Source organism: Grammomys surdaster, unplaced genomic scaffold (assembly GCF_004785775.1).
Source record: "Grammomys surdaster isolate TR1022 unplaced genomic scaffold, NIH_TR_1.0 125974, whole genome shotgun sequence".
NCBI lineage: Eukaryota > Metazoa > Chordata > Mammalia > Rodentia > Muridae > Grammomys > Grammomys surdaster.
In genome coordinates this window covers 837,547-909,635 of record NW_021620791.1, presented here as the reverse complement: position 1 = coordinate 909,635, position 72,089 = coordinate 837,547, and the positions used below count along the sequence as shown (strand labels likewise).

Genomic DNA, 72,089 nt, shown 5'->3' with positions numbered 1-72,089 from the left:
CACATCAGCAGCACTCATTTCCTGTGCCAGGTAGTGGTGCTGTGCAGGGGACTCACTGCTGCCTGCTCCAGCAGGCACCCTGCCTGCACTGCTGCTCGCTCCAGCAGGGGGCCCTGCCTGCCATTCGGAGTTGTTCAGTTTTGCATACAGTTTGCTCATGAGCAGATTCCTGCAGAGCCTGGAGCCCAGATAACCTGCTGCTGCCTGGGGACACATCATTTGGAGTTCACTTGGCTTCTGTTCTCTGCCCAATTGCACTCTCATATTAAAAGAGCTGTAGTGGATATCAGCAGGCTTACCACTGAAGTTACATTTCTACAGATGGTTATAAAACAAAGGCAGCTGGATATAAATTTTTAGATTGCCACTAAAGCAAAAACAAAAGCAGAATTGATTCTCAGTTTTCATGAACCTCAACAGTATGTCCACATCCTCATGGGGACATCATATCTCACACTGAAAGACAGTTAGCCACCCGAAGCCCAAGTCTCCATCTGAATTCTGCTTTCTTTCTTTTTTCTATCTTTTTTTTTTCTTTTTTGGTTTTTCAAGACAGGGTTTCTCTGTGTAGCCTTGGCTGTCCTGGAACTCACTCTGTAGATCAGGCTGGCCTCAAAATCAGAAATCCCCCTGCCTCTGCCTCCCAAGTGCTGGGACTAACTAAAGGCATGCACCACCACTGCCCCGTGGAATTCTGTTTTCTTACGAAAGCCCTTCAAAGAATGACATTGTATGGGCCGTTGTTGCTTGGGCAGAAGAAGCAGGAACCACGTGATCCACAAAGGATGGTGATAATGGTACAAATAGTGACAAATTCCACCAATGAGGCTGACAAAGCAAAGGAGTCAGTTTGAAGTATAGAAGGCCTGTATGAGCCCTTGACCATGTGGCCTCCAAGCCTGGCTCTCCCTTCCTGGGGTCTCAGTGACCTTTGCAATGCTTTAGAGACTGTGCTGTCCTCGGATTTTGCTGCTTGTGTTAGTCAGGTTTGCCTCTGCTCCTTGGAGATGTAAAAATCCAGATAGATTCATAACGTCAATCCCCCAAAGTCTCCATAGCAACAGGCGCAGAAAGCCTCAGTGGAGCAAGGTGAAATGGGCCAACCTGCCCATTAGACAGCACAGGTAGTCTAAGGTCAGGGCTCACAAATGAATCCTGGCTGTTTGATATGTAGAACCATGCTCCTGGTGCATCCACCTCACCAAACAGCTATCCGAGAAAGAGATGAACAGTGAGAAGGGCTCCCTTCCACATCCTTGGTGTCAAGCCAATGTCAATCATGGCTCATGCTGGGGACACACACTAATGTATAACACAAACACCTTTACTGTTGTATGGAATGATGCTTTTGTACATACAAATGTATTCTTTCTACCTGTCCACTCTGTGGTAGCTTGAATAAGAATGGCCCCCATAGACTCATATTTCAATCCTTTGAGGTTTCACATGTTCAAGCCAGGCCCCATGTCTTACTTTCTTCCTGCTGCCTTTGGATGATCCAGATGTAGAACTCTCTGTTCCTTCTCCAGCACCACGTCTGCATACCTCCATGCTTCCCAGCATGGAGTAAGCTCCGTGCCAGACATCCTATGCCATTCTGAAAACCAACTACATAGATCAAGGTAGCCATTTGGTAAAAGGAGAAATGGTCAAGTGTCAGATTAAAGTTCTTTGCCCAAGTTCACATGATGAGTCAGTTAGGATAGGATATGGGATACATTGCAAACAAACACCAAAAGTCGGTAGCTAAGAAAACAAAGGGTCCTCACTCATGTCACTTCCATCCATCCACCCATCATCCATCCATCATCCATCCATCATCCATCCATCCATCCATCCATCCATCCATCCATCCATCCATCATCCATCCACCATCCATCACCCATCCATCCATCATCCATCCATCCATCCATCCATCTACCCATCCATCCATCATCCATCCATCCATCCATCTACCCATCCATCCATCATCCATCCATCCATCTATCCATCATCCATCCATCCATCCATCACAGGTTGGTAGGGTCCACAGTCCACAGTGGCCATACCAGGGGACACAGGCTGATGGGTATGACATCAGTGAGAGTGACAGAGGTAAGGTGGTGAGCAAACTGCACAGCCACTAGGAGACTGTGTCCTGGAATTGAGGTCTTCCCTGGTATCTACATCCTATGGGATAAAGCAAACCATGGGTCAAGTCTGACCTCAAGGAGTTGGGAAGAACATCAGACCATGCATCAGAAAGAGTAATGGTGCTGAGACGCCTAGGAGGAGTGGCAGGGAGGAGCTAGGGTGCATATAACTGAGATGCACTATTTATATGTGTGAAATTGTCAATGAATAAATAATAAAAGATATTCTATTTTAAAACAAAGAAAGGGAGAAATGGAGTATCAATGGGACTGATGGAACTACCACCCAGGTTGTGCTTGCTCAAGGATACCCACTCTATCCTTCCCTCCCCTCTTCTTTTTCTCCTTCTCCCTCTCTCTTTCTATCTCTAAACCTATCTCAATCTCTCTCCCCCTTCTCCCCTCCCCTTTTCTCTATGTCAGTTAACCCTTTGGTAACCAAAGAGGTAGAAAGAGAAACACTTAGATCCCTGATCCTCCGCTCCATTCTCACAGGTAAGTCTGCACAGCTACATGACTCGTAAACTTCTCCTTAGACATTGCTCAAAATGGCAACCATCACACAAATGTTGGTTCCATCACAACTTTGTTTTCAACACCATTCTCTCAGGGGTGCGCTGCATAAGATCGGGGTTTCATTATAAGATGAACCCCTGAGACACCCCGAGTCCTCTTAAAGTCAGTTTTGCTTTGAAGAAATTCATTGATTTGGATATTCACTGGATCTTTAAAATGAATGATGGCTGCTTTACATGCATTACAGTTTGCATGGTTACATTTCCCAAGCAAAATGCAATCATTTGACAAAATTCTTACAGGGTAGTTCTATTTGGGGGGAAAATAAAATTTTAACCACAGAAGTAACAAAATCAATAGTTAAGGATATATGAGACAACAAACACCAGGGACCCACACATCTTACATGGACCTCATGGTGTTCCTACAGGGAAGTAATTTTCTTTAACTCTCCAGTCAGACATATTTGCTGGCAGATTGTATTTGGGAACCAAAGTTCCTATGCCACATCTACTCCTGTTGACCTAACACTAGATCTTCTTTCTCGGCCATCTTCACACTAGGACTTGGAGATAGTTTAATTCCAGAACTCTTCCCTCAGGACAACCCATTTCCTTAAAAGGAACACGAATTCCACAGTGGTTATAGCTCTAAAGTTGCAGCTGGAAGCCCCAGCTTCGTGACATGCCACGTGACGTCATGGGGTATGGGGTAGCCTGAGCTTGAGCCAGTAGCAAGCTGAGTCACCTGGAGCCATCTGCTGATGTGCTTGGATGTTCATTTTCAGCTTTGTGAAATGAAAGCCCCCCTTCCTGTATGTGTTAGCACTTTCCTCACTGTTGTGACAAAATATCTGCCTAACGAAACTTATAGAAGTGGCTGGTTTCACTCACAGTTTAAGGATGCTGTCTATCCTGAGGGTGGGTTGTGGGGATGGCGGGGGCGAGCATTGTGACAGGAACATGAGGCAGCTGGTCTTACTGCATCCATAGTTAGGAAGAAGGAAAATGAATTCTCCTGCTTCTTTGTTCCATTTTTATTCAGTCTGAGACCACAGCCCCAGGGACGGTGCTGCCCACACTCAGGGTGGGTATTGCTCTCTCAGTTAGACCTCTCTGGAAACACAAACAGGACTGAGAGGTGCATCTCCTAGGTGATGTCAAATCTAATCAAGCTGACCCGGAAGATGAGCTATTTCAAGAGTTATCACAAGAACGAGACTTTCTGACATAAACACAATCCTTATCCAAGGATGACAAATATGCTTCAGTGACCATCAGCCCCAATTGTCTGGATCCCTAAGGAGGATTCAGATGAGAACCCCTCTGAGCTCAAAGGAAGGGATACTGAATTAGGCCGTGCCTAGGAATGGAGTCTGGTGGCCTAGAGAACTCTTTATTGTTTCTCTACCACATCTGAAACACATTTACCAGGACTCTCTCAGCTATGAGAGACTTGGACCTGTTTCAAAAGCTTAAAGCCAAATGGAGCTTCATTGAACAATGCTAGCCTGTCTCTGAAACTTAAGACAAAGGAGCCAGGACAGGGGTCCAGGGACCTCAGAAACAAATGCCTGAGGCAAAGGCATTGGCAGGATCTCAGATACACAACCTCCCTCTTCTCCGCTCTGACCCCCTCCCTTTCCCCCTTCTTCACTTCCCTTCCCCCTTCTGTCCCATCCCCCCTTATGTCCTTCTCTTTCTCTTCCTTTTCCTTCCCTCTCTTCCCTTTCCTCTGCCCCCTCCCTGTCCCGTTTCCTATTTCTGCTCTGCATGGTTCCACATTTACTGCTGGGCTTCAAGCCCCTGGTCTTTAGGTTCTAAAAGATGTCCTGCACCCCAAGGCACGTTCTATGGCATCCTTAGTTCTCTCATCTTAGCTTCCAAGTCCACGCGTCCAGTCAGTAACTGCATTAATACCAACCGCCAATCACAGGTGGTTGCTGCTCTCAAAGTCCAGACCGAAGTGGTATGGCTGCCTTCCCCTCTCTAGTCAGCATTTACAGATCAGCCATGTATCCTATCCTTCAAATAAATCCCAAGCCCTTGTTGTAACCGTTGTCCAGCCCTGCAGGAGGCACCAAGCAGCTGGCTAGACTTGGGGAGCCGGCATTGCAGGTCCATCACTGACAGAGTGGTCTCTGGGTTTTCTTTCCAGGCTATGCTTTGTAACTTGAGACAATACTGTACATACTTGCAACAAAGGGCAAGATCTCCACTGTCTCCCTAGGCCACTGTCAAATAAGTGAACTGTACTGATGCACAGCCCACTGCTGACTCAACAAGCTCCTTTCCAGTTTCATTGACTCTTGCTTGAGTTCTAGAGGCTTCCGTTTGTTTCTTTTGCTTCCAATAACTCGACAGAAAAAGCCAGTGGGGACTGGAGAGATGACCCAGCAATCAGTGCTCGCTACCCAACGAGCACTATAGTTAGGATATATCTGAGGACTATAGTTAGGATCCCAGTGCCCACATAGCAAGCCAGGCATCCTGTAAACATTTGCAACTCTAGTTGTGGTGTATAGTGCCAGCTTCTGGTCTACATAGGCACATAGCACATGTACTTCTCCCCTCACCCCCCATGTATACCTTCCCACAAACATACACACATGCATAAATAAATAACATTCATTACCAGAAAAACAGTGAATCCTCAAGAGAGAAAGTAGACACACACATAAGTCATTCATTCATCCATCCATCCATTCATTCATTCACAGTTAGTTACCAAGTTTGCCACATGACAGTCCAGAAGGTAGAATAGGAACTTTGTTCCAGCAGTGAACAAACAAAGAGACAGAAATCCTTGACCTCATAGGGCTTACAGTCTAAGGAGGGGACAAACAATAAGACAGTCCCCTCACGATGTGACCAGGACAAACCAACCCTTCCATAAGTTACTCTTGTCAATTATTTTGTCACAGCAGTGGAAAAAAGAGCTAAGACACTAGCTTTGAATTCTTCAGGTGCTGTGGGCATTGCTCCATGAGGAACCGCTTACCCTACAAGCCTATCAACGTGAGTTTGGATCTCCAGAACTGACGTAGAAACCAGATGTGGTGGTGTACACATCTATAATCCCAGTGTTGCTACAGGGAGATGGGAGGTGGAAACAGGACAATCGCTAAAGGCTTGAGGGTCATTTAGCCTGATGTGGACGGAAGTGAACAAGAGAAGCCCTGCCTCAAACAGTGGAAGGCAAGGCCTGATACCAGAGGTTGTCCTGTCCTCCACATATGCTCTGTGGCATGCTCAGACAGACAGACAAACAGACAGACAGACACACACACACACAGAGTGGGGGAGGGAGGGAGGGAGGGAGGGAGGGAGGGAACGAAGGAGGGAGGGAGGGAGGGAGAGAGAGAGAGAGAGAGAGAGAGAGAGAGAGAGAGAGAGAGAGAGCTTCTCTTAATTAAAAACTATAATTCTCTAGTGATTCCATTGGTTCTGATACACCTGTCAATTGCAGGACCACGAGACTCAGGGTAAGCAATCAGACCCATCACTCTGTTCACAGTTACAGGTACACAGGCCCAAACTTACATTTTCCCTGGAGCTTGTAGGAAAGCAGGCTTTGTCTTGGGGAAGAGAGGCCCAAGAGTATGAGCCACCTCCACTCACATTCAAGTGGCCTTCTGACAAGGCTGTGTTGTCTGCACCTTGACTCCTAGAAAGGTCTGCAGAGCCAGCCTCAGGTATGAAGTCCTGATGTTCCCAATATAGTTTTCCAAGTGAACACACGAAAGTTATCAAGAGGGCACGTGGGGAATGAGAGTATGAATCCTGCTTATTCTTATGTTTTTGTTTTGTTTTTAACAAACATCACAGAAACAAGGATAGAGAAGTGAAACACTGCCACCCACAGGAGAAGAAGAGACTGCATCGGAAGCCACAACCTGGGAGAACTCACCAAGTGTCCCAAGCTCACAGCAGCACAGGGGACTTCAAACAGACACACCTCTGCACCACTGGGCTCAGCACCACCATCCCAGGGAGCTGGACAAAGGCCTTTTACAAACTAGCTATAAAAACATTGGGGCAGCATGCCCTTCCGGCGTGTGGTTTTACTGCAGTGATGTTCAAAGGACCGAGAGTAAATGCTGCATAAACAGATGCTGCTGTCTGGTGATTCTGCCTGGGGCTAAGTAGACGTCTGCTTGGAAAATGAAAAGCACTCATGGTTTCTGATGAGCAAAACAAAGAAAAGTAACAAAATATGTGAAAGGACATAAGATTTCAGGGAGCATTGTGTTAGGGTTTTACTGTTGAGAATAGATACCATGACCAAGACAATTCTTAGACAACATTTAATTGGGGCTGGCTTACAGGTTCAGAGGTTCAGTCCATTATCATCAAGGTGGGAGCATGGCAGCATCCAGGCAGGCATGGTGCTGGAGGAGCTCAGGGTTGTGCATCTTCACCTGAAGGCTGCTGAGAGAAGACTGGCTTCCAGGCAGCTAGTACAAGGGTATTAAAGCCCACCCCCACAGTGACACATTTCCTCCAACAAGGCCACACCTACTCCGACAAGGCCACACCTCCTAATGGTGCCATGCCCTGGGCCCAGCATATACAAACCATCACCAAGCCCTTATCTTTTCTTACATATTCAGAGAATAACCATGAGTGTGCTGGCTGGTTTTACCTGTCAACTCGACACAATCTAAATTCACTTGAGAATCTCAATGCAGTATTGTCTAGATCTGGTTGGTCTGTGGGAAGATCTGTGGATGATTGTCTTGATAGTTTTAACTGATATGGGTATACCCAGCCCACTATGGGTGGCCCCATTCCCTGCGTTTAGATCCTGCATTGTGTCAGAGTGGAGGTGAGCTGAGTAGAAAGCATTTATATGGTCATCTCTCTGTGTTCTTGATTCTGTGTATGATGTGACTAGCTGTTTTAAGTTCTTCCTGCCTTCAATTCCCTACATGATGAGCTGTGACCCAGAGTTATGAGCTAAAAATAAACCCCTCCTCCCCTGGGTTGCTTTTGTCACGGTGGAAAGAAAACTAAGTCAATAGGCTTCATTGTCTGGCCTTATTCTTAGGTCCCTTGAGTCTCTTAAAGTCTGTTCCAACTAGTATATCTGTCTTTCTCACAATCCAGAGCCTGAGGCAGAAGGCCAGCCTGGACTACATAGCAAGACCTTGTCTCAGAAATAAATAAAACTCAACTTCATCTGGTGGTTTGGGGTGAGAAAATGAGCCATTTACCTATGAATTTAATTTCCAAAGAAATAACTTCTGCTTTAGCCCACTGGTGCTGTGTAGGGACAATTTTGGCTTCTCGAAAAAACACACAGACATAGTATAAGAATGTTTTCGTTTTAATCCCAGGTGTGTGATGTGAGGCTGCTTCGGATGTCCGAAGCAGCTGACCATGATTTGCCTCGTGCTCTAGCAGAAGCATGGTTTTGCCAGCTGCAGCTAGTTTCTGCGATTGCGTGACATTTGGAATCATGGGAATTTTTCAGAGGGTATACAAATGCTGGGATCCCAAGAGGCAGGGGGTTGGTGGTTGATGGTTATGGGGGGGGGGAGTTGTAATTTGTTAAATATAGTGCTCAAAGAAGGAATAAATTAGATTCAGGGATCTCTATACTCTCTCCTCTATCCTTTCTCTCCTATCTAGTGATAGGGGATGAAACAGTAGGTGGGTGGAAAAAGGATAGGAGAAAGAAGAACGCACAATGTAGCAAAGTCCACCAGTGACACAGTATCAGTGTGTCACTAACAATTTTACCAAAATCTTTAAAAACAACAACACTGCAGCTCTCTTCAGACACATATTAGAAGAGGGCATTGGATCCCATTACAGATTGTTGTGGGCCACCATGTGGTTGCTGGGAATTGAACTCAGGACCTTGGGAAGAGCAGTCAGTGCTCTTAACTGCTGAGCTATCTCTCCAGCCCTATCAAGATCTTTTGAGACAATCTGTCTGACACTCACAAACCATACAGGAAAGTGATTAAACTTCCCACTGATATTAAAAGCGCATTTTCAGAGCACATATTAGACATATGAAAAACACTTAAGTTTTTTGAACCAACTTCTTTAATTCTGTGAGATGAAAACCAGCAAGAGCCCAAGCTCACGTAAACTACAGTTCTGCGTGCTGAGGTGCGTCTTTGAAAGCGTGGCTGGAGAATGTGTGGGAAAGCCTCCAAGGAGGCTCCAAGAGCCCTCGGTTTATCTCTGAGCAGTGAGTATTTTCTTCCTTTTTTTCCACCCTGGGAAAAAGTTGTCTATACTGAATGTTAGAACAAAATTTTAATTCAAAACTATTTCCTAAGATTGAAATGCTTAAATGATTGTACGGGCCATGGCTGATGGCACTTTTAAACATGTAGCTTTCTAATCACAGAAACACTCAAAAGACAGTTGGTTGTCCATTCTTGAGCTCATAGAAGTTTGAAATCGATTGTGCTGGCAAGATGGCTTGCTTGGTGGTAAAAGTGCCTGCTGCCAAGCTTGATGACCTAAGTTCTGTCCCCTGATGGGAAGAGAACTGAATCTTGGAAGCTATCCTCTGACCTCCACACATGTATACATACATGCATGCACACACACAAGAAAAGTTTCTTAAATGTTAAGGAATCCAAAAAGCTTCTGAGTGGATTATATTACTAACATTGACTGCACTGGTGATTAAAAATGAGAAAAAGTAAGTAACTATTTATTAGTTATGCTCAAATTACAGCAAACTCATTGCATGTAAACACATTTTATGAAAAATAACCAGTTTCCCCTCAAACAAAGGCAATCTGATACAAAGTAGCATTGCTCTCAACTTTTGTTTGACAGCTGCATTCTCATCCACTTCTGCAATCCATCTGTTGTGACACGCTATTTTGACTGATACATACGAAGATATACATGTGTACAAATGGGAGGAAAGACTTCAGTATCTTCAGATCCACACTAGGCCCACTGTAGAAACATGCCCATTACAGATGGGGGTACGGTAGGCCTTGTCTGCAGGCACCCAGGCTGATAGAGGACCCCATCTTAAATGTCATTAGTCACTCCACTAGTAGGGAGATCTAGAGGCCTCTTTCCAGAATGGACATCATTAAGTCTATTCACCCTTGGCCAGATGAGTCACAGGACCCCATCCAATCGCATGATGGTAGACCATGTGTTTCTACCATGGTCTATGAAGGACAACAACTGAAAACAGTTGGCAACTAGACAATGGACTACCTCAAGGGCTGGAGAGATGGCTCTGTGGTCAAGAGCACTTGCTGTTGTTAACAGAGGACCCAGATTAAGTTTGCAGCAGCCATATCAGGTACCTCACAAATGCCCGTCTCTCCAACTCAATCCCATGTTGAGCCTCCGTGTACGCTACACACATTTAATGCACAAAAACCACACTCGGGTGCACATAGATACACGTAAAAAATGAATATTTTAAAAAATAGACTAGAAGAGAGGACATTCAAAGTTTCAGGAGTGGTGCAGAAACCATGCCGCACCCCCACTCCAGCCCATGGCCCAGACAACACAGGCTATGGCTGTTGCTCTTTGTTATCCACTAGAATTTGATAGTAAGATCCTACTGCGGAAAAGAACAGATACCAGAAAGGTTCACCAGCTGGGAACATGTGAGCTAGAATAAAGAGCGGCCTGACAAAGGTACGTCCATGGAGAAACAGTGCAGATGTGATGGGAATATCAAACCATGTTGTGACTGGGTTTAAGGCCCACTCCACAGAAGGAAACACTCTTAAAGCTGTAAATCTGACCAAGAACCCATGGCTAAGGAACCCATACGCCCCAGGAATGAACCTACTAGGATTTTGCTAAATTATCAAACTATTTTCCAAATATGTATGTCTGTACCACAGACTGGTGCATCTCTCAGTGTTCATCAGAGAAGCATTGCTGGTCATTAACACAGAAACTCACAACTGGTCAAAGTGCAGAAACAAATGTCTGTGGAGTGCTCCGTCATAAATGGAGCATTTGAAACACACACACACACACACACACACACACACACACACTGCACGGCCTCACAGGACATTATGGAAGAAGGGGTTGAAAAGCTTCTAAGAGCCAGAGGTCAGGGAAGAATGGACCAAAACTGTCTTCTGGATATGATAGCACCACTGCACTCAAACTCTTAATAGCTGTAGTTGCCTGTGTAAGACCATTACATATGCGTAAGACACTATATACGTGTGTGTGTATGTACATATTATAAAATTCTCAAAGAAGTTTAAAAATATTTTTAAAACATTTCTATACAGCCTCCCTCACCCAAGTTTATCAGAATGCTAAGAACTGATGCTAATTACACATATACATTAGGAAGTCTGTTCACTAAATGGATTTCATTAATATGCATAATTTTTACATTTTATGTGTCAAGTCTAAAAAATAAATTTAAGACTCCTTTCCCTTATTCATGATTTTAAAAAGGTTGTAGATAAATCATTCCCTAGTGTTTTGTTCCTAATCTTGTTTCATCTTTGAATTTTCCTAGTACACAAACACATCCTATCATAATTTTAAACTTTCCCATCCCTTTAAATGTGACTACCAGCTGTGCACTAGTGGTCCACACCTTTAATCCCAGCAGTCCAGAGGCAGAGGCAGGCTGATATCAGAGTTCAAGGCTAGCCTGGCCTGCAGAGCTAGTTCCAGGGCAGCAAGGGTTACACAGTGAGACCCTGCCTCAGACCCCATCCCTCCCCCAAAGTGACTACCTCTTGATGATTTAGACTAATTTTGCTTGCTTTTAATTCTATTGTTACATGTCAGCAGTGGTAGTTTAGCAGGGTATATGTGTCACTTCTAGCTGTGGGAACTAATTCAGTTAATAGTGAGTCTAAATTATAGATTATGTAGTATCCAAGTTTTAGCTAATAATTTAGAGACGGGGTGGAGTTGTGTTCTCATGTGCATATAAATCATCTAGCTTTGTCTAGATGAACCGGAAGAGCTAAGCACTGGCCATGGTCAAAGCGGAACCGTGGCACAAGGCTCCTACACTAAACCACGCTCCACTTTTGTGACACTCCTTAATTAAACACAAGGCTGGAAGCATTCTGAATGGAAAACTGAATTTTTCCTCATGGGCAGGGACCCACTAAACCACAAGGAGACAAAAAACAAATAATCCATGAGAAACCTTTGTAATCCACACCATGGATGAAATGGATGACCTGGAACTGGCAGATGGCTCTACAGAGAGGAGGGATCTGGAAGGAAAAGAGCTCATTTTAAGAAGCTAATCTCTTCACCATCCATCCAGGATACTGCAGGGACACAACCAGAGGCTGGAGTAAGACACAGAGCCTATGCTATATGCAAACTTTACTTCTTAAATTTTAAACATTTTTCTTAATTGGGAATTTAATCCTACTCAACCTCACTCTCTCAAATCTTCCCAGATCTTTGATATAATAAAGAAGGCTGAGTAAGCTAGGAGGATCAAGCCAGTAAGCTGCACCCCGGCTTCTGCATCAGTTCTTGCCCCCAAGCTCCTGCCTCCTCAGTTCCTCCCTGACTTCTCTCAGGGATGGCCTGTGTTATGTTATAGTAGTCAGAATCACTTGGCCAGGAGTGTCGGTACCCACATCAATCACTAATTAAGAAAATGCCCTACAGACCTGCCCACACCACAGGCCAACCTCGTGGGGGCACTTTCTCAAGTGAGGTTCCCCTTTCCCAAGTGACTCAAGCTTGTATCAAGTTGACATAAAACCAGCCAGCGCAAAGACAGTGAACATCCCTGACCTAACCTGGAAATTTTCCTGCAAATCTGGTACAGGATAGAATTTTAGTTAGTTGAAAAAGCACAGGAAAGCCAGGCTGAAAAGTACAGGTGTATTTAACATTAAAAGAAGTCCCAGGAAATTAAGACACTCTCCACAGCAACTTGATCAACACCACAGTTTATTTGTAAACATGTTATTTTTGTGTCAATAATCAAATTGACAACACTTTATACAATTTCCTTGGATAATATTAACATCATAACAGAAAACAATCCACTGTACTGAGTTATGATTTTGGTACTTTAAAATCTTTTAATACAAAGTGTATTTGAAACACTGAACATAAAAAGTAAATGAGAAAGGCAGAGAAAACGACCCAGGGAAGGAAATCACTTCCCTCGAACAAATAACAAAACCATCTGGTTACATGTTAAACAAGAAAGGCTCTAAGGCAGTGGTTCTCAGCCTTACTAATGCTGGGACCCTTTAATACAGTTCCTCATGTTGTAGTGATCCCCAACCATAAAATTATTTTTTGACTACTTTGTAATTGTCGTTTTGCTGTTATGAACAAATAACTGATATGCAGAGTATCTGATATATGACCCTTGTGAAAGGATAATTTGAGCCCCTAAAGGGGTTGCAACCCACAGGTTGACTACGGCTGCCGTAAGGAATCGGATGACCCTAGTTAAGTGATACAAAGTTGCACTTCTTTAGATACATTTGAGGTGAAACCACACCTTTACTAACTATACACCTTCTTTGATATTAGTAGCTCTACAGAGTGGGGAAGGAGAGAGGGTGGTACAAAGCCAGATGAAATTAAACATTTGCAGAATAACTGGCCACAACTTTTATCAATCTTCTTTGGCAAAGAACAGAGTCTATGTTTTCTTTTATCAACTTAACAGAGGCCTCTCTGCGTGAGCTAACATGAGTGGAAGGAACCAGGCAGTCATAAAGTGAAGCACACACACACACACACACACACACACGTCATCCTAAGATGCAAACGGCCCCTCAGAAGACAGGGACTTTGGCTGGGAATCTGACCGTCTCAACTTCCTACAAAACGAAAATCCAGAGAGATGTAAAGTGTTTTTGTTTTGTTTTGTTATTTTTTAAAGTACTGTCCCTGAAGTTCACGATCATGGTTAGGTTCCATCTCTTCTTCAGTGTTTTGCAAAGGAATTATAGCAGCAAATCACTCCCATATTTAAACTATAAACTCAGCAATAACTGGACTGTCATAACTACAACTGTTCAATTCTTTATTAGTGTACATGTCATTAGAGTTGGCATTCGACTACTAATACAAAGATAAATACCTACAGTTAACTCAATCAAAGCAAATGAGATTAAAGAGCCCTGATCAAAAGAAATACAAACAACTTTTAGTTGAAACTGTAAAAGCTACATACACATCTAACCAATAGCACTAGGAATGTACAGTATCAGTAATTGGAAAAATAAATGAGTAATTCACAGTCATAGAAATTATTTTAATATTACTATGTACTTTTGCTTTTACAGACAAATGTGACATACATACACTTCTACCTTACACAAGACAAAGTAGAAAACTAAACATTACTTCATTTAACCCAAACACAGCACTAACTGTGCCATAGGAAACCTGGTCCAAAATAGTCAATTCTACAGATAGGCCATGGTATTAAATGCATGGCCACTTTAACAGTTTCAAGAAAGGCATATATTTGCAGAAGTCTGTTAATTACACAAATATCAGTTGTATAAATAACAAAAGCCATCAGCAAAACTGTTAGGCTCAACTGTTCTCAGTGTAATGCTTGAGTGTTTCAGGTATGTCGCTTGACCAGTTCGGTTAGGGGAGCTTAACTAACCACACAAACACCCCAGGGAAGGTGACCTGGAAAGTCTAAGTGTAGTCCCCAAACTTCTGACATTTGAGACACAAAAGGACCCAATGCCCACAGAAGCACATGAAGCCCGTCGGCGCTTCTCCACTCCCCCAGAGCTGTGTGCTGGTTCAGGTCCAGATGCTGTGTCTGAGGAATCGTTTTACCATGGAGCCAAGTCCAAAAACACAGCCCCGAGGCTGCTGCCATGCCATTCCAACCTCAGTGACAATTCTGGGTTTATATCATCAAGGTCAATTGTCCTAACAGTTCATAGGGAAAGCTACAAGACAAAATGAGTCAAGCAACAGCCTCAACTACAAATGGAAAATAAATTCTATTTTCCATAAAGACTCTATGAAAATATAAAGCCCAAGGTGAGTGACAATGGAAGTCCACATACAAACATCATTTAAAAATAGAATGTTTTCCATAGCTCTCATGAGATGTCAATGACTCATCAGTTAAGACCTTATAAATCAAGGTTAGGTTTACATAACTATGCTGATTGACATACCCTCAATCATGTTCACTTGGCATACATAATTTACTGACATCCACAGCAACCCTTAATGTCCTAGTACATACCCCTCACTGCTGGATGCTTGCCACTTCTAGCGTGACTACCTCAAGAACCAAGAAGCCTTTTGGAGGAAGAGTCCACTTCCTCCCGTGATCCCCTCAGTGTAGGTAACAAAATATAAAATTAAACCAGGTTTATGTCTGAGAAACTTACATATAAAACTACCACTGCAATATTCATAGTGACTGCTTATAAACATAACAGTCATCTACAGCCTATAAAGTATGTCCTTAGTTTTATAAAAGAAATGCAGATTGTCTCAAGTACAGTGCTGGCTGCTGAAAAGTACGTTGTTGCAGTAAAGTGTTTAACAACAGGCCTCTGGCTTCAGAAAGCACGAGCACATTCCGAGCGTTTCCTCCCAGTGAAGCCCGACCTGCACGGAGGCAGCTGCAAGCTCAGCGGCTGACACTGTGAAGCCAGTGCTCAGAAAGAAAAAAGGCGGAGAGCGTGAGCAATAAATGCTGTAATCAAATTACTGCAACTGGAGACTAGCAATGAGCAGGGAGGAAGGCGAGCGTCCACTCCACTCTGATAGGACACCATCTTTAAACATTAAGTTTTTGGCAGGAAGTGGAACTCCCATGTCAGCGCAGGACGACTGTGAAAGCACACTTGAGAAGCCAGGCTCCGAGTGAAGATCCAGAGTAGCAGCACCTTCCTAAAAGCCAAGAACAAGACAACTGTCTCACATGTGCTTGCAGCAAACAAACAGACCAGATGAAACCGACTACCCAGGAATGTTCACAGAGTGCACAGCACTATGGGAGGTCACGAAAAGTAGTTGCAGACTGACAGGCACTTATAACAAGTGCTTTGAAAACAATCAGAAATGGTCTATGAAATAAAAGATTAGTTTTCAGCAACTGGACCTAGTCGGAAATACTGCCTAACAGGAGGATGCCACAAACCCCCATCACTACATCTCTACAGTACAGAGCTCTGGAGGAGGCAGTCCCAGGCTCCAGGATAGACACACTCAGACCCACGGTCCCAAGCATCCAAGTGTCTGATATGGCTATAGAGTCTTCCCAACACTACAGACTTGCCATGCGCAGTCCCCACTTCCTCCCCAGCCTTCCCCATCCAACTCCTCTGGGTAAACAGAAGTACGAGATCCAGTCTTGACTTTTCTACTACACCCTCATTATTTCTCTTTCATTTATTCATCGAGTCCTACAAATCTATCTCCAGAATATCTCAACAGTTCCACATTAACCACAGCCACGGTTAGTGGATTCCAAAGTGGAGTACAGTACTGAGAATTTCACAACTTCACCATTTGTTTACTGATCCGTGTATTATGCTTTTGTACTGTTGTGATTTACTGGCATGATGGTACGTGTACAATAAACAACCCTTTACTAGGTGTACATGCACAAAAGTGCTCAGTTACAACATGTCTTCCCCAGGCAATCACCAGGGCATCTGACTGCCCCTGCCCAAGCCTACACCTTTCCAACACTAGTATACAATCTAAAGGACTTATCAGAAACAGCCTCTTCCCTTCTCCAGCCTTCAGCAATGTCTCTTGGTATCTGGTGCATACACAGGTTCTTCCCCACGCTCAGGAAGACTTGGGCCTCCTCAACTTCACCTGTGGTCACTTCCTTTTCTCAGGCTGTTTCTACCATCTTGGCTACCTTTCGTTCCTGTGTGCCCAGTGCTCTCCTGGTGCATGTCCTGTCTGTCTGCGATAGTCTGTTCTGCTCTATAGGCCTCTGTTCTGTCCTACAGGCTTCAGTTGATATAGTAAGTCTTTTAAGTCAGGGCTTCCTTCAGACCCCATTGGAGCATGGCTCCGTCAAAGCAGCTGTTGAGATCTTACAAACATCCACGTGTGACCAGTCTCACACAGTGTCTGTCACAGGCTCCACTAGCGGCTTCCACATCAGTTTCCTTGGCACTTGGGAAAGGGAATGGCAGAGGGTAGACTCAAGTATTTATTAAATGGATGAACGAATTAAGTGAATAAATGAATGAAAAACTCTAAAAACAGACTTCATAATGTTGATTAGATGTTCTGAACAGAAATATTCTATTCTCAGAGTTTACTTATGAATCTACAGAGTCTAGTTCTCTCTGCATGCCACTGGCCGCAGTGAAGCAGCTCCGCAGGCATCAGCACTACAGCCTGGCCTCTGCACTAGCGCGCAGGACACGGGACACACAACAGGTGGTCAAGCCTGTTCTGCTGCATGAACCCTGGCACAGAACAGAGGCCAGGCCTTGTCTAGGAAGGGCTGACCAGCAACATGTACAAGTAGTGAACACCTTGAATCACGCTTGTTACAGATCCTGCTGCTGGGAAGATGTGAAATCAATCAAGAAGGGCTTTCACATATTATAACAACGCTCCAGACAAGCACCATTTGCACTGTTTTGGACTACGTTACCTGGAATGAATGAACAAAGTTAAGGACTTGCAAGGAGAGTTTTCTACTGGAATGTAAGAGACTTTGAAGGCTGAAAAAAAAAAAGGGAGAGAAAACAAATTTTAACCAAATATAATGGTAAAAGTCAAACTATTTTTTTTTTTTTTTGGTTTTTCAAGACAGGGTTTCTCTGTGACACCCTGGCTGTCCTAGAACTCACTCTGTAGATCAGGCTGGCCTCGAACTCAGAAATCTGCCTGCCTCTGCCTCCCAAGTGCTGGGATTAAAGGAGTGCGCCACCACCACCCAGCCAAAAAGTCAAACTATTACAAGTTAAATTTTATCAATTTAAATAATTTATGTATAAATATGTAATCTAATAAAATACAAAATTCTTAAGTAATTGAAATGTTTTGTATCAATAAAATTTTATCCTCTTTTTAACAGGAGCTTGCATATAAAGAGAAGGCCATTTTCTTTTTTTTATATAATTTATTTTTTCTCAAATTGTAATTCATTCACACAGGGGTTATAAACACAGAAAGGCAGGACGTGGGGAAGGGAATGACACTGGAGTGTGGGTGTTCAGGAGGAATACAGATATCATCAGAACCGGGTATCAGCTGGGTGGAGGTTCAGGGGACAAGTCACTGTGACTCTGCCTGTGACTCGCTTGTCCTTATCTAAGTTGGTATTGTCTGCCAAGGCTACCTATTTACAAGGTCTATGACTACTCAGGCTTGTAAATTTCCACAAAAGCTGCCTGTTTACATTAGCTTATAGCCATCTGTTTCAATGTTTTTCCACTGAGACCCAAGACTTGGTGTTAGTATACGTGTATGACAGGCCTATTGCTAATTTTAGGCCTATGGCTGATTTTAGGCCTACGGTGTGTAAGCAGGGCTGCCCCTGACATCTCCTCCCTTCTCTAAGTATAGAAGGGCTGTGGCAATTCTAAACTTGCGAAGGCAGGGATAGAGGCCTGACCGAGGAGGCCATTTTCAAATAAAACAGCGTACTTTAAATTTAAATTTCAATATAAATTTATGTAGTGGTCTGCATCCGAATGGCCTCCATCAGCTCCTATGTTTGAATGCTTAATCACTAGGCTGTGGCATTTGAAAGGATTAGAAGGATTAGGAGGCATGGCCTTGTTAGAGGAACCGTACCCCTGGGGATGGGCTACCCCACATCCAGGTGTGCTTCTCTCTCCTCACAACCCTCTCCCTGCAGATCAGGATGTACCTTTCAACTCCTTTTCCAGCACTATGGCTATTACCATGCTCTCTAACATGAGGATGATGGACTAAGCCTCTGAGACTGAAACCAGGCCCCTAATTAAATGACCAAGACAAAAGTTGGTACTAAGGAAGACAGTTTATATAATCAAAAACTGAAGTTATATTTTCCAAAAGATTCTATTCAGAAATTGTTAATACACAGAAATATAAATTTTCATATATGCATACAAAGTGTTCTGATTATTCTCGACCAACACCTCTCTAGTCTCCTTCGTCCCTACAGGTTTCTTCCCCAAGCTCATGACTTTGGTGGCCCATTTATTTAGCTAGGGCCATCTGTGTCACCACTGGATTTTAACTATGCACTGGATCCTGGCTGGTTGTAGAGTGTCACCAGTTGGTTCACAACTGAAGGCAATAGTTTCCCTCTCCCTATCAGTAGTAAACAGTACAACAGTGAAGGGTGGGGCCTCTCATCCCCTCATCCATCCATGAGTGAGTGTTGATGGGCTGGCCCATCTTTCTGCAGAAACAGTACAGACATCCATATGCTCTCCATCGTTTGTGATTACAATAGCAGGGTCTGGCCCAGAAGATGGTATTTTACATTCAGCCTCCTTTTCTCAACATTCCTTGAGCCTTCAGAGCATCCCTGTTACTATAAATCTGGTCAAAACCCCATAGCAGTGGAGAGCATAGGCCTTAGGAAGCAGTGAATACTGTTTAGCAAACTGACAGTGTCAAGACACTCTAAACATTATGCTTACACCCACAGACATATGCTGCTCCTAGCCTTAAAAATCACAGAAGCGACTCTTTCTAGGGAAAAGTAGTGCATGCCAAGATTCCTGGCTGCAGCAGATGCAGAGAAAGCAATACCTGAGTCTCAGACCCAACTTAGTGTTTATACTTTTAGTCATACATGCTTCAGAGAATGGTTGTAGAAATTATCAGTTGAATACTCTTCCCTATACAAGCTTCATTAAGTCAAATAATTTAAGTTAGCTGCTGTCCAACTTTGTTGTTCTAAGTTTAAAAGACAGAATCTGTGGGTATCTCTCCTCCAAACCACCCTTTTGTGACAACTGGGCTCAGTGAGTCTTTCCTGCACTGTCTCTCTGCAGCCACTCCCAAAGGACTGGAGCCGCTATGAGGTCAAACCTGCCTGTCATCTCTGAAAAGCAAAACATGCACTTCAAAAAATATACAAAGTGGAAAATGTTTAGAAACTCACCAAAACATAACTTTATCTCATGACAAACATCTGAGAGTATAGAGTACTCTTGTATAGAGAAATTTTCCAGACTTTTTTTTTTTTTGAGTGTCTTACTATGTGCCCCTGGCTAGCCTAGAACTAACTATGTAAACCAAGCTGGCCTCCAATTCACAGAGAAATTCTGCTTCTGTCTCTGTGGTGCTGAGATTAAAGGTGACATTTATATATTAAAAAAAAAAAAAAAAATCATCCAGAGGACCCGATTTAGTTCCCAACACCACCATGGCAGCTTACAACCTTCTGTAAATCCAGTCCCAGGTGATCCAGTGGTTTCTTCTGGTGCCTCCTCAGGCACCAGGAATGCATGTGGTATGCAGATATACACGCAGACACCCATAAAATAAATACATAAAAATTAAAAAGTAAAAAAAAAAAAAATCAAACAAGTTCATTCTTTATATAAGCATACCCATTTCCCACTTTCATCATGTCTGGCGGACAAGCAAACTTACAAAAGCTTGAACCACAAATGTTTGCTTTTGAGTAACTTCTAATCTATTGAAATTAATTTCACATACACACTTGCACACACACACACGGACACACACACCCCTCTTAAACTTAAAACCCTTTTCTTTATTCAGTCAACCAATATAAAAGGCAATTGCTATGTTCACATATGAATTAACAAAGAAGCGAGCTAGAAAAATGTCAGTAACAGCTTAAACTAAGAGATGAAAAACGTAAGCCTTACCTCTCTTTCCTGCACAGGCCATGTGTAGCTATTTTCTGACACACTTTCCGGTTTAACTCAGAACTGAACAAAGGAATTCCAAAACACAGCTCAAGAGGAACCCAATCTGCTTCTGCTGTGGCCCCTACAAAGGACACAGACAGCTTGACAACCATATACTCACAGACTGTCTGAGCAGCAAGGTCTTCCAATCCGAGGCTCCTAGACTCCTCTACCCCTGTGGCACCCACCTAGTTGAGCTTTCAACAAAGGAGAGAATAAAACAGGGTCATCAATCTCAAAATAGAAGTGCATGCCTTTTGATTATGTATGTATGTCTGGGGAAAGATAGCTTTTCAGATAATCATTTGCTCAAAAAGGATGTAACAAGACATCTGCAAGATGATAAAATAAATCTGGTGCTTATCATATAAACAATGAAATCAAAATCATTACACTCTAGCTATAATTTCATATTTGAATTATTCTAAGCATATAAACATATTTCCTAGAACAACCACATTGACACAGAACTCCACTGTAGAGATAAGGCAATATGCAACAGCTCAACACAAAAATTAAGCCCCAGAAAGGCTGCAATAAAGTTGCAAAGTATTCTTAACATCTTACCAGAGTTTTGTTTTGTTGCCACATCTGTACTTGCTTCCTCAATGACCATTTCAAACGACTCTGTACTCCCATTTACATCTGAACTAGAAGCCAAGTCAGGCTCACCTGTAATTTAAAGGATATAAAACACTATGAGGACTCTACTACTCAGCAGAAACCATCAATTAAGTCTTAGCACAAAGAGGACTTCAGGAAACAATAATAATGAAAGAAAAATAAAAAACCAATCAAATAAAAAAAATAAAATTAAAAGAAGAAAAAAAAAAGATCTGCTGGGGCAGTCCAAGATACAAACAGCTCTCAGTCCTCTCAGTCAGCGCATATATAGAGAGATAGAGATAGAGATAGAGATAGAGATAGAGACAGAGACAGAGACAGAGAGAGAGAGAGAGAGAGAGAGAGAGAGAGAGAGCGAGAGCGCACTGCACAGATATGTCGCATACTCTCTCTCCCTTCTCACCACATGATTTAAAAACTAGGAAAGAGGCTAAGGCTCATCTTTGGCTTAAGCAGCTGACATCTGAGAACTGTCATCTGTGAACAGGAGAGGGCGTGGCTGACACCCACCAATGCTAAGTATCATACCATGTGTGTAAAACTCCCATGGTCAAAATCAAGCATGACCTAAAAACTCCAAACTCATGAGGCAGAACACAAGTTTAGACTTCCACTTCCGTCATTCCTAAAGCCACCCCCATAAGGGTGGAATTTTGAGCACTCTTCACAATTCTTTTTGAATCCTCCATCTTTCAGCAGCATGAGATCCCTAGCCAACTTCTGTACTCATCTATTTACCAGTAACTCCTTCCTTTAGGATATTTTCAGCTTTCTAATTCCCTTTGCAGATGAATAAATGAATGAATAAGTGAGCAAGCAATCACCTTGACTAACTTCTCACTTTTTCAAAGCTCAGTTCAAACTGTGCCCTCTTTAAGAGGCATTCCCTGTGGCCCCTAGGTTAAGACAGGACTTATAGCTCCCATGTTTACTCTAAGCAGCCCACGGTCTCCTCTGAGCCTTTTAACTTCACAGTGTAGGCAGATTCACTTATCTTCCCTACTGAGGTTTTTCTCTTTGGACTAAAATTGGACTTAGACATTTAATTGCTTCTAGGACTTAAAACAGTTATTTGCTGTTTACATGTTTACAGAATAAGGTGATTTAAAAAGTGGACTGTAGTACAGCCAAAACTAAAAGGGAGCCAACCCAACCCACTGGGTGACTACTAACCATATTTTGTCAGGATTTCAAAGGAAAGAAAAGGATCATGGAATACAACCAGTGACAGACACTTGACACCTTCAGAATCAGCAGAATAGAGCTGACACCACCATAAGCAAAGCTATATATACATCATCTTGTCAGAGCAGAGACAATCACTACATGAAAGCTGATCTGATTATGAACATGCTAGACAATCTAGAGGCAGAAGGAAGGCTACACAGGAAATAGTTGCAACATGTGGTTTTAGGTATCAAGGTCCAGACTAGACTGAGAATTAAAACAAAAGAGAGGCTAGAGAGAGAGATACTAAGTGAACCCAGGAACATGTGCACAAGAAAAATGCCAACTACTAGACTTGTGTTGGGAGTCCCAGAATCTACATAGAGATTCACAATTGCTTCAAACCCGATTCCACAGGAACCAATGCCTCTTCTGGCTATAGTACACCTGGCTATGGTGCATACACTCATGTGCACATAAAATAAAATGATTTGTTTTCAAAAGGAATGAAGAGGGAGGGAAAGAAATGAATATGAGAGTTACATCCAAAGTCTAATTCAAGGAATCTGTAAACAAGTTAGTAAGTCTATTTTGGGACTGTTTTACAAAATGGCATGGGTTTTGAAATTATACTCTCTAAAGCTAATTTGATTCAAAGCCATAGATACAAAAAAAATGCTGAGTGAACAGCAGTTCTGTGTCTAACCCAGGTCATATTCTTATCCCTTCAATGAAGACTATTAAGTGACTCAGCAGGATAACAAAGGTTTGCTGTGGTTTACACACAGAGGCTGTGCTAAACGCAAACCAGCTGTTCTAACCAGAGACCCAATCAGTGACTAACCTCTCTCATCAGAAGCGTCACTGAGCTTTCTACTTGCAAGCTGGCTAGAAGCATTTAACATGGTGACATAGCCGCAGAAATGCTGCAAGTCCACTTTGCTCCTCAGAATCCGCAATGCTTTATGAACGCCCATACTGGCACGGGTAAACTCTGGGAACAAACCAATAACACCGTATTAATGAAGTCATAGCATATAATACAATGCCAAAACCTAACGTATACTTTACTACTTTTAAAATACTTTTACATGTCCAGTAAGACCAAGTCCAATAAGGAAATGTAAGAGGATAGCTCCTTTTTTATGGATAGCTTCACACAAGCTCTCGTTAATCAGTTCCTGAGATTTAGTAAAACTTAAACAACCTGACGACAGTATCTGCCATCTTCATGAGACAAACATTTTTGTCCTTAGCGTTTAGAAAGACTTGAAGGGTAAGAGAACAAAGCTATTTCACTCATACATGCACACACACATCACAAACCTTGCCTTGAGAACTATGAAAAAGAATGTGTTAAACTTTGAAAGCATAAATTGTTCTCATGGTTCTCACTCATTCTTCAAATAAACCAACAATCAAGGGAAACTACTAAGAGCACGTACCCTCTTCATCTCTAAAGCATACCAGTATTCTTTAAAAGGTTAGAACTGGTTGTCTAACAGTTCACTGGCAGAAAAATCACACAACTGAAAGCTACCTTGAGCCAACTCTTCTTACAGAAAAATGGTAAAAACACAGAATTTAAAAATGTTAAGAACTTACTCCCTGTAATGTAGTCTACCAATCACTGACAGGAATAAGGATAAAAGTCAAATGGATAGAATTCAAATGTACCTCCTTGCAGCTCTGCTTCATCAAATGGAAAGGGTATATGGACAGTTTCTCCTACCCCATGCAAACCATGTCCCTACAAACAGAAGAAATGCAAGTGGAACGGTGAGTGAGAAGCAACACTCCCAACAACTGAAAATCGCACATAAGGAAGGGCCACGTCATGGCACACTCTACGATCCTCCATCAAATGCCCTTGGAAGTTTGGCTTTTCTTTTTCGCCAAGGAATGACAAACGATTATTACATTCTTAGATAATATTTTTTCAAATTGAACATATGAAAAGGAAAAAAAAAAAAGAAAAAAAAAAGAAGGCCGACTAATTAATAGGCAAACCAGACAGGCCCGAGCCAAGTGAGGACTCAGGTACATATACTCATAGCTCAGCCATAGTTCTGAGAAAAAAGGAGGGCAAAGAACCTGACTGGGATACAAAACTCGGACTCCTGCAACAAAAGGGTGTGCTTTCAAAGTTACCTGCTAATAATTACACATGCCAGAAACAACCAAAACGCCTTCCCACACAGGCATGTTAATAAATGATGGGATGGATTTTCAGTTCAGCTACAAGGAGAGAGGACGTCTCTGTGATGGCCACTGGCTCTGTAATCAACCAACATAAGGGCCAGCAGACACCGAGGCTGCGTCTGCAAAGGACACAACTGAAGCTGAAATGGGTGTTGTGTTTGAAAGACAAGGGTTGGCAACTGGGTAGAGAGAATTAAACAGAAACTTTCCCCTGTACATCCTTTAACAGCACCATCTCTGACCTCTGTGCATGTATTATTAGTTTAAAACTCATTTCTCTGTTGGGGCACTGTTTGTGTGCTGTCCGCAACTCCTCACCCCATCTCCAGAACCAGAAATGAATTCTTTCTTTTTGTGTTGTTGGCTAATGCTATATACTCCCACACATAATAGGCTACTGACAATGCTTACCCTCCAGAAACTGACAGTGACCCTACTGCTGACGACACCACTTACTTGACTCACAGAACATTGGAAAGCAAGCAGGCATAAACCTAGAAGCTTCAGCTCCACTGGCTAGCCTTCAGTGCTGGAAAGAGTTATGCAACAAAAAGAAAAGTAATCACCCATCCCTCACCCAGATGTGAACCCTGTGAGCTACAGTGCCACCCTACTTGACATATGCCCACTGGTGCAATACTGTCCCAAACATTACCAGAGTAGCCAACCATTTTCTCATTGGAGTTAAGGCTTGCTGCATGAAATAGAACCTGTATTTGGCATTGTTAATGTGCTCAAGAGGCCAGGAAAGTCCCAGACTACTACCTGCTAAATGAACAGAGTAGTAAAACAACCCCTAATGATTTATGCTACACCTACAGATACATCAGTGCACCGATAGCTTCTCATCAGAGAAACTTCCTATTGCAATAGATGGCGACCAGCAATGTAGGTAGACTCTTACCTGGCCAGTGTGAGAAAATAAGAGACTTTGGATTGCTCAGACCTAAGTGGGACACACAGATTGCACCCTTCCCCTCAAGGTCTATATGAAGAGGTGTTCATGAAGAGCTAGAGGTGGTGGATGACTTCAAGAAAATAGTGTTTCCTGATACAGGAAGGCAGTTGCACACACATATGAAGTCACAGCAATCTTGACAGCAGGCATAAGACAAAAATCCCAGCATGAAGGAAGGAAAGTGGGTAAGAAGTCCCAGCCCTAGCTGAAGATTTATTGGCATTTAACAGCTGCTAAGGGAGGGAGAGTTAGTTTCCTCTAATGGTGGGACACCTAGTATACCGACCATAATCCAGAGCAGGCCCCACCCCTGAAAGTAGACACAAGCTGGACTTAATGGGTTTGAGAGAAAAAGAGAACAAGAGAAAGAATAAATACCATGTTTGGTGGGTAGGGAGGTGGGTGGATCTAGGAGAGGTTGGGGGAGAAGATACTGAATATGTCCAAAATGTATGAGAGTCTCAAAAAAATAAAAGTATTACTTAAAAACACCTCATTCCCTCACATTATAATCATTCATCTATCACGTTCAATTAATTAATAGTCATTTAAATTTGTTTGTTTCAAAAATTTCTTTAGTTCCCAAATACAGTAAAAGCTTACAGTGGTATAAGAACAAAAAACATAATTTAATGTTCACATATAACCAGTATTATTATATTAGAGAATTTAAGTAAATGTTGACGATATGTGCATTTTTTTCCTTTAAAGGAGACCTGACCTCAAACTCAAGAAGTACAGTTAGGTATGGTGTGTTGGTTAGTATTTATTATCAACTTGATACAACATAAAGTTACATGGGAAGTGGAAGCCTCACGTGAAGGATGGCCTCCATCAGACCGGGGCGCTATCTCGATTGCTAATTGATAAAGGCAGGCCAGCCCACTGTGGGTGGCTGGGCTGTGTCAGAGAGCTCGTTGAGCACTTGCTGAGCATAAGAGAGTGAGCAAGCCAGTCCTGTGTTCCACTGCGGTTCCTGCTCAAGGTCTTGCCCTGACCTTCCTCATATTGCACTGTGACCCACAAGTGTAAAGCAAACCAACTCTCGGCTCCTCATGCTGCTTTTGGTCAATGTTTTATCACATGAACAGAAAACTGACCTAAACCAAGTGCACACACCTGTAATCACAGTATAGAAAAAAGGCTCACGTCAAGTTCAAGGCCAGCCTGGGCTGGCTGTAAGATCCTGCCTCAAAAATGACACAAAGAAAGTCAAAGAGAGGGGACAAGTGGGGGGAGGGAATGCCTACAGAGATGAAGGGGAGAAGAACTGATACAACTAAGAAATCACACTCAATATGCAATCACACTAAGCATGAAATCATTAAGACAGTTTATAATGTATTTCTGACAGATGTCTCTTCTATTCCAGATACTTAAGATTTAATCTAATACTAGATAGTTTAAAATGTGATTTTATTAAAAATCTGAAGTGTAGTATTTTTCAAATTCTAACAAGAGAAATTTTCCCACAAAGAAGGTGTTTTTCTAGCAAGAGCACAACTTGTGAACAAACCCCTCAAGAGCAGGTGTCACGCTGATTTACGTGATGATTTATATCAGCACCTTGTCAGGATTTAGGAGACAAACTTCTGAGCATGTCAGTAAGGAATCACGTAGTTTAGGTTAACTGAGGTGGGAAGGCCCACCCTAAGTGTGGGACATCACATCCCAGGAGAACAAGCACCCACCTCCTGCTTCCTGACCACACAATGTGATCAGAAGCACAGCTCCTACACCTTCCCCTCTGTGATGGACTTCCCTTCAAGCTGTGAGCCAAAACAACTCTTCCACGAGCTGCTGCTGCAGCCAGGCATTTCGATTTAGCAAAGAGGAAAGTAACTAATGCCTCTATCTTTTCCTATATGCATACTTTATGATACCAAGACAATGACAATAATGAGATGCCTATTATTTGACCCACTGAAATATAATGTATAGAATGGACCTAGGCAATCATCCTCACTGTACAGGGAAGGAAAACAGACACAAAGGAGTGAGTGGTCGGTTCACAACAGTAACAAGAGGAAGCAATGCTCACAGCTCTCAGCCTATCACAGCCACACATGCCATCCTCACAGCCTGCCCCTAGGTCAGGTACAGTGCAAAGCATTTTATGCCAATTATCCATCTTAGCCAATTTCTTCAACAACCTGAGAAAGACTGTGGTTTCTGTTATCTCCAACTGACAGTTAGGGACACTGAAATTCAAGAAGTCACTTATCTTGTCCAAGATAACCATCAGAAATGAAACCAAGATGTGAGTCTGGACAGTCTGACTGGAATCTGTGGCCTGCACGTCCAAAGCTTGTCGAGTTCTATCACTACACATACCACATATTGTCCCTGAACAACTGCATTCTCTCAAGGATTCAACTACCACCTATATGCCAAGCCCTCAGCCACCTTGCTCCTGTAGGCTCTCATTTGAACTTCAGCATATTTTCCACTACTTCTCTGCTACTTGATAACCAACACATCCAAAACCCAGCACGTGATGAGCCATACATATAGATGTGCAGAGTAAGTTATGCACATGTAGAGACAGTAATGTTATTTAGGTTTAAGAGAAATGAGAAGGTAGGGAGAAAACATAAACTGTATAGGGTTCACTGCTGAGGGAATAAAAATATTCTAGAGCAAGGTATGCTGACAGCTACACAAATCTGTAAGTAAACTAAAAACTGCTGAATTGTACGATGTAAACTGCTTAATTCATTTGTGATAAATTACAGATCAATAAAGCTGTTTTCAAAATGCACAGCTAACAGTGTGGCTTCTATTCAAATGTGAGTCCAAATTCACAGTCCACTTTGCCCTACTACTCTCTGAGACTTGAGTCATTATAACTCAACTTTGAAGTAATCACATCTGGACAATGTGATATAAATGATAAGAACCTAAGTTTATTTTGTTCCAAAAGAGACAAAACATACCTGAATTAGCACTGCAGAATGTGTTAAAGCATCATTCAGCATCGTGAGCACGTTTGAAGTAGGAACGACCCCAGGATCATGGCCCCAAGAGGTTATAAGTAACCGATCATAACCCTATTGGAAAGATGAATAACACATGAAATGGCACTTTGAGAGAATGGAAAAATTACAAAAGTAACCTAATTCTACATAGCAATTTCTGTTTCCCCCCAAAATAGCTCACAGTGCTTGCCCACCATGCATGAGGCCCTGAGGTCAATCCTTAACAGAATAGAATGGAACACAAGAGGAGAAAGCCTCACACACATACCTGGAATATATCTGGCAGTTTCCGAAGTCTTGTACCTTTGGACAATAAGAGAGACGGTGGTCCTTGCCCAGTGACATGGTAAATATACAACTTAAACCAGACAGAACTGACTTCTGGGATAGCTGGTCCAATATGCTATAATCACAAAACAGGTAAGATAAAGTTATAATATTTATCTAAATAGTCAAATTGCATAAATGACCAACATAATCTTCTAAGTAATGAATGCTTCATACATATTTTAACTGCTGCCACCATTATGAAGGTAAATCCTAATTAATCCAGTAAAATAGTTTTGTCTTCACACTGGGATTAAGATATATATATCCCTGCACTATTAAGAGACTGAACTCCCTAGGTGTGAGTCTAGATGTCATCTCTTCAGCCACATCACCTTAACTACGTTCTTAAACTCTCTGCCTCATCTGCTTCATCTACAAAGCACAGAAAAGGCTGTACCACATGAAGATGCCGTGAGGTTAAAGGGTTGAAAGTCGTGCCTGGCTACTGACGTCCACATGCAGCAGCAGTCATTACTATCATGCGTTTGTTGCTCAGAAGAAAGATGACATCCCTCCATCCACCATTTGTGCAGCAGACAGTTCACACATTATTCTACTGGGCAACATCACTGAGTTAAACGGAAGGGGCACAAAGTACTGTACAAAAGGGTTGTTAGGACCATTCCTGTTAACACAAGACCAGAATTCTGGCACAGGGATGAGTGGTCCAAGGCAACCAGAGCCCACAGGTCACAATAACAAATGTGGTACCTAAGTCCCTTCCTCCCTTCACAATCACCAAGCCTTGTACATTCAGGAATCCAGGCAGGATGGACCACTGCACAGCAGTATAACCTCCATTCCCTGAAAAATGGTACAAGTACACCTTCCTTGCTGATTATATAAAGACACATCTCTAATTTATTCTTCAAAGGTAAAAGACCAGTAGTCATTTTGACAAATGCTATGGTTAACTATCAAGTTCTAGCTTGCAAAGTCCATCTTTTCTTCTCACTTAACTTAGCATCAAAACTGTACTTTTTTGAAATATCTGCTATTCTCTTAATTTATCCAAATTCTCACTCTAGAACACTCAAAATGTTCTTTTAAAATATTTCACATGAATACACGTTTAATCTAATGTGTCACAAGTCACTTAATGATACACACGTATACCAATCACACTTTATAACCTGAATGTGATAGCATCTTATGAGAGAAAATAGACTATTTCCTCAATGAAATGACCACATTCCCATCTGGAGCCTCTAAGTGAGTTATTACCTGAGGGGTGCAGCTGCTGACTGGACGAATTTCATTGGTAAGAGGAGCCATGGAAACAAGTAGTGTGTAGTTTTTGTTTAGAACTCTGCTGCAAGTTGCTGGGTCCAAACCAAGAAGGCTTTCGCAACGTAAGAGATCCAGAGGGAAACCTGCGTTACAATAAACCACACGGGATGTAACAGACTGAGCATGTGAGACAGAAGGGCTAGAGACGAGCTGCTGAGCACTGCCACAAGACTCATTGTTTTGTCTTTAATTATAAACAGATTCTTTTCTCACATAGTATTAGTTTCTATCCCGTCTATTCCTCCAAAGTTCCTCCCTACCTGCCTCCCACCTGGACTCACTCATTCTCTTTCATTAGAAAAGAATAGGCTCCTAAGGGATAATAATGCAATATAATAAAAAATATAAAAAAACAAAAAACTATCACTTTAAATTAAGACAAAAAAAAAAAAAAGAAGGAAAAGAGTCCAAGAGAAGGCACAAAAATCAGAAATGCACACATCTGCACACTCAGGAATCCCATAAACACATGAATACATATGGAAGTCATACGTATTATGCAGAGGACCTGGTGCAGACCTGCACAGGCCCTGTGCATGCTGTATCAAGACTTACTATTTTTCAAAGGTACAATACCTACTAAGGAGTATCACATTTCCAACAAGTCCACCAAGACACTTTTAAGATTTGAAGCTAAAGTCTGGGTGAAAGCTGTCTTCTCATGGAGCAGCGCTTCTTCTGACTCTCTTTTAAGGAACCCTGCTTGTTCACGCCATTCCCATCCCAAGCCACTCTGCAGTATATCCTGACAACCAAAGTGTCAAGGAAAGCTGTGTCCTCCTCTCCCCCAGACAGCAATCTCTATAGCAGAGGTTCTCATCTTGTAGGTTGAAACCCCTTCAGGGAACTGAATGACTTTTCACAGGGGTTGCCTAAGACCACGGGAAAACAGATATTTATATTATGATTCATGTAGCAAAATTACAGTTATGAAGTGGCAACAAAAATCATTTTATGGTTGGGGGTGTCATCACAACATGAGACACTGTATTAAAGGTCACAGCATTAGAAGGTTGAGTAACCACTGCTCTAGAGAAAATCACAGCTCAGATCTGATTCTAGCATAGAGGTAAGCATTCCTCAGTTAGAAATTTGTGCGCTAAACTGTTGGTCTATAGAGCAAGGATTCAGCATGCATCTTAAGCAATCACTGTCCTCAATCCTCTGGAAAATATCCCATCCTATTGCTCTCTAGGGCCAGAGAGATAACTATGCAGGTAATGAGCAATACCTGTTGCACAAGCCTGACTACCTGAGTCTGATCCCCAGAGCTCACAGAACAAGAACAGAATTGACTCCTACAAAGTGTCCTCTGACCTCCATGTGTACAACTGACACATTAAGTCTCCCCCCTTCCACACACACACACACACAAACATACTTAATCCTTAATTCCTATTGGTCTGTAAAGGAGATGTTTAAGACTGAAACTAACCTAGGAGGATCTGTAGGCCACTTTACCCTTCAAAACAGAATGCATCTCAAGAAGTGTATAGCCTGCCCAAAGGCCCAAGATGCTCCCAGCATAAGTAGCACCGAGATCCTGCTCTCTCTCATACAGTGCCCAGAAAAACAGAGTCAACTCCTAGGAGGTTGCTTAGAAAACATAAGCTAAGATCAGGTCGTACTGTTTTAAAACAAAATAAGATATTGTTGGGGGGGGGGGAATGGAGTCATGTCACAAGGACACAGAGAGCAGTTTAAAGGTGAAGTGAGACAACTAGAGCACAGAAACAACGGAGATAGAAATGACTACTCGAGGGATCACTAATACACAGGCAGTAATAGAGAAGAGAACATGACTATTTGCAACCACTATAGTTTAGGAAGAGCCACTGCTGATGCTAAATCTCAGAGCAAGGTCTTAAAGTATCTTCCACAGATCTTCCTCTTAGCTAAGGAGAAAGAAATAGCAGTATCATGAAGAAATTGGAAAACACATTAACTGGGTGACCAGATTAACATCACCAGCAAGAGGAAGATGACCAGCACATGGTTTAGACACCAAATCCTCAGGAAACATACCATGATGTGTATGGTGTCCTGGACAGAAACAAGCCACAGTCCATTTGTAAGGAACAGCATGCAGCCCAAAGATGAGAAAGATTCCATGCAAACCAGCACAAGTGGGATATAGTACTTTTTAAAACTAAGAATGGCATTAAAAATAAACAAGGAACCAAACAAATATGAATTTGTTACAGAATAGAGGATAAAAGAAACATGATTAGATATAATACTTTTCCTAGGCTGCAGCACACACTTGAAGAGGAAAGAGAACAGCCTGAGGGAAGGATATTAATGTCACTGACCAGCAACAGGCCAGGCAGACGTGACAGAAGCTGCTCTGACACAAAAGCAGCATTTCTGATGAGCCTGATAAGGCCATGATAAACAACTGATTCCCAAATTCTGGGCTGAGAGATTCTTCTTATTCTTGAAATTTTAGAATCCTATTCTAGAGCCTACGGCCTGTGATCTAGTGAAGGGACATGGTATACTGACAGGAGGAAGAGCAGTACCTGGTCCACAGGTGGGAAAGGAGAGAAGGGAGCAGACTCCCTTATAAAGATCAAAGAGACTTACGCTGCACAGTGAGAAACTGTACAAAAGACACTTACGAGAGAAAACGTCATCTCAGTATTCAGAAATGATTTTGCTGAAAAGGACTGGGAGGCATGGTGCACAGTTACAATGGAGAAGTGGACACATGGGCGGAAACAAGCCAGGTGAGGTGGATCTGCTTCAGCCTTGTCAGACATGAACAGGGATGGAACACAGAAATCTCATGAAAACTGTGTGGAAAAGGGATTGTCCTTAAAGTAAGCCATTTCCTAAACCACAAATGGATGTGGATGAGGGGTTTCCTAACCTTCAGGCAAAAGTCAGGGTTATCAACGTCAACTATAAAATACACTTACTGTACATGAGGGCAGGGAATATGAAATCTAGAGTTCTCAGTGACTGGAGCACTTTCTAAGACTTTTACAACTGTGATTACTCATCTATAAATGTAGATTAGCATTGATCATATTGGAAAGACATCCTTTTTCATTGAAAATAGATTGTTTTCATACAATATATTCTGATTAGTTTGCTTCCTCAACTCTCTACCCACCCAAGCCTACATTCTTTCTTTTTCTATTTTGTTAGTATGCAAACAGGCATCTTAAAATAATAACAAAGTAAAATACAATCAAACTGAAATAGGATGAAACAAATTAAAAGAAGCAAAAGCATAAGAAACACATATAGACACAGAAAAACACACATTCATACATATGGCAAACCCATAAAAATGTAGCACCAGACACCATAATACACACACAAAAGACATGAACAGGAAAAAATAAATAAAATAATGTCCACACAAAGGACGTCCAGACAAAGGACTATGAGGAGTCTGCTGAGTTCACTGTGTCTTGGCCATCTACTGAGATGTAAAGTCTAACAGCTTCATGAATAACTCCTCCCATAGCCTTTCTGTAAGCCCTAAGCAGACTTAACAATGGCAGTAGTACAGGAGAAGAGAGGAAGAGAGTGAAAGAAGGTGAGAAGCAGCTGACAAGGTATTCAGAGAGCAGGCTTCCAGCTACAGGTCCAGTCTGCCAGCTACGACATGTCTGAAAATGTGTGCTGATGAAATGAGGTGCATGGCCTGCTTCAAATCTTGGAAAGATGGTTACTGTCATGTCTTCACAGTCAAGTCTATTTCTGTACCATAGTTGGGCTGGTCTGGCTGAGAGGTCTGAGCCACCAGATCTTTGTTATGACGCAGAAAGAGAATGGTGTTCCTCAGAGTAAGTGCATGGTCAAAGTATCTCTGTGCTTCTCCTTCACCAGTGCTCTGAACCTAAACCAAGAGAAAACAGATTTTAATACCATTCTCATACTATTCACCCTAATAAACATGTAACACAGGTATAAAGATATTAAAAACAGTAACAAAAACAACAAAAATTAAAACAGTAATTCAAAATCTTGCCCAGGAAATACTGAAGCAAATCACCTCAACCAATTTTGAGTAAGTTCCCATCATCTTTATAGGACTCCAAGTACAGCAATTTTAACAACTGAATAAACTGCTGAGTAGCACATTTCATAAGCTCTATGTCCCCTGTATGATTCATAGAGGGGAAAGTTCTAAAGCCAGTTCTGCTTCCTCCAAAAAAAGCATACAATAATAATCAGAACATGAAGTGGACAGTAAGACTGAAAAACCACAATTAGCAAAACATCTGAAGAATAGGAATGAAGATTACAGACTTGAAACCAATTGCTAAGTACTGTGTGGAAGTCTGGTCTGTTGCTCTGTATTGTAATGCTAAGTACTGGCCCCAAAGGGATGCCCAGGGACCAGAGAATCTACACGTACACCAAGTGATGCTATGTGACCTTGCTTCTTAATTTAGAACTACTGGTTGAATAAAGATGCCTACAGCCTATAGCTGGTAAGAAGAGAGATAGTTGGAGTTTGTGTTCTCAGGCATGGGGTCTGGAAAGAACCACAAGGAGGGGAGAGAAGGTGGAGAGAGATGTCATAGGACAGGAGAGTCATGAAACATTGTCATGAGGCCTGGCCAGCTGGAGTTAAGAGCTGACCACATGGTAGTCGGGCAGTGGTGGCACACACCTTTAATCCCAGCACTTGGGAGGCAGAGGCAGGTGGATTTCTGAGTTCGAGGTCAGCCTGGTCTACAGAATGAGTTCCAGGACAGCCAGGGCTATACAGAGAAACCCTGCCTCAAAAAAAAAAAAAAAAAAAAAAAAAAAAAGCTACCCACATGGAACATGGCAAGTTATAGCCCAGGATTATTAATGAGGAGGTAGATTTTAATAGCTTAGAGGGTAGATTTCTGTCCAGCTCTAGCGCACTAAAGGCTTATTATAAATATAAAAGTTACATGCCTTTTATCTGGGATCTGAATGACCAAAGGAGGGATAGAAACCCCAACTGACAGAAAATATTTATTACAACAGTATTATTTCATATATTTTTTGCACTGATGAATATAAAATTCCTATGGAATAGTAAAAGAAAAACCTATTTATGACATAAAGACATTATAAAATCACTACAAATTCTCTAAATTAAACATTTAACATATAAAATTCATAACTAACCTACAAAAACTAAACATTAGCCAAGGAGCAGATCTGACAAACAGAACACAGAGAACAGAGGACAGGATGAAATACAGTGAAAAGAAGCACTAGCATGTAGGACTGGGTTTACTCACAGGGAAGAGAAAGGGGTAAAAGCAAACCCAGCTCACATTGTTAACACTAACAAGAATAGTTACAGCAGGCATAAACAAAAACTTAAATAAAACAGCCTCAGACCTTACCTCAGTCATATCAAATTACAAAGAATAAAAGATGTTAGACAGACTAAGGTCTCTACCCAGTTCCTCAGTATATTAAATCATCTTAGGAGTTAGTCATATCACCTTAGGAATCACAGAACTCATTCACTGTGTTGATGTCTAAACAGCACCACAAGAGAAGACGGGGTAGAGTAGAGACAGGAAGAAGCAAGAATATTCCAAGACCCAGGACAAGGAGCATGTACATGGGCACAGCTGCCGTCCCATGCAGTAGGAAAGGTTCCAGCATGCTGCCTAGGGCACTGACCTTCTCTAGTTCTATAAGGAAGCTATCCAGAGACTCATCTGAGAGTTTGCCTACTTCAAACATGGTGACTGCGTGGCTTTTCAAGTTCTGCAAAAAGAAGCACATTATTAAACTCTGCTTCCCCTTTTTAATGCTAACAACACTCATTATGCTTTCTGATATATTAAAACTGGAAGATGGGCAACATGAGCTCTGCTTCCCTCCTCACTGAAGACTCACTGTTCGAAGGAAGGGAACAGAGCTGGCTGTTTTCAGGACTTGTTCTAAATATAAAGACATATTTACACAGCAGCAAGTGATTTTATATCTCGTCTTTAAACATGATTACACCCAGAAGCATCTGACTCACTGGTGAAAGGTTTCCCATCATTAAGAATGCAGTAAGAGTGGAGTCAAACAGGAATGCAATTCGTTTTGTGTACCCAGTGGACAGACTCAAACTGCTCACGCTGGCAGTGTCAGCTGAAAGAAAAAACACAACACGGAATCAAGTCAATGAAAGCCTTCTTTGCTTATCTTCTGAAGTACATTTTTGCTTCAAGTTTATCTTAACAGCCGTACAAACTTAATTAAATATAAACAATATTGTGGTCTTAAGATATTCAAGTGTTTTTGCATCAGGGTCTCACTATACAGCAGACTGGCCTTGAATTCCAATCCCCCTGAATCTAGCTCCCTGGTACAAAGATTACAGGTATGTACCATTTCTTTTTAAAATTTTAAAGACATTTAGATTAGATTAAAATTTTAAAAGACATTTGTGTTGATGTGCTAGTTTGTCAAATCAACCAGACATAAGCCAGGATCACTGAAGAAGGAAGAACCTGAACTGAGAAAAGGTCTCTGTAACACTAGCCTGAAGGCATGTGTGTGGGCCATGTTCTTGATGAATGACTGATGTGGTTGGTACCACCTCTGTGCAGATGGTCCTGGAAGTATGAGAAAGGAGCATGAGCCTGGGGCGTAAACCAGTAAGCAGCCCTCCTCAGTGGTATTTGCCTCAACTCCTGCCCGCAGACTCCTGCTTGTTCTGCCTTGGCTTACCTTCACAATGGGCTGTGAGCTCTAAACTCAAATAAACCCTTTCCCTCCTCAAGTTGCTTTTGGTGTTGGTGTTTTACCAAAACAACAGAAAAGCCAACAAGCACAGTTAATTTCCTTAAAAACCATAAATAAAAATCCTTGGTAATCATCAGATCAATAAGCACTACCAACAGGCTTATGCTCCTCAGTGTGTGGCCCAGGTGACAGGCAAAACAGGAGAAAGGGCATCCCAGGTTCCTATTACCCTCAACATTAAACCCTGCATGTCTCCCTTTGGGCTTAGCCTGCACTTTCGCTCTGGTTAACATGGCCTTTCTTCAATGACCAACGAACTCACAGCGGCTCTAACCACATCCTCTTCCTGATTTCTGTTTGTTTTTGCAGCCCCAAACACTACAATTGTTTATGTTTTGGGGGACTAAACTCCATTCCCTCCTCCCTCAACTTAATTTCTTGATGGTAAATGCCATGTTCTTATTTATCTGATACCCCACCCCCACCCAGCTTTGCACGGTGTTCATAATATTGGTAAGGACGCAGACTGCATACCAAACAGGAAGCCTAAAGAAGAGTTATGCAGGTGATGTAGGGCTGTGTCTGGACACAGGGCAGACCGACAGACAGATTCTAAATTAAACTAAGTTGCTGCTAACCTGGATCTTCTTGACTATTAGTATCTGTGTCAGTAGCAGAAGAAGCTTCTTGCACAGGACTCCTACTTTCCCCGCCATCCCATGATAAGAGCATCTTTTGTGGGTCTAACGTGCTCCTATTAATGAAGAATACATTCATTTTGTAAAATCACATAAATGATCTCACATGAACACAGCTACTGAAGTCGGTACTTACAACTGTCAACAATCCACCAGAACATAAGTCAACACACAAGTCTGAAACTGAGATGAGTTCTCAAATTGTTCACACAGAGAGCACTGTGACTGAAACTCAAGCACAGGCCTCAAGCAATCCAAGTTCTTCTAACTTCTAAATTTTATAAAATAGCGTATGTACTTTTTCCCTAAACAAATCGTTCTTGTTTCCATCAGATTATACAGCAGATCCCTCACACCCAGGTGACTGAGACACTAGTATACACGATTCACCACAATTGGCAAAGTCAATTTTTTAAAAAATAATAACTTTCTGCATGTAAAATTCTTTTCAAAAGGGGACTGTCATAAGGGATAAATAAATTACTTTAATCTGTTCACAGACGGAACATTCTTCCATGATGAATGAAGTTGATCCAAATTTATTACTTGTCCCTTCTTATGGGCAAAGCCCAATCGGCAATACATTGAAACAGCATTCTGAAAGGAATGGAAGAAAACTAGCATTAAAACAGACATCATATTATTTGAAGAAAAAAAAAATACCCTACAAGACTAAGCCTCTGGTGATGTGTCAGCATTTCCATACCTTGCCTACAGAACAGTCCAAGCCAGTACTGCCGTCCCTATAACCTCTTCTAATGAGGCTAGAGTTGCAGCTTTGACAAGATACTGAACAGGTTGCTTCTTGCTACCCACATTAATGTGAGTGCCCTAGTCCATTCCACCTGGTGGAAAACAGACTCAGGGCTTCCCGTCTTGCCCTTTCTCTCTCTGCAACCTCCCTTCACCATGCAGGCTCTCTCCAGCAGTCAATAAGGATCAGTAAGGTATCAAGATAAAAAATCAACTAACAAAATCCACCCAGTACTCACATCATAATAGGTTAAAAAAAAATCATACCTTCACCAGCGATAAATCTATCTCAAGGACATTTGCAAGCTACAAAACAAAACTGAAAATTAACATTCCATTATCAGAATTATCAGTATGTCCTCTCAATAATGTTCTCGCCACACTCACCTCTGCAACATTAGTGTGCTCGTCTATTGACACAAATATCTTATAGAGTAGGGTTTCAAAATAATCACCTTGTACCCGATTCATTACAAAACCTTCCAGAGGGGGAACTGAAATAAACAAAACAGACTTCTCAGCACTGGGTTTCATAAAACAACAAAGTGTAACTCAAATGCCTATGCAAAAAGAGAAATCATGCAGAGACTAAATACAGCTTTTATGCACTTCATCCACTCCACAGCAACCTTTCAGAAGTTCCCACAATTAAGGCCACGCACAACATCATCTACACAGAGCTGTCTAAAGGTTCACAAGGAACTCTCAATTACTGAGGCCAAGGGAATACTAGACAGTACACACTTAGTGAAAAGACATGAGAACAGGGCTGAGCCTCAAAGGGGTTGAGATACATGTGCTTTTGATGCCTATAGGCCAAGAAAATGCACAGTGGAAGACTGTTGGAAAGAGTTAATATACTCCTTGGGAACAAGTGGAGGAAAGTTGGTTCACTGCATTCTCCCCCATCTCTATTCTACCCTGAGAAGAAATGACTCTGCAGAGGTCACCAAGGGGAGAGGTCAAGACCAGCACACAAGCAGCCACCATGGTAGTGTCCACTCATACTCAAGCTCGCTCGCTCTCTTGTCCAAATGCTTTCCTCTGATTTAGCAGCAAGCTCTACCTCATAAGCAGTAAAGAAGGAGTGTGCTTTTGTTCACATCCTCCCATGTGTATGTGTCCCTTCAAAATATCCTGGGGAAGCAAAACGGCTCACTTGGTGAAGGCACTTGACGGCAAGCCCAACAACCCACACTTGGCCGCTCACACGGCAGAGAGAATTAGACTCCTGAAAGGTGTGTTCTGCCTTCCTTCCACACGAACACCACAACATGTACACGCGGTACACGCACTCACATACACAAAGTAAAATGTAAAAAATGAAATCCCACGAAAAGTGGAGTGCACAGGCCACTAAATTTTTTCCAATAATAAAAGAGAAAGGTTTCTTTTTAGAAATGTTTAGCAGGGGCTGAAGAGACGGCTTGGTGGTTAAGAGCACTGACTGCTACTTCAGAGGTCCTGAGTTCAATTCCCAGCAACCACATGGTGGCTCACAACCATGCCCTCACCCCACCCCTTCTGGTGTATCTGAAGATAGCTACAGTGTACTCGTATACATACAATAAATAAATAAATCTTTTTTTAAAAAAGAAATGTTTTAGCAATTCCTGACTTAAGTTACTTCTTCTGCTACAGTACTGCTGTGTTCAAGCATTTCCTGAATGAATACTTGCTAGGTGCTGAACACCTGCCAAGTGCATTGCCTTCATCACTTCAACTTTTAGACTGACAAGCTGTACAGTATTACAATTATCCCTTCCTTGGAGAGACTAAGGTCCTAAGAAGTTAGAAATTTCAACATATAATTTATATCTGGATGACAGGATGAGAAAACTGCTTATAGAAATATAAAATCAGTTTCTAATGTGTATTAAATTAATATAAAAAGTATGAACTAAAATCCAACTTAAGCTATGGGTCAGAATCTAGTTGTGTATTTGTTCTTCTAAGATACTGGCCATTGGGCTGGAGAGATGGCTCAGTGGTTGAAAACACATATTGTTCTTGCAGAGGACCCAGGTTCAACTCCCAGCACCCACATCAGGCAGCTTACAACTGCTTGAAACTCCAGCTCTACGCATGTATACTGTAGTATACTCACATGTACATGTAAACACATAATAAAAACATTTTTTGAAATAAAAGATACTAGTCATCCAAATACAATGAAAGCATTACTTCATCTCAAATATAAAACTGTTTCAGATAGACTACATATTTGAGAAATTATTTAGAATTTTGTGTGTATGTATATCATACAATTCTCCAATGATATATTCTTTAAGTACTTTTTAAAAGAATTAAAGAAAAATGTAGGCACTGAAGCATTAAAATATACATGTAGAGCCAAAGACCAGCATATCTGCTATGAGACAGGGTCTGCTTTAAAAAAAAAAAAGAAAAAAAGTGGAGGAGGGAAAGAGAGGTGATCTTGGGCTACATTAGAACCACAAAACAAAGAGGTGCGCAAATAGCAGTTAAAACAGAAATGAATAAACTCAATCTAATCCAACCTGTGAGTGAATCTAAAATGAGTTAAGTCAGCTTACTGAATAAGAATAGGGACCAGAATAAATCTTCCAAATCCCAATAGTAAAGAAACCACTACCATAATTTCTGTCTCCAAGGACTCATTTCCTGTTAACAGTCTGCAAATGTAAACCTATTGTCCTACTTGTCACATCAACTTCAAACCTAGGTTAGATAAGTGAGTGTTTCACTTCCTTCCTAACTGGCTTTCTAAACTTAAAACAGAGTTCACGTAAGCATATAGTCCACAATGGATTACTGGGCTGGGGACGAATCTCACTAGCATATGCTACTCAAAGAAAGACCAAGACTTGCTACAGCACCAAGACCTGTCAAGACACAACACTGACAAGAGGAAGACTTTCTGGAATCAGCCAACCACCACCTGTTTCTCGACATCTAGTCATTCCTGGGAATTTGACCCTTTATGCTCTTTCTCACACATATTGTTTCAGTATGATTTTTAAAATCAAAAATAACTACAGTAGCTAAATGACACCAGAAAAGATACTTACTATAAACACCTAACTGTAAGTTAGTACTTCTACAAAATTTAAAACTTAAAAAAAGTGATTTAATTTGTAACTGTAGGAAATTTATCCTGAAGTTCTACTATTTTAATATAGTGTATACATTAAATAACATAGAAAATAAAATAGTAAATAATAATAAAACTATAAGTTAAGTGTAAAAATAAAAATGTCCTTCTTTAAATAAAATCTTAATATCTAAAATTACAGAAAGATTTGTGTCAAATTTATTAGGTTGGTACACAGTATTTAGCTTCAAGAAGTCATTCAAAACACAGTGCAAAATGGCAATCCAGACTTACCAGCTATACAACTGTCATCTGATATGGGCACATCCAGATAAATAAAGCCTTTGTTATACAAACCTACAAAAGCAAAAGCACCTAGTTTAGATGGAACACCACAAACAGTGTTTCTTCTAACAGCCTGACTGTGAGCCTCCTGTGAAGCCTTACAACTGAACGCTACACAAAGAAAAGAAAATCGTATAGAGAAAGTAACTACATTTTCTAAATCTTGATTTCCTAGATATTTTCAGAACTACAAATCTCTTACCAACCATTTGTGTAGGTTTCTAATTACATCTATACTAGAAAATAAAAGCCTAAGATCACACTTCAAGTAACATGACTTAGGAAATAGACTCAATTTGGGCCAGTAATTAGTATTAATTATCAACTGTTTAATAAAACAAGTTTCTGGACTGACAAAGAGCATGAGCACTAAGCACTTACTGTGTACTACATTGTAATCCAGTGACCCAGAGAGCTGAGGACCTGAGTCGATGATCTTATCAATAGCGCCTTTCTCAGGAGAAGTGCATATCTAAGAAAAAGAAAATGTTTTCAATTAAGTCTGTCCTAATTACCTAATTTATGCATCTCCTAAGACGCATTCACACTAGGATCCGTAACTGAACATACGCATGGAGTGAGCCTTACTCTTGCCATTTATTACCTCAGAATTTAAACAATAAAACCATCACATAACTATCACCTAAACTGCCAAATTATAGTGCCAACAGTTTAGATAGCAAAATCACCATAACTATCAGCATCTGTTGGTTAGCAGTAATGCTCACTGATAAACGCCAATGCAATGTAATCGGATACATGAATCCAAATCATTCTTATCAAAAGTCCACTGAGAAACACTCTACATGAACAATGGTGAAATTACGTCAGTTTGGCAGCACCATAAGGAAGGGCTTAGAGTGAAGCAAATTTCTAAGGCTTCCTACCTTAAAATGCCTTCCAGAAGAAATACAGGCAAAAACTAAATAAACAAAAGATGAAAAGGCCACACACATCCCTTCAACCACACAGAGATATGCCTTGGTCTCTAGGCCCACAAGGCACCCTACCCTTTCTTCAGTCAGCATCCTTTCAAAACATGTCTGGTGTGGAGTAACTTCTGGAGACATCACTGCTCTTGATCTTGACACTGTTTCCATCAGGACACCCATCCTAGTTCAGTGTAATTCAACAGTGACTGGACTACAGATTCCAAAACAACTGCCTGAGTACCTATCACTCTTGGACCTTTCATTATAACTTGAGTTAGCTGGTTAACTGCTGTGTGTTCACTTTCATCATCTGTGAACTGGGTGCAAAGATTGTCATGAGTCCTAACATAGTTATGTCAGTGCACAGCACATGTACACACAGTGTTCAGAAATGTTAGCCATATTACTATGGCTACTAAGTGTGACATCATATTACTGCATACTGAGACCACTAATTACGACCCCAGATTACTATACAGAAACCAAATCATGTCTCCTGCACCATTAAAAAGGGTCTTGTAAACTCCACCTACAAACCTATTAAGATCATTTGAATTCGCTTGATTTTTCTACTGGAAAATCAAATGTTACTTGTAGGGGGGTGATTTTGATGCTTTGATTGGAAATCTGTTTCCTGATACTGAAGGTCCTCTCACCCGTTGGTTTTTGATCTATCAACAAAGATGCCAGTGGCCAATGGCTGGGAGGAAAGAAAGAGGTGGGACTTCCAGGTTCCTGCAGGCTAGGAGAGAGGAAGAGAATAGAGATACCAGGGGGAGAAAGACTGGACAGACTACTCAGAGCTACAGGGGAGCTCTTCCAAACTGTAGGCAGAAAGGCAAAGTGGCCTGAAAGCATCTTGGGCAGCAAAACCAACGGGCCTCACAGAAGGCAACTGAGCAATTGAGCTGAGGGCAGATTTAGAGGCGCTGAGCCGGGAGTAGAGGTAAGGGCACATTAGCCATGGGAGGCTTAGAAAAGCCTGGCCATTTAGCTAAAAAGTATATTAAAAATAAGCTAATGTGTGTATGCTTTTCATCCGTGGATACAAGACAGCTCCTGGGCAGGTGTGTGCACGCATCCAGCCAGAAGCACAAAGCAGTGCAGACAGAACTACATGCAAGTTACTTCTGAAAACATTATGTAATATAATTAAAAACTTTAAGTTAAAAAAAAATTCTGGTTTTAATTTTTCCTTTTCCTCAGGTTTTAGCCTATAACGATCTCTACCTTGATGTCATCTTCTGTGATATATCCAGCCTGCACCACCCACCACGCCTCGATGGCAATTTCCACCGGCTTCACTGGTAAAAGATCACGGGCAGTTTTCCTTCTGAAGAATTTCTGCAATAATACAACAGTTAAGGACCTGCAGCCAACACAGACTACACCCACTGTCTTCTATCATCATATTATATATCGCATTACAACAGGCTACATCTTCTCAAATTTTCATGTTTAAAATGCTAGCTGGTTATATAGTATAGAATCATTCTTTCTTAACTTATTTTAAAATAAATTACTAAACATAGATGTCAATCCAGTTCAAATAAAACCCAAAAGGTTAAAAACCTGTACTTGAAAATGTGAACTTATTTCACTCATTAAGTGAATCCTGGGGCTAAATTATTCAAATAAAAAGACAAGCAAAGAAAAGTTAACTTCCAAAATAGTATAAGCTACAACTCATAAGTCACTTAAGCTACAACCTGGTGAACACTGCAGATCTGTTCACTACTCCTGTGATAAATATGCACAGTGACTGGTTCATGTTAGAGTCTGTTAGTCCTAGAACTTTAAACCAAACTCTGGTTATAATCTAGTTCTGACAAAGAGGCCGTAAAGCGAGAGGGGACAACTTACTTTTGAAGATCTACACTGGTTCATCAGGTCAATGTACTGGTTTCTTCCTATGCCAAGAAGCCGCAGACCTGAAAGCAAGTCTTTCCTTTAATATATCTTGAAATGTGAGTATACTACGCTCAGTGACATTAGGAAAAATTCCCAGTTTATAGTCTTTTAGTAACTGACTGATGTGGCCCATCAATATCAAATTAAAAAGAATTCGTCACACAATACAGATGAAACCTCAACTTTGGAAGACAAATTGAACTTGCTACTTTTGACAATGCTAAAGAGGTCATGTTGAAAAAGCAGAAGTCCTCCCAGTTTTGAGAAATAAAACTGCTTTTCAGCAGAAGCTTCTTATACACGGAACTCCATGACATGCTGAATATACACTTCACTTAGATAAGCACAGTGAAACACAGCAGACCATCTTTGTGGCACTCCACATGCTACTGTAAGTTAAGGATCCTGTGCACGGGTTACCTCCTCCCATCAGCAGACGACACAGCCCAGACAACAGCAAGAACTCAGTCGCTAGAGCAGTGATTCTCAACCTTCCAAGTGCTGCGACCTTTTAATAAAGCTGTTCAGGTTGTGGGGACCCCAACAATAAAATTATTTTGTTTCTACTCCATAACTGTAATTTTGTTAGTATTATGAATCATAATGTAAATATCTGTAATTTGATCCCAAATGGGTCATAACTCATGGGTTGAGAGTCGCTGCTCTACAATAAAGGTTAGGCCTAAATTTCTGACTCTAAATTATTCTTCCCAATCTCACATCTGATTTTTATTATGCAATAAAATACCCATTGATACCTATTTCAGGTCACAAACACACAATCCTAATATATTCATACATAAAGACAAAACCTAAATGTCACTCCTCCACAACTGGATACTCACAGTCAGCAGCAGTAAAATTAGGCAATGAGTCGTAACTTTTCTCACTGTTCATGATGTCCTTTGAAAAAGAAAGAAAACAAAATCTGAAATGTAACTTTCCTTAGATGAAAAGAGTATATGTATAGAGTACTCCAGCCAAACAGAACATGTATTTATCATGTATTAAGATGTATTAACAGGAAACAGTGGATCACAGCTGACACCCTAAATGTGCATGCACCACTGTGGTACTAAGCCATGGCAACGACCCAGTAAAGGAAGGGTAAACGTTTGGGTCTGTGATTCCCAGACAGTTGCCCTGTAAGTCTCCATTAGAGCGCAGAGTTCTCGATTTTCAACACTTCTTAGTCAATCCTTCATCCCTACCCTGACAAAATGTGTCAACTTTATCGGTAAATATCCAAAATACACACTACCAACAATGGGTCTAATTACTTCCAAGCCTTTGCTCCTACCTCAGTACCACATTTGACTTAGGAGCTGGCTTTTTCAACACCAATCTTCTCCAATAATATTATTATTGTTAGATAAGACCCGTCTTCAATGCAATCATTTAAAAACAAGACCTGTAGAACCATGAGCATGTGAATGTAATTGTAATGAAAGCTAGCAAATATAAAAATAAAATGTAAAAATTTTATATACTCTAACCCTGTGGATACCAGAAAAAGAATCAGAGACAAAAGGAAGGAGCTGACCAGCTCCACCTTGTTCCACCACCCTGTTTCTTCATCAGCTACTTGCAACTATCAGCTTCAAACAAAGCACTTCAGAAACAGACTATTCAAATGCCCACAGAAAAGTGGCTTCCAGAACTAAAGATAGGAACTTGAAGTCAGGGGCACTCACTGGGCACACCACAAACTGTACTAGCTTCTCTGCTACTCCAGGTGCTTAGATTTCCGAAGTATATGCTTTTCTCTGCTCTATCTGTGTCTAGAGAGCCCAAGATAGCCTTGAATATAAACAGTGAACAAATACTAGATATTAATATCAATCTTTATAGAAGTTTACTTAACAAAACAGTATAAAATTACTATTAATGTTATTCAACAAGAACCAAACACAAACTAGGTTTGGAATAAAGTTAAAAATTAATAATTACAGCAACTAACAGCCAGGACAATGGATGCTCTTGTGTATGTCTCCTTCCTGAGGTGTGTACTGTATAACACTGGATGTGCATCATCATTTTTATAGAGGGTAAACAGTTACATACACTGTTTCCCTTACTTACTGTTGAAGCCTGAAACCCACATCTTCGATCTTACATATTACAAGCAACAGCTGTAATAACTGCTGGTATAAATAAATGATTAGTATCCTAACTGCACAAAGGGTAAATAGCACCTTCAAGAACAGAGAATACAAGCAGCCACCTTTCCAACATGAATACATCAGTAATGGCCAGCTCATGCACAAGTGTGCCTCAGCTACCTTGTGACCAGCATTCCTTTCACACATTAACTGGATAGACAACATCCACAATAGCTCAAAGCGGGTAGGCTGGTAGTGTGCTGTAAAGCGTTCCTGGCTTGGAGTCCCACCCCACTGTTAAGGGTTCCCTCACACTAGAAACTAACCTCCATGATCCCAGCATAGTATGAGAAGGGAGTTATCCTCAGCCCCTTCACCATGATGTCGGATAAGTGGTAAGGGTACAACATGAGATGATCACGACTGTACTTCAGCAGCTCCTCATAGTATTTGCGCTCATCTTTCTTGACATGCTTAACTGCAAGAATAGGAAAACGCCCAGGTTTCTCAGGTTTCCTACTGCTTCACTATAAACACAGCATGAAATACACACCTTTTAGCTTTGAAGCATATACAAACAAGACAAGACCAATCAACTGTTGGAACAAAGCAACAATTCTATCTCACACACAAAAATGTGAGTCTTCATAGTGTAAGTGAAACATAATAAGACATATAAATAGAGAAAAGAATTCTTACTAAAACAAGAAAACAGTATAAAATCAACATATATAAGCTGTAAGTCTTACACCTTTGACCACATCACTTCATAAGATAGCCAGACCAGACTAGTTTTCAAGGAAAACTTTTAAAAATCATTTTCTGATTTTGTTTTTGTTTTGTGTGTTACAGACTGAAGCCAGGGCATGTGTCCACCACTGAGCTGTAACAGAACTAGCTGTGAATTTACTCTATAGGCTAGACAGCTTCGAACTTGCAATTCTCCCAAGTCAGCCTCCCAAGCAGCTGAAATCACAGGCCCATTCCACCAGGCTTCCTTATTTGTCTGTCCATTCCTGTGGAGGAGGAGGCCACGCTCCTCCAGCACTCCTCAGCATATTCGCCGTGTTCACTTAAATGTGTGCACACATGTGCAGTGAAGGATAACTCCAGAGACCAGTTTTCTCTCTCCACCGGGTAGCTCCTAGGGACTGAACTCAGGTAGTGAGGCTCAGCAACAACCGCCTTTTCTCACAGAATTCATCTATCTCTCAGACCCTCTACTGACAGGGTTTCTTACTGATACCAGGATTCACCATGTAAGTTAAGCAAGCTAGTCAGGGAGCCACTGGCATCTGCTTGTCTCTGCAACCCCAGGGCAAAAATTAGACACCTGCTACTACGTTTATCTTTGTAATGTAGGCATTGAATACTGTATTCAGGTGCTCACATGGTAAGCACTTTACCAAACTGAACTATCTCCCTTGCTTCTTACCACGTTGTGTTTTTTAAATTTAAAAAGCTTTCTAAATTCAATTGAAAATACCTGTATGGAAACTCTCCAGAGTATTAATGCTTAAAAGAAAAGTAACACATATCATGACACAAAATAACCAAACTAGTTTGACAAAAAAGAAGTTCTTTTTTATCTGTAGGGAGGGAGGAAAAAAATACTGCCAGAACTAACTAGTTCTGACTAGTTAAGACTTATTCTAGTTATTCTAGAGTTTTCATTAAAGTTACAGAACTCAGGAAAGCTATGGCGACAAAATAAAACCTAAGTTTGAAAATGATCAAGAACTTGTGTCCTTTTTCTTCTCTGGCACATCCCCTCACTCAGACAAAGAGGACATCAAGAGTAAGATTTTTATAGGAAAATGGACCTATAAAAAGGAATTCTCATCACACTTATGAACTGTTATTAGGTAGAATGACGTAATCTGAAGGTTCTTAAAGTCCGTACATGGAGAAATTTCAGATCTATGCAGATCATACTGATCTAAGAGAGATTTATAAAAGTGAAAAGACAGAGAGTCATCTCCATCCCAGGAGAAAAACGTCTCTACTTACCTAGGTTATTTCTGTAGCGCAACTGATTGCGGATACTGTACAAAACAACCTGTTTTTCATATTCTCGCTGTGAGTTTCCAAGACTCTAAAAGAAATTGCACATGGCTATTACACAGTTTCTAGATGGTACTATTTTTACCATAAAATTAAAAAATAAAGAAGAGCCCTATTTTACCTTGGCATCTCTAACGCCCAGAACTGAATAAGCAACACATTCTTAAGTTTTACTATGTTAACTTTATTACTATGATATTAAAACAAGATCCCACATGTTTCTGTGCAGTTTGCCTTTCTACAATGATTTACTTTCCTTCCAGAATATCCCAAATTTAAGTGAAATGGATATATGGGTGTACAGATGGGTGGGTGGATGAGTTGGGACAGGGACGGCCGTGCTCAGCCAGGACAGGTATACAGGAGCTATTTCCACCGGTAGCATCCCAAGTTCTAGAGGAGGGTGCACTGTGGAGACACTACCCAACACCCTCTGTATAGCAGCACGGCTCCTGTCAGTAAGGAAGATCACCGAGGGCTTCAGAACGGCAGCACCTCTGTCAAGGCTATGCTCCCAGGTCAGAGTATCTTCTCAGGAAACACACATGCACTGTACACAATCATGCGGTCCTGCTGCAACCACGGCAAGTTCCAAACTTGAGGCTTTGGACTTCCGGTTCAGAGTAAGTTTACGTTTTTTTTCCGGCATGCCTCACTGGAGAACGTGAGCTCTATTACCACGTGAGCACTAGGACCAGGTGTGGAGCATGTGATCGGCCCATCGATACATGTTAGGGCTCACAAATCCCTAAAACCAAGTGAATACTTTATTTTTCCCTCAAGAAATGTATCTGTTCAGCAACTGTTTGACTCTCTACCCTTCTCCAAATCTCCCATCGTTTTAAACCACCATTACCACTACAGACCCCGATAGCAGCACAGGGAGCCAGCCACTTCACTGAGGGATGCACACAGGAAGGCCTGCTGGATGCGGCCAGCCGGGCTTCACAGAAGAGGAACTGGAACAGGCAATGTGGGATGACCGCTAGCTTACAGAGCACTCCCCGTGCAACACATAACCCCAAAAGCAAACTTCCTACCCTCAAGGCGCCTACGAGCCCCAATGTAGACATCCCAACAGGTACTTGTCTACAAAATAAATACAGGTAGGTAAATAAAACCACATCTTAAACACTGATCCACCATAGAATTTCACTTTAAATGAAAGAACTATACATTGTGTTAAACAATGAATACCTGGTATTAGTAAACTATAGGAAATTCCTGAAAGCAATGGCCTGACTTACATTTTTTTCTCCCAAAGCTCTGTACATGCTCAGCCCCCATCTATAGCTTTTCAATATACCTTCTAGAGTCTGGTATGACCCTGGGGTGGTGGGTGGAGGGGGTGGGGGAGAAAGCTAGTAGCTTGTAAGATTTTTTTTTTTTTATCCAAGTCTCCTTCCTCCAGCTTTTCAGAACTGGGAAATGAGTCAGTTCCGAATTAAGCCTACCATAACTGACTAGAACATACTTAGTATTTACAATACCAAAAGACATATTCTTCCTACATCTGTCAAACGATGGATGCCTCATATAAGGAAATTACAGAAAAATCCTGAAAATTCTTTCCATACCATAAGGAAATCACCATTTGTAATACAGTTGTGATTTTTATAGTCTTTTAGGAGTCATCTCAAACCAATGGCTCATTACCTCTGACAAATAGCTACTAAAAAAACCAATGTACACAGATGCTTAGGGTGCAAAACCTAACTCAGAATCTAAACAGTAAAGGCAGCGTGGTGGGGGGATGGCTGTGGTGTGTGAGAGGTGACAGTGCAGGGACAACAGGGCAAGTGCATGACGGGTGGCGGTACAGGGTGACAGCTGTGATGTGTGAGGGGTGACAGTGCAGGGTGACGGCTGTGGTGTGTGAGGGGTGACAGCACAGGGATAACATGGCTGTGGTGCATGAGGGGTGACAGCACAGGGTGACAGCTGAGGGTAGCAATTCTGGAACTAGGGGTTTATAGACAGTGGCAGACAGTGAGAGGACTGGGCTTATCTCAGCGCCTCTGTCCACACTACAGGCATTGTGGAGAGGATGAGAAACCAGACAGAATGGTGATATCATCTAAAGTGGACCTTAACTTCAAGAAACCATGGTAAGGCTGGAGAAGGTCTGCAGAAACAAATGTGTACAAACAAAGGCCACATTTAGCCTAACTCAGAACTGGGCCTTTCAGTGGTTTCACATTCAAAAACTAACCAGTTTATATTTGAACTTAAGTTTTAGCACTGTCCTATGATTATATTTAATAATAACAATTAAGTTTGAGGAGGCTTTTGCCAATACTAATAGAATCAGTTATTTATGTTGATTATAAGCTATTTAAAAAGGAAATAAGGGAAATTTATCCTATTCGTCTTCAACTATGTCTCAGAACATATCTGTCTAAAGAACAAAAACTGCCAACCTCATTCAAACTTAAGAGGAACGTATTGCTTTTTTTTTTTCCAAGTTTCAGAAACAGAAACTGGACATCTTTGACATCTTAAAAACCTTTGCCCCTGAAACACACCTTGCTATTATCTAGGGTTCTGGTGTCTTAAAAGTATTTTGTCATGTGATGCCCACCAGATCCTTAACTCATTCCCTAGAACTAGGACCCAAAGTAAATCACAAGAATCATAAGACCATTACCACCACCATTCCATACATTCAAAAAACATATCTGCTGCCCGTCACCAAGAGAAACCAGAAAACGAGCAGAACTGAACAAGAAAAGGCGGGCAGCGAACCGGTGCCTTGGATGTGGCACACATACGGGTAGCACACACATCAACGCCTTCCTAAGAGCTCAACTCACCTGTCCTGTTCCGTACTTTCATCAGTCCATTTACTCTGTTTCGGATAAAACAGACTCTCTATGGACAAGGGATCTTTGTCTAAGTGCTGCAAACTATCTGCATCCAAACCCAGGCACAACAACTAGTAGGTGTTCAGTAAGTGCTACTGAGCAAAACCACCATTCACCACCGTAAGCACCGTATTTATTTAAAAATAAATAATAAATAATAAATAAAACCCCACAGGTCATGCTCCCTTTGACACATCTTTTATAAACCCAGCCTGTCTAGAGGATGAAGTCCGACAACACAAAGCACACATACCCTTCCAAATCAGGCCTGACTACCCTGCCAGCCTCAACAGCTACCACCTTCACGCATTCAGTCAACATTTCCAAATGGATCGAAACACAACTCCGAACTTCGGTGATTGTTCACGGCTCTGGAGACTTGCTCTTCCCTCTCCCCGAGGGTGGAAGGTCTTCGTTCCTCATCTTAGTAACTTTTATTGGTCTCCCAGGGCCAACTTTAAATGCTTTCAGTTACACATGCAACTCTAAACCGGCACCCTAACCCCTAGATACGCTACAGAGGAGGTGCGTTTGAACTGTCGCCTTGTACCGCCCTCGCCCACCACTCTTAAGTTTTGGGGCCCGGGGGCTTTATTTTAGATCGCAGGCGCCTGGCTTATAGAGTCTGTGGGCCATCCCTCCAGCCTTCTCGGAAGACAGCGCACACCCAGTTTTCCCGAGCCCCCGCCGGCCCGCAGGTCAGGCGACAGCGAAGCGGGGCGGAGCCATACCTGTTTCACGTTAGTTGGCAACTTGCTCCAAGGATAATTGTGCCGGATGTGGAACTCAACGTCGATGTTCATGATGCCAGAGCCCAGGCCCGCGGTGGCCGCGGCTCCCACGCCGCCTGCCGCCCGCGAGCGCCCGGCCCGTCAGCGGAGCCTGCAGGTCTAGGCCGCACGAGCACGGCGCCGCCCCATGGCCAGGCCTCCACAGGTCCGCGCGGCGCGGGCCACGGGGCACGGTGGCGGCAACTACGACCCGTGCCTCAGCAACTCCAAGTTTCTTCCTAGTTTCGGCCTGCCGGAAATGGCTCTGGGCCGACGTCACTTCCGCTCACTGGCCTACGGCGGAGAGTGGAGCTCCGCCCCCCGCACGTGGTCGAGCGGCGCGAGGAAGGCGGGACGCAGAGACCCTCCGGAGCCCCGCCAGCTGCGCCTGCGCCCTAGGCTAACAGAGGCTCCTTAATCCGCACCGCTGAGCTTGTGTGACTCAGTTTCCTGAAAGTGTGTCTCCGGTGGCCCTGGACAGATGGTTAAAGCACGGCGGTCGGTTGTCTAATCAAAAACGCTGCTAATGGAAGAACCACTCTCGCCTGCCGAACCACCCTGCCGGAACAAGACAAGGTCCTGGAGAACACCGAGTATGCCTGGGCCCCTACCCATTGGCCTACAGTCGCTAGCGGCGTCATCCCTTCCAAGCATTGGCTGTATCCTGGGGATGAAGAACGTTGGACTCCTTCCAAGATCCAAATTCTTAAAATGGAGGGATTTGAGGTGCAGAAATTTTAACTAGCTTCGATCCCTTTTTAAACGCGGAACTAGGATGGTATCCCTACAGCTCTCCTGAAGTCTTTGGGAACGGTTTCTTCCAGAGTGTATTTTACTTCCTAAGCAAGCTCATTTAACTGCAAGACATAACTTCGGTGTTTCTTTGTCTAGTTTTCGTTTTAAAGCAATGTCTTTAAGTCATGTTTTGTTATACACTACTGATACGAATTGAAAACATTTAAGATGCCTAATCCATACCTCAACAACTGGCAAGTCTGAGAGATACTATTATATCTAATTATTTGAAACTATTATGGTACACACTGCTCTTACATACGTGTACTGGTCTGGTTATCCAATTGCAGTAGCTTCATATCCTGTTGAGTTCAGTACATAGCTAAAATGTACTGAACCCCAATAATTCAACAGCCAATAATGCAACAGTATTCAAAGGTATGATCTGCCTGCTATGTATCAATCCCTTGCCTTGCAATAGATTCGTATCTCTCAACATTCAGGAAACATTGCCACAGCTACTAGCCCTATCAGAAGAAGAAAGTGAAGTTGGCAGGGTTACAAGATCACTCAGTATGACAGAGCCCACTGGTTTTTAACCATTCATTATTTTATGTATGAGTGTTTTGTCTGCATGTATAGGTGTGTGCACCACCTGTGTGCCTTGTGCCTTCAGAGGCCAGAAGAAGGCATCAGATATCAGATACCCAGAAGTTGAATTTCAGACAGCTGTTAGCCTCCACCTAGGTGCTAAACAAAGGCAGCAAGTGATTTTAGCTGCTGAGCCGACTGTCCAGACCCAGCCCATGGCTGTTTACTAGGACCATCCGTTGACTTCCTCAGGAACAACCTTCATAGGAATATTCTGTCTCCTACTCCAGCTTAGGAAAGTTCATTTAGTGTTAGTGAAATAGTTTCCCCCCTACATTTTTCATAATTCTGCATATGGAACAAACAGTATTCTTCAAAACCTTTTTTATCTTGTATAATGTACGTAACAAGAAAATTAAAGACATCTTCATGTTTAAATCCCTACAAATCTTTTATTTCAGCTGCTGGTAACAGTTAACTTGACATGAACCTATCCATCCTTTTTGTATTTCAAATAATAAATCTAATTTGAACTCAACAGAAGCTGGTAATGGTGAATGGATGCCTGCTAAATCAGTAGAGACCTTTGAAACTCTTACCATGGTCACTTACGAAGGCTCTCAGTATGTAGCCCCTGAAAGCAGATATTTGAAGGAGGAAATAGCATTAGTTCAAAGCTATGTGACAGGAAGAAGACAGGTAACAATTCCTTCAGAGTGGGAACTGGTAACAGTTTGACTTATAAAAACACAAAATGCTTGTGGAAGGGCTGAACTGCCTCCATTTCCCTCAAGGTGGCTAGAAAGCAAAGCAATTCTGGTCATTCATCAACTAACCCACAAGGTCCAGGACCTGCTGTGTGGAAACTCCAGCAACAAGACTGCTCCCCCACCCACACTCCTCCCCCTCCCCCGGGGAACAGAAAGGAAAAACAACTACCAAATGGATTCCCTGGGCAGCACTGGTGACCTCACTGGACCTTTTAGGAAAACAACAAATCCCATTCTTTTAAATTCCTGACTCCAGTCTCTGTCTTTCAACTTCTAGAGAGATCAGAAACTACAGCGCGTTGTTGCAAGACCCATCCACAAGCAACCTTCCAAAGATACCTTCTGGGTAAACAATAGCTTCAGACATGCAAATGTCATGTGCTGCCTTCTCAGCCAACTATAAAAGATCAGATTAAAGAAAGTTACTCAACTGGCTTGAGCAACCTGAGCTAGTTCTTAAAATGTAATGATAACCTCATGTAGGTCAGGCTGGCCTTGAACTCACTATGTAGCGGAGGATGTTGCTGAACTCTGTTCCTCCGGACTTTATCTCCTCAGTATTAGGATTATAGGCAAGTGACACTAGATCTGGCCTGGCAATCTACTCTTTAGAAAAACTATCAAACTATTTTATCCCCAAAACCAATGGAGATAATGAGAAGCAGCAACTTTTAGCTAAGGAGCTGTTGGATAGTCCCACTCACAGAGCCCAGATTATCATGCCCTGTGACAGGAAGAGTTATGGTTCACAATGATTCCCATGTCCAGAACGTAGAAGTGCTTTCTTCATGGCAACGTGATTAAGATGCCCTTGAGATAGGGAAATTATCTAGGGCAATCTAAACAGTATAGGGTGACCATAGGGCCCTTAACCAGGGAAACCAGTGACTGATGGAAGTGGACATCAGCGGTTTGGGACCACAGCCAAGGTTGTGGAAAGCTACTAGGAGCCAAAAATGGAAATGGATTCCTCCCTAAACCTCAAGAAATGCTCCTACCAAGACATTTGAATTTCTGATCTCCTTGACTGTAAGATAATAAATTCTTACCATCGAGCTTTTAACGTGGTGGTTTGTCACAAGAGCAATAAGATATTGCTATACTCTCAACAAAATATTCCCATACCCAGACAAGAGATGTATAAATTTATAGGACCACAGTCTCCCAGTTCCGAATGCAAATACCCTCTGGAGGAATAACCCTTTCTTAGCATTAATATGGGAGGGAAAAATAAGTTATCCTTTTCAGAGAGTGATTTGAAAGAAAAAGAAATGCTTGGAGATTAAATGGGGTCAGAAAATAGTTTCTAAAGGCAATCGTATGCGTTTTAAATTTCACACTTTTTCTGGGCCTGTCCTTGGCTGTGAGTTTATTTCAGACAGCTTTGGCTTTGTTCCACGGACTAGTTCATCACCCCACACATCTGCATTTGGTTGATCATACCTCTAAGCTTTTGTCCTGGCTAATTTCTCTGCCAGCTTTCCCATACCTCGGAGCAGGAAGCTCTGTGTCCCTCACAGATTGCCTTAGTGTATGTTCTTCATTGCAAAGAATCACTGGCTAGCCATTTGGTGTGTGTTGTCTGTCTCCCTCTAGAGAGAAGGACTTTGTTTCATTCCGAAGTCTCTTTTCAGTACCTCGAGTACTTCCTGCATACGTGCTTAGTATTACATGCGTTGAATGAATGGAGCTGTGTCACAGCTGAGCCTTGCCTGACATCTTGTTCAGAATGATAACACATCTCCAGCCCTCTGCCACCCAACACACTGCATTATTTCCATAAAAGGGGATGGGGACATATTGCCATCTGATATGGTCAATAAGCAATTTGATTGTTTTAAGTCATCATATTTGTTTGATCAAAGCTTCCCAAAGTCGTGGGTTTTCCTCTGCTTGCTGTTCAAGCTTACATTAGCTCAGGCACTCAATAAACACTGAATGGATAGAAACACGGAGCAGAATTCTCATGAAGATCTAGAGGAGTCTCTTGAAACGTTGGGAAGCCCTCAGCATTTCCCACACCAGCCCATGGAGCTGGACAAAGACACATGGACCAGAGCCCCCACCCATTGGAGAGGGTAGAAAGAGTAGAGTAACACAGGACGTGCCTTTTGCATGATGGAGTTTCTGTGAATAGTGAGTGCAATGTGATTCAAATTTGTAATTCCAGCACTCGGCCTGAGACAGAGGATTGCTGAAAATTCCAGGCCAGCTTGAACTACATGGTGAGTTCATGGCAAGGATAAGCTAACAAGGAGACCCTGTCTCAAAAAGAAAAAGAAAAGCAGTTTCTGAGCTGTTTCCTTTGCAAATGATGGCAAGCAAGTGAAGAGATACGGCAGATAGGCACTCTTCCACACAGTCTTCTAAAAACTCCAATACTCCATGCTATGTATAAATATAGAATACTCTGTGTCTATCATCTGGAGTTAGTTTGTGTTCCAAACAGTCACCATCTGATGTGGAAAGGAAGATTCAAACCAAAAGGCCTCCACGTCAAAGGAGGACAGTTGTAGTACTGAGGGTGGTCACCAGGGGCTGATCTCATACAACATTTCGACATTTGAAATCTCTGGTGTCTTCTGCCTATTGCCTCTTATCGAACTCATTCTAACGGGCCTGGCAGTCTTTAGAATTCATCTTCAGTAGTTAATAACACCAAATGCTGTTGATTATGCTTTCAAAAGTGTATCACGTGGGCTTACTGGGCAGTGATCCAGCTGAAGTCAGTCCCGTCTCAAGGTCCCCATTCATACCGTTAAGTAGCTCCTCACAGAGGACCACAAGACAAGCCAGCCAGCTGTAATGAGCAAGCTATTCTTAGTTGAAAATATTTTTACAGTGTCTATGATGAAAAGGAAAGTCTGTCTGAAAATGAATCAATGTCCCAAAGTTTTTGTTTGTTTGTTTTAATCTTCTTTTGGGTCTGTGTTCCAGGGTTGGCTTTGCACTTGCCTCAGTCTCTCAAATGCTGAGGTTGTGGGTGTGAGCCACCATACTGGCTTGGAAAAATGGAGACAGAAGAGCTAAAATGTTGAAAGCCATGACAGTAAGAGGTCTCTGGAAAGTTCCTCTAATCTGTCCACATTTCTCCAGAAAGTCAGGTAATTTAAATCTGTAGATAATGTTGAGGGAAGGAAACACAGAATTTTAAAGTGTGGACATTATTTTTAAACAGAGACACAGTCCTGATAACACTAGAAGCACTTGAGAAGTTGGTTTTGTTTTGCTTTGTTTTTAAATACCAGTATTCAGATCAATCAGATGTCAAACCAGTGGGAATATGTCAGAATCCCTGGAGTTGGAAACCAGGTGCTTCCTATTTATAAAGTATCTCCACAAGTTCTGATGTGTAGGAAAAGTTGGCAACTACTTAGAAAAATCTTTAAGCCTTAGGTCCTCAATAAACATTCGTTACATGAATTTCTAAAATGAGTGAGATTGGACAAAGATTAATAATATCCAATTCTAATTCTCTAAGCCAATGATTCTGCTGATCAGATACAACGATCCAATTTATCATATAATAATCAAAAATATCATGCTTGGGCAAGTATAATACTTCATTCACATGTGCAAGATGATCAACCCAGTCTGAGTCCCCTACTATAAGAAATGAGTAGCTTCAGCCCGGGCGGTGGTGGCGCATGCCTTTAATCCCAGCACTTGGGAGACAGAGGCAGGCGGATCTCTGAGTTCGAGGCCAGCCTGGTCTACAGAGTGAGTTCCAGGACAGCCAGGGCTACACAGAGAAACCCTGTCTTGAAAAAAAACAAAATAAATAAATAAATAAAAATTGAAATAAAAAAATGAATAGCTTCAACACCCTCTGAAGACCAAGGAAATACTTTTCCCATCCTTCGACAGCAATCAGGAGACTCATAAGTCAAAAATGTATACACTTCTGAGCCAGCAAGGAGACTTCCTGGGTTTGTGTTTGTCTCACGAATCTGTCTCTTTGGTCTGGCTTGTTAGGATGCTCAGTCACAGCTTAGGACTTGGCTGGGATGGAGCTTGTTATTCCCTTCTGCATTATGTCGTTTACATGGTTAGCAACAAGGAACTCTGCACCGCTGAGCAAGAAATACCAGGTTGTCTGCAAGCGTGCACTGTGATCAGAGACTCAAGTGTGGAAGAGCAGGATGGTCCTGTAACCTCTCTAAATGAGATCTGAGCGACAGATAGGGAACGTTATTGGCTATGGCTACGACTGATTCTGGGAAAATGTCAGTGGCTGCATCTTGGCTGTGGAAATGTTTGCTCCTCAGTTCACAGAAATGTGAAATTGTCTTTCCTGTAGGTTTAACGAGTGACTACATCTTTTAAGAAACTATAAAACCATGGTACACACTAATTTTTATTCTTTCTTTTTCTTCATTTTTTAATATGGAAAGTCTTTTGAATTATATACCTAGGGAAAATGTGCTCAGGGAGGCAAAAAAAATCAGTTAAAATTAATTTAAAACTCCAGAGATACCTATATTTTCTTTGAGAAAATACAAGTTATTATAAAGAAATCCAGGGTTCAACATGAACCCTGGAATTGAAACAGAGTTTTTCAGTCTCAGCCAATTAGTCATGTTGAAAGCTGCACTTGGCTAACAGGCAGTTTTCAGAATTCTCTTAGCTCCTGTGCTGGATCTTGAGAGGAAGCAGAAAAGACCACGAAGACTTCACGGCATCCCAAAACTTCCCAGCAGAAGTCACTGCCCCAGAGAGATGACAGCATGTTAACACAGAGAGGCCAAATTCAGTCTATCAGTTAGTGGAATTAAGTCACACACACACACACACACACACACTCATGTACACTCACCCCTATTATTCTGTGGGGTAAGGACACAAGGAAAATTATATCAGCCCCAGAAGATACAGCAGCAGATTTATTTTCTTGTGTATGCAAATAGTCATGTGTGACCATCATCATCAAATGATGATTAAACCCAAGTGATGGGCTGGTTTAGTCTAAACTAAGATCTGTTTTCTGCACAGGAGATAAGGGGTGAGACTGAACTGAAGTGACAGCCTTCACTGTGTGCTGGGACATCAGTATGACAGAACAAGACTTCAGGGACATCAGGGCTTGTCAAGGTTGAACAAGGAAGGTTCCCATGGACACATAGGAGTCACTCAGAGAACCCCCAAGTGTGACTTCTATGTGACAGGACTTCGAATTTCTAAATCTAAAGCATGTGTGTGGCTCCTTCAGGCCCACAAGTCCTACCCATCCTGTGAAAAGGCTAAGGATCAAGGCCATTTCAAAAACTCCACTGGAGAGATTGGAGTGAGACACATGATTAACTTCCAAGTGTAAAAGAACCACATTTATTATATTTAGGGATAAAGGGAAATATCTTATTCTCGAAATAGGGGAAAGATAATAACAAAAAGCTCTAGATCAGACTTCTATGCTAACCCCAAGCCTCACAGGCGTTGCTGGCAAATACTGACTCGTGAGGCTAGAAGTGGAATTCAGCTAAGAAATAGCAACTTAATGAATAGATATAGTTTTTTTTTCCAGCAAATGTGGACCCAGTAGTTTGAATGTGCCAAGCTCTATGTTAAGCATTTAGGTAGGGCGTGGAGCAAGTAGGTTCGAGACTCTCGGTGCGTGATTTAATAGACCGTAGAATATAGTGTATAATGTAGGAGTGGATACACGATGCTAGAGCAAGGAAGTAAGTCGTTAAGGACTCCCGGGAGGGGATGCGGTATCTGCCGAACGTTAATGCTGGACTCCCGGGAGGGGATGCTGTATCTGCCGAACGCTAATGCTCGGATAGATCGCAACCACCTGTGAAAGGACGGTTTGTTGCCAGGGAATTAAACAGAAGATATCACAAAGGCCAATAATACATAAAAAAATGAAAAATAGCCACGTGTGGTGGTACATGCCTATAACCACACACCTTAAGAGGCTGCGGCAGGAGGATTATGGGTTTGAACAAGCTTGGGTTGCATAATGGGATGCTGTGTCAAGAAAACAAAACAGAGAGATGCCGCTGCTGACCTAATTCAGTGTTTGTAGAACAGAAGCCCGACTGAGAGATGATTTGTGATTTATTTTTGGCAGAGCCTCCCATAGCTGAAGCTAGCTTTGAACAACTGATCCTTCTGCCTCCACATCTCAATTCAGGAGTAATACGCATGCTACCAAGACTACCTGCTTCTTTTAGCAATTCACTCATGCTCGCACACACACAGACTCAGAGAGAGAGAGAGAGACAGAGAGAGAGAGAGAGAGAGAGAGAGAGAGAGAGAGAGAGAGATGTTGCTTTCCTTTAAAAACCTATGAACATTCAAATAGACAAAATGAACCTAGTTTATAATCTGTCCCATGTCTACATGGAACCACCAACAACAAAGCCTGGATATGTCCACATATCAAGTCAGAGAAGAAACATACTGCCTTACTGCCTTAAATATTTACAGCAACTGATGACACTTTAAGTTTCTTGACAAGCTATAATTGCCAAATATTCTTGCTTCTGGTGTGGCCACTGGATTCTAGAGCAATAAGAAGCTGGCTGTTCAGTTCATTAGTAAGCCACAAAGTTAAAGATTTACTGCACATTGCATGAAAACCTAGTAGCTGGTACAAGCTGGTACTGTCTATTTATTACTGATATGAGAAACTGGACACACCTACTGTGAGCAAATAATGACATGATACGGTGGGAATATACCCAAGGAAACATATCTGAGCTGTGTCATCCTGGTGACAATTATTAGTGGGATCCCAAGAGACCACAGTGTTCTCTAGATCAGTATTTCTTCACCGGTGACAGATTTGTTCCTAGGGCATATTTCACAACGTCTGAAGATATTCTGTTGTTGAAACAGAGAAAACAAGTCTGTCTTGATGGCACACATGAATCATGAATTTAAGGTCATCCCTGGCTACACAGTAAATTCAGGTTAAGCCTGAGTGCCATGAGATAGTATCACAAAAATAATAATAATAATAAAGAAGGTGATAGCGGATGCTGACCTACAACTCACAGGACAGCTCTCCAAACAACAAATTTTCTGGCTCTCAATAGTGCCAAGGAAGAACTCTGCTGTAGAGAATAAAGCCAGGACAATTGGCACGAAAGTGAGAACCCCAGACTTTGACCCTGGTCCAAAATCAGTCCTGAAGATGTGAGGTCAGCCTCTTCCGATCTTTCATCGGAAGCCGTGTCCACCTGGTTGTGCCAAGGTCAGAAGAGTCATGAAGGTATAAATGATTATAAACCCTCAATTCATATCCTCGTTTTGACATTTAGTTGGGGCAGGAGACATTCAACATTAGGTCTCAGATTCCTCTTATGCAAAATGGGAATAACACCAGTATCTATCTCAAAAGGTTGGTGTGACACGTAAACAAATGCATCTAAAGCAGTGAGGGCAGAGTCTAGTTTAGAGCTGGAAACCAAATCTAAGTTCTCTGCAAGAGCATTAAGTGCTATTAATAGCTGAGCCATCTCTGTAACCCTCCACCTTAGCTTTTGAGACAGTCTCTCACTGAGACTTGGAACTCACCAAGGACGCTAGGCTGGCTTGCCAGTGAGCCCCGCAGACTAAGATGTACTAGAGTCTACATAATAATTATTTTGCATAATAATAAAATTAAAAATTATTATACATCTAGTACTCAAATGTTTTAGACTCTCTTGTACTAAGCTTTCAAGTACCCACCACATGCCCAACTTTGTAAAGGCTGAGAGGTGGAGGAGCTAAACGGGTTGCCATGACTACAAGGTAAACAGTTTACTGAGTCACCGCCCCAGCACAAACTCCAACATCTTCAACTGTCTTTTTTTCTTATCCCTTCTCACCGGAAGGCTTGTTTCAGAGAGAGAGGATAGTGCAGCCTCTGTCAGCCCTCATGTGACAGTAAACAGATTTCAAGACACCCTCTTCTGCTAGGTTTTCAAAAAGCAGCTTTATTCCCTGATTATAGCATGCTACCTCAATTCAACATATTTGCTTTATATTGTTTCAACTTTTAAATTTGTAAAAAACTTATTTCTATGTGTATAAGTGTTTTGTCTTCATGTATGTGTGTCACATGCATGACTAGCGCCCCTAGAGGTCAGAAGAGGCCATTAGAACTCCTAGAAGGGAAGGGTATAAGGGGAAGCTGGAATCCAAGCTGTATTCTCTGCAAAAGCAACAAGCATTCTTAACCACTGAGCCATCTCTCTCGCCCTCTGTCATTTCTTCTTTTATCAACACAGTTTTCTCTGACTATAGCCAGACTTCTAGATCCTACTTTAAGGTCACCTCTTCCTACCCATCCCCCACCCCCACCTTCCTATTTTGCCCACTTCATAACACATCCTCATTAGGTTAGGTGAATTGCACCCAGGGGTAAAAATTCAACCACTTAAAAAACAGTCCTATAGCTCTAGTCTTCTAAAAACCAAGTGGATAAATTTACATGCTACCATGGTGGGAAGGGAGGGTGGGACAGCAAGAGCAAACGGGAGGAATGTGGGGCAGAGAAGGACAGAGAGCAAATGTTATGTTACCTAGAAGGCAATAACTTCTCAGGAAAGATCAGCTTTTCGGTCCTGTGTGATATCTCTCCAGAGTACTGTGAAGCCACTATACCTCAAAACGGTTACCATAAGGAGGAAGACGTCTACCTATTGGCTATTTCCAGCCCTCAACTGCCTATTGGTCAAAATTTGATACTGAGATACTAACGCTCTTTGCCCAGATGAGTTTCCCAGTGTGCACAGGCTGCCTCTACCACAGTACCACCATGGCACATGCCAGGATGCTGTTCAGCAGTTATCAATGGATGATGGAGACGTCTCCATCACTTACACCATATGTGACATTATCTAGCGCACAGCACAGAGGAGGAAAGGAGGGAGGTAGACTTTCCTTACAGTTCAGCAGGCAAAGGATGGCAGCTGTCAAGAGGCATGGCATGCAGAGATGGGTGTTGGCAACTTTAAAGTACCAAACCCAGCCACACCTTTACCAACCCCAACAGCCTGTCTGCATCCCAACCCTTCCTGGGCTCCTCAGTAAGAGTCACAGGGCAGCCTCGCTCTGGATAAGTGGTGTAGACAAAATGGCCTCAAGAGAAATGCTCAGTATGTGTGTGGAATACTTAAAATCAGGCATCTGGGATGCTGCTGCTGGCTGGCTGGCTGGCTGGCTGGCTGGCTGGTTTATACTGAGCACTTGAATTTTTACAAGAAGGTTTCCACATAGCTCTTCAATCAAAGTGATTTCTTTTAACAGTCTTTGCCATTTTCAGTGGATCTTGTCACCATCACCCCTCCACAATGGAGCCAAGTCAGCAATAGATACAACTGTACAGAAAAGGGCCCAGAGGTTCATAATGGTGCTGCAAACAGCAAGATAGCCTTGCTTGTTTTTTGGGTTTGAATGGCACTCCACTATATATGTAGAAGTATTTAATCCTGTCCTGAGGTTTCTACTCTGCCTTTGACCACTTAGTTCCTAAATAAAAGACACTCACAGCCTTTATATTTATAATAAGCCTTAATCAGCACAAGAGCTTGGAAGATCCTTACCCTCCATACACTTAGAATCTACTTTCCTATTGATAACCCCGAATTATTACTCACTACTTACTATGTTTTATCTGGGCTGCTCCTAACTCCAATTGGCCAGCCCTCAGGGTCATGTTTTTATGGCTCACCTAACCCATGGCAGCTTCTCCTTCCTCCTCCTGTACCTTCTTCTTCTTCTCCTCTTTCTTTTCCAACCTCAAGTCCAGGAAACCTAAACCCCACCTATGTCTCTTCTTCCCAGCAACTGGCTGTTGGCATCTTTATTCACCAATCAGAAATAACTTGGGGGCAGGATCACAAGTCTACATGCAAACTCTAGGTCTTGGGGCCTGCACTTAGAATTACAATAGACAACAAGACCAAACCTCAACAATAGATGTCTGTAAATGTATGTGTGTGAATGTCAATTTCTTTACATTAATACATTGGCAAGCACTGAGGTTGTTTCCTTCCCTTAGATACTGTGAACATGGAAGTGGAGATTTCTCTACGTGAAATAAGTCAGACATGGAAGAGAAACACAACATGATATCACTTACTTGTAGGGGTGTGTGTGTGTGTGTGTGTGTTGTAGACCAGAGACCAGCATGGTCGAATGTCTTCTTCAGTTGTTCTCTGCCTTATTTATTTATTTATCTATCCATCCATCCATCCATCCATCCAGGGATCCACCTGTTTCTACTTCACCCCCAGTGCTGAAGCTATAGGCACCCACTGCCACACCCAGTTTTCACATGGGTTCTAAATATCCAAGCTCCTGTCTCATCTCCTCATGCTTATAGAATTTTAATAAAAACATTGTCTACACAGCAGAAACAAAGAATAGAACTCTAGTTATTAAGTTCAAGAGAACAGAGAGATAAGAGATGTAGGTCAAAGGTTACAAAATTAGAGTTATGTAATATGAATAAACCCAGATACCTAATCGATGTCCAGCTCGAGAACCAGAGCAAATACTGCTGCCCCATTTTCTGGACAACTTGCTAGGAGTCAACTTTAGGAGCTGTAACCACACTTGCACATGTATTTATGTGAGAAGATGGTTGTATTAGCTTGTTTACTGAACAAATCGTCTCCCTGTGCTCATGTAGGCCGAAACATACTGCGGTATACTTCAAATAGATACCATCACAAACTTTAGATGAGTTGGGGAGATGACTCAGTGGTTGAAGCCAGACCAATGTGAGACTGGAAACTGGATCCCCAGGACCCACTTAAATGCCATGTGGCCAATGTATAATTCCAGCTTCAGAAGGTGGAGACAGGGCATGCATAGAGCAGGCTAGCTAGCAAGACTAGCAAGATTGCAAGCTCTGGGGATGAATGGGAGACCTTGCCTGGAAGAAAGAGGTGGAAGAGTGATGGAGGGTGATTCTTGACATCAAACTTGGACCACTGCGTGCACGCACACACACACACACACACACACACCGCCGCCGCCACCGCCACCACCACCGCCACCGCCACCGCCACATGGAAGATAGAAGGGAAAATCTCTAAAAATAAAAAATCCCCTGTCCATATACTAATATATGCTAGAAAGAAAAATGGTCTGGTTTTGACAATTATCTTGAATAACCCTGTGCTTCAAGAGCATGTCTGTCCAAGTGTGTGTTTGTGCGGTCAGCTGTCTGTTAAGCCTGCCCTGGCTGCACAGCCGCAGGCTTGACATCTTACACCTCTCCAATCACTGAAGACTTTCAAGAGAGTTCATGTTTCTCAAGGTTTACCACACACTCCAAAGTAAAACCCAAGAACCTTCAACTCACTCTTTTCAAGGTGAGGACAAGCTTAGCAATCGGGCTAAAAGATGAATTTTTAAAGTAAGTTCTCAGAAATAAAATAAACCATGTGATTAACTCCTAGTAATATTTGCTCCATTTGTTGTTTCCAGCATTCTGAGTCTGAAAGTCTCAACAATAGGGAAAGGATAGGAAACCTTAGTTATCTGTAAAGAGCGATGTGTCCTCTCCTCATTGCACCACTTGGCAATGACGTCCCCACTGGCACATTAGTCAGCAGGTAATTTATTGCTTCCTGTCCTATTAATCATTTGTCTATTATTGCTCAGCCTGGCTGATAGTCCGACGTCCGCCAACCTCCATCGAGAAAGCATCCGGAATGCACATACCTTCTGAAGCAGGCTCCAGACAGAATCTTGTTCAGCTGTCTGGCTTGGGGCTCCTGAGTGGAGCCCACACAGGCTGTATGTGTCGGGGGTACAGCAGTGGTCTTGCAGGCAACTTTCAACGTGAGCCTTGTTGACAAAGTGCTGAGCTCGGCTGGGCCAGCAGCACAGAGCCAAAGCATGGGGAAGTTCAAAAGACAAGGGACTCTTATCTCAGGCATCCACCCTCAAGGTCCCCTCATAAAGTGAAACATTTTGAACACAGATCAGGTTTTTTTAAGCCATAAAAATCACAGGAGTCTGCAAATGGGGCCTTCGCCTCTCACTGTTGGCATTGCTTTGCATAGAATCGGGGGGAGGGGGCAAGTCAGTAATAAAAATATTCCTCTGCACAGCACTGCAAGTGTGTAAGTATAGTTTACCAAATACAGTGTTTTGTATTGATGCAAATACTTCTCAGTAAACAAGGGCTCTTCGTGAGTGCTCCTAGGTGGGACCACAGAATCCAAATGATCATGAGATAGAAGTGGGTTCAGATGCTCTCTGGTCTGTTCTTTGCCTTAAAGGTATAAATCTAGAGGCTATACGAGGAATGGACTAACTGGTAGTCACTCAGCTAACTACAGAAGCTAATGGTGGTGTAATGAGGTGACCAGAGACAAAGACAGAAAGAGATCCCCCCAGGGACCAGCCACTGCTCTTCCTCTTTCACACCTATTGTAGAAATTATTTAAATCCCAACCCAGGGTTTCTACCCCGCCTTAGATTATTTAAATTCCTGGACGAAAGACACACTCACAGTCTTTATATGTACAATAAGCCTTAATCATCACAATAATTGAGCAGATACCTAGCCTCCATGCTGTTAGAATCTACTTTCCTATTGATTACACCAGTTTATTACTTGCTATGTTTCATCTGGACTACTCTTAGCTCCAATTGGCTAGCCCACAGGGCCACTTCTTTTTTTTTTTTTTTTTTTTTTTTTTTTTTTTGGCACAGCTAACCCTGATGGCTTCTCCTTTTCCCTCCTGCACATTCTTCTCCTCCCCCTCCAACTCCAAGCCTGGGAAAACTAAACCCCACCTATGTCTCTTCTGCCCAGCTATTAGCTGTTGGCATCTTTATTCACCAATCAGAAATAACTTGGGGCAGGGTCATAGGGGCTACTTGTAGACTCCAGGTCTTGGGGCCCCCACACTTAGCATTACAATACAGGCAGCTGTATTATCTTTCCATGGGGGTGTCCTATGGTTTGCCAGCATCCCACACATAGACTAAGTACTTGCTCACCCACCCTACAGCAGAAGGAAGCACTTCATTATGATTTGCAGTTGGGTACTTGGAAGATGCACACGCGGTTTTCTGAGTCTTCATTGTTGGAAAGTGCAGACCTAGAGACGTGCTGCTTTCAACAGCTAAAATCGTTTGTGTCTCTGTCATGGAACAGTTTTTATGAAGTCACCTCTGCTGGGGCCCAGGAGTCGCCCCACAAACCACACACTGATCTCAGTCAGACAGGGGTGGTTTATGGAACGCACACCCTGAGACTGATTGATTAGGGCTCAGCATATTCGGACCAACACAGTGGCTGACATGAAGTAGAGAAGAAAGAACACAGGAAGGAGCAGGGCAGGGCATAGCTCCTTGAACATGGATCCAGTGCCCCATCTCCTATCTCTCAAGGATACCGTCATGTCACGGCTTCCTTAAGGGACTAACCCACTGATTAGGTCAAAGCCTGGTAATCTAATCAGATGTAGAAATTCCCTCACAGACATACCTGAAGAGAGCTTCACTTATCCCCTAGGTGTTTAGGTCATCGTGTTTTCTCTCATATGTATAGAGGGGTGAAGGCATGGTGGAGCGGGGATGAGTCATGATCTAAAGGGAGCCACTATGGATGCGAAACAGGGAAGGAGAGTTAATAAAGAGTAATGGGAATAAATAGAATCAAAATATTATATGTATCTATCATAATTAACACATTCATTTTAATTAATTAATATATACAAAAAAAACCCACCGAAGGGCTTATGGTTCAATCCCTGGTACCATTTAAAAAAAATCAATTAAGGGCTGGAGAGATGGCTCAATGGTTAAGAACACTGGGTGCTCTTCTAGAGGACCTGAGTTCAATTCCCAGCAACCACATGGTGGCTCCCAACCATCTATAATGGGATCTGATGCCCTCTTCAGGTGTGTCTGAAGACAGCTACAGTGTACTCATGCATAAAATAAATACATAAATATTTTAAAATTATTTTTAAAATTAATTAAAACAAAATGTACTGATCGGAAGATAGTTACTGCCAAGGAAAAGAAGAGAAATCAACAGGGGTGCACGAGTTTCACAGGGACTATGACAGGAAGGCTGCCGGTTTTAAAAGCTGGTCAGTAAAGATGGTCTGAGGTCGTGTCTCATCAGAGGCCTAGAGGATTAGAAGCACAAGCCATAGAGACAATTGCAGGAGGAGTTTACCAAGCAGAAGGCACAGTGTTTGCAAAGGTGCTCAGGCCTGGGTGTGAATGCTGCAATTTAGAAGCAGCAAGGAGGCAGCCATGCCCAGAACACACAGCATGAGTGGGAGAGAACGCAGGAGAGGGAACGGGAGTAAGGGGGACTGATGTGCAGGTGATTGTAAACACTGACTTACCCTGAGAGCAAGGGAAGCCACTGGAGGGCGATAGCCAGGGGAGCAAAATAACCTAGAATGTTCACAGGTTCCTTTGTATGCTACAGCGAATGCAGAAACATGGAGACATGTCAGTGCAATGATCCTGGAGGATTGCTCTTGCGTTTAGACAGCCGAAGTAGAAAGGTGGGCAGATCTCCACTTCTACCAGTCACCATGACAACCTAGACCCTCCCCCACACTGACAGCACCGCATTCCCAGCATGCAGTATCTCCATTTTATGAACCCTCCGAATCCAAAAGACATAAGTAAATATGTCCCCTCTGTTGTGCAGCGCCTGTTACAATTTATAATAATTAAATATTTATGACGATAGGAAAACTATGCTCCCACCACTGGGCTGGTGACTTTTACTCCTGCAGATCATATTCCCTGATTCCTTTTCTCAGGAAAGCTCGCTTTCCTCTGGAGGCCAGAAATCACAGATATGTCTTCAGTCCCCAAGGCTATAGCGGCTGGGTACACCCCAGCCACCTCCATCCTCGTGGGAAAGGAGAAGACACCTAGGAGAGTTTAATTTCAGCCAGATAGAAACCTGACTGTGAGCACGTCTAGAAAATCAAGATGGTCCTTGGTGGTGATGATCTGGAAAATTAAAAAGCTGAGTTGGCTCGGCCCCTTAGCTTTCTATCTTTTACCTCCCCGGGGGTCATAAATTCATAACTGTGTATTTGCGTGTACAGTAACTCGGCACCCTTGAACACGAGTTATCTCCACAGCGAGATGCGTATCTAATCGTTCCGTTCATTCCTCCGACCTTTGAGTTTCAAAGTCAAAATCGAAAGAGGGAGGGCGCGGAGGGAGCAGGAACCAACACGGATTCCCTGGAAGTTTCTAGGAGGGGTAAAGGAAGCCTAGGGTGTGACTTCAAAGCCAGGACAGAGGTGGGGTAGAGGTGACTGGGCCCTGAGAAGCCTGGCGCTGTCGAAGGTGACAGTGGACAACGAGGCAGAAATTAGGCACAATCACAACAAAATAACAAAGAACCAGTGTGGTGGTCATTTTTCATTTGTGTCTTCTTCCCGCTATCACCTTGGAAACAGGGACTTTTGTATTACCCACACATATCCCTAGAACCCTACGTTCTGCCTGGAGCCCAATTAGTCTTCAACCTTTGATTTCTTCCAATCTGTAGAGGTCTTGCCTATTTTGAACCTTAGCACAGCTACTATCACCCAGTCAGAAAAACTGGATTTTCAAACGAGAATACCTTGTCCTTTAATTGGTAATTTAGATGTTAGATATCTGGAGAATCCCAGAGCCTGGGAAGTAGAAGCCAAAGGTTTGCAGCTCGAAGTGTCAACAGAAAAATACACTCATCTCAGAGACAGTAAGGAGGCACTACCAGATTCTGGAGCCAAATGAACATCACTAGGGCCCAGGAACACCAATGTAGGGTATCCCAAAGACTGTGTTCTAATATGGCAAGCGTTCCATGCAGTTTCTATAGCTAAAGGACATAAGGTCCATAAAGGTCATCAATAAAAGTGCCTTTGAAACACCATGATGAGAACACCAAGTTAGTAGGTTACAGCAAAGCAGAGAGGTCTCTGCCTCAGATCTCAGACCTCAGATGTCATTTGATGATGTAGTTCTGAGCCTTTGGGTCCGTGGACAAGCCACAAAGACATTAGGTAGGATGCTGAGGTGGGCAATAAATGGAACCTGAAAGTAGACAGGATGATTTGGCTCCAGGTCAGCCACGTCTCAAATCTCCATACTCACGAAGCCCTAACCAGTTATTCAGCCTCATGGAATCTTTAGCACAGGTGGGGGCTTTTTAAAAATTAGTCTTCTGGGACCTTCCATTCACAAGATCACCATGGGATACATGAAAAAACTGTCTGAAAATAAATGTTGGCCTCTTGAAAATCCTGTTCCCAAGTAAAGGAAATAACACACACACACACACACACACACACACACACCCCTCTTATGACATCCTTTCTTTATCTAGACTCTACTTTCTGATATTGGCAGATATCAGGGTTTCCTGGGCACCTGCCAAAATTTCCAGGTTCCTGTGACTCAGAGCAAAGAATTGGTCAGAGACACATGGAGAGCAGCAAGCAAAGCAAAAGAATTTATTAAGAAAGGAGACTTGACAGGAAGGAAGCAGGCCAGACAGTGGGGAGTCTGGAAACCCCGCAGGACAGTGCACAAAGGGGCCGAGGTTTTCTGTTTTCATGATTCCTGACTCATGTGCAGGTGGACTTTTCTCAGGCCTGCTCCATTAGATGGTGGTCTTGGTGAGACGGGGGTTTCCAGCCTTCCTCTTTGCCAACATATGCTAAGCCTGTAGCCTCTGTCTAAGACCTTTGAACCCCACTTTCCAGCCTACCTCCTGCCTCATGTGTGGCCCACGTAATCACTTGCTATTTACTTGTTTATTCTTATTCAGAAGTATAACCATACATTGGAGGAAGAAAAGTAAGCCCTTATCCATCTTCCTTGAGTTATCACCCCAGTCACTAGCATGTCTGTGACCACAATCTATAAAAGTTAAATACAATCAACAAAAAATGAATCCATTTAGAATCAAGATTTAATAAAATTATATGGAATTTTAGTTTTAAGTTATAAGAGATTTTAGCATAAAATAGAGATAGCATCTTATGCCAACAGAGAGAAAAATGGATTATTTATTAGCTATCTAGTCTCAAATACTTAACCAAGAACTAACCAATCTCCTTCTCTAATTGTTATTAAAATCAGTTCCCAACAAATCAAAGATTAAGCCTTAAAAAAAAAAAATGGAAACCATTGATCCACAGCCAAGTCTGACTCTGCAGGAGAGCCCACCGTGATAGCCAGCCCCACCTTGCATATCAACACGAATACACATGCCAATTAGCCACGACCCTTCACTGTGGCCAACATTGGGGCTGCTCACTCACTCTGTCTGTCCCCAGCAACACAAGAAGACTCCAGGCACTCAAGTGTCCCTGAATCATTATCCTGACTCTAGAGGCCTGGGCATGCAGACACTTGCAGTTATCACCCATGGGTGGCAGAGCTGGGCAAGGATCTGGGGGCAGCTGTCAGAGAGAGATCAGTTTCCCCAGGCCCTATCTGATTACCCTCTTCCTGCTCACCTCTACTTCTTCTGCCAACGTGTCCAGGCACATGTGAGGTGTCTAATATGAGCATATTGGACATAGAGCATATTGGCGTCCTCTAAAGGGACACCATGTCCCTTTGGAGTAGCATGCCAAAGAAGGGAGAGTCGAGCTTTTTATAACAGAGTCTTGCTGTCTTCTCTGTAACATGAAGTAATATTGTAATAACATGAAGTAATGTTGTAATGTCATGGTTTAGATATCCATCGTTTATAAATTTTAAAATATCAGCATGTGGGGGGTGTGTCTTCAGAACCCTGGCTACCTCATGGTGTTTCCTGGTT

General features: G+C 42.2%; 1 protein-coding gene across 4 annotated transcripts; it reads right to left on the bottom strand.

Moving 5' to 3' along the window:
* Positions 1-12,539: 12,539 nt before the first annotated feature.
* Fam91a1 (family with sequence similarity 91 member A1) lies at positions 12,540-52,469 on the bottom strand. Of its 4 annotated transcripts, none has more exons than XM_028753846.1 (25): positions 52,188-52,300; positions 48,539-48,623; positions 46,855-47,006; positions 45,272-45,329; positions 44,379-44,446; positions 43,746-43,859; positions 41,965-42,055; positions 41,533-41,595; positions 38,553-38,659; positions 38,433-38,471; positions 37,897-38,009; positions 37,353-37,468; positions 36,005-36,117; positions 35,656-35,742; positions 33,742-33,874; positions 29,956-30,104; positions 28,670-28,804; positions 28,360-28,473; positions 23,941-24,013; positions 23,108-23,257; positions 21,040-21,144; positions 20,661-20,669; positions 20,431-20,554; positions 17,241-17,310; positions 12,540-15,505 (listed from the first exon to the last, which is right to left on the bottom strand). In XM_028753846.1, exons 1-25 carry the CDS (start codon positions 52,257-52,259, stop codon positions 15,320-15,322), a joined length of 2,526 nt encoding a protein of 841 aa, XP_028609679.1. In that variant the 5' UTR covers positions 52,260-52,300; the 3' UTR covers positions 12,540-15,319. The 4 variants fall into 4 exon arrangements, 3 of the variants coding, with proteins under 3 accessions (XP_028609679.1, XP_028609680.1, XP_028609681.1); XR_003709528.1 differs by having other exon boundaries at positions 15,486-15,505; positions 19,974-20,554; XM_028753847.1 differs by lacking the exon at positions 20,661-20,669 and having other exon boundaries at positions 52,188-52,469.
* Positions 52,470-72,089: the final 19,620 nt, after the last annotated feature.

Coding starts and splice junctions, on each gene's coding strand:
- Fam91a1 (XM_028753846.1), bottom strand. CDS start 52,259: ATGAACATCGACGTTGAGTTCCACATCCGGCACAATTATCCTTGGAGC. Junction 37,469..37,896: donor CCGTCTGTGAACAGATTAAA/GTAATTTATTTA, acceptor CTTCATTAATAG/GAGCACGTTAGACCCACAAA. Junction 28,805..29,955: donor TCAGCAGCTGCACCCCTCAG/GTAATAACTCAC, acceptor TTGTGATTATAG/CATATTGGACCAGCTATCCC.